Source organism: Styela clava, chromosome 2 (genome assembly GCF_964204865.1).
Source record: "Styela clava chromosome 2, kaStyClav1.hap1.2, whole genome shotgun sequence".
NCBI classification, from domain to species: domain Eukaryota; kingdom Metazoa; phylum Chordata; class Ascidiacea; order Stolidobranchia; family Styelidae; genus Styela; species Styela clava.
Window position 1 is genome coordinate 30,927,709 of NC_135251.1, and position 72,089 is coordinate 30,999,797.

General features: G+C 35.1%; 5 protein-coding genes across 26 annotated transcripts; 2 read left to right on the forward strand and 3 right to left on the reverse strand.

Moving 5' to 3' along the window:
* Positions 1-813: 813 nt before the first annotated feature.
* Positions 814-1,821, reverse strand: LOC144432155 (uncharacterized). The gene has a single exon (XM_078120270.1). The coding sequence runs from the start codon at positions 1,819-1,821 to the stop codon at positions 814-816; it is 1,008 nt and encodes a 335-aa protein (XP_077976396.1).
* A 13,343-nt stretch (positions 1,822-15,164) lies between these two features.
* On the reverse strand, positions 15,165-33,227 carry LOC120335648 (hypoxia up-regulated protein 1-like). 2 transcript variants are annotated; one of them, XM_039403208.2, is made up of 27 exons: positions 33,100-33,227; positions 32,796-32,889; positions 32,323-32,401; positions 31,954-32,099; positions 31,442-31,533; positions 30,384-30,512; positions 29,586-29,690; positions 28,804-28,925; positions 28,111-28,236; positions 27,301-27,435; positions 26,643-26,725; positions 26,333-26,465; positions 25,618-25,736; positions 25,414-25,482; positions 23,761-23,908; positions 22,794-22,872; positions 22,388-22,453; positions 19,944-20,201; positions 19,601-19,721; positions 19,165-19,267; positions 18,918-19,025; positions 18,402-18,494; positions 17,874-17,999; positions 17,657-17,764; positions 17,127-17,208; positions 16,590-16,859; positions 15,165-16,200 (listed from the first exon to the last, which is right to left on the reverse strand). In XM_039403208.2, exons 1-27 carry the CDS (start codon positions 33,158-33,160, stop codon positions 16,157-16,159), a joined length of 3,099 nt encoding a protein of 1,032 aa, XP_039259142.2. In that variant the 5' UTR covers positions 33,161-33,227; the 3' UTR covers positions 15,165-16,156. The 2 variants fall into 2 exon arrangements, with proteins under 2 accessions (XP_039259142.2, XP_039259143.2); XM_039403209.2 differs by lacking the exon at positions 22,388-22,453.
* A 4,080-nt stretch (positions 33,228-37,307) lies between these two features.
* On the forward strand, positions 37,308-42,176 carry LOC120348490 (uncharacterized). 6 transcript variants are annotated; one of them, XM_039418616.2, is made up of 8 exons: positions 37,308-38,878; positions 39,091-39,153; positions 39,257-39,319; positions 39,422-39,475; positions 39,718-39,774; positions 39,861-39,917; positions 40,199-40,312; positions 40,517-42,176. In XM_039418616.2, exons 1-8 carry the CDS (start codon positions 38,797-38,799, stop codon positions 41,422-41,424), a joined length of 1,398 nt encoding a protein of 465 aa, XP_039274550.2. In that variant the 5' UTR covers positions 37,308-38,796; the 3' UTR covers positions 41,425-42,176. The 6 variants fall into 6 exon arrangements, with proteins under 6 accessions (XP_039274550.2, XP_077966280.1, XP_039274554.2 ...); XM_078110154.1 differs by lacking the exon at positions 39,861-39,917 and having other exon boundaries at positions 37,309-38,878; XM_039418620.2 differs by lacking the exons at positions 39,257-39,319; positions 39,422-39,475 and having other exon boundaries at positions 37,316-38,878; positions 40,517-42,174.
* Positions 42,177-46,141: 3,965 nt separating this feature from the next.
* On the reverse strand, positions 46,142-52,318 carry LOC120348272 (uncharacterized). Of its 16 annotated transcripts, XM_078110163.1 has the most exons (12): positions 52,160-52,318; positions 51,652-51,708; positions 51,044-51,100; positions 50,892-50,948; positions 50,740-50,796; positions 50,103-50,159; positions 49,842-49,952; positions 47,721-49,358; positions 47,394-47,558; positions 47,229-47,318; positions 47,049-47,156; positions 46,145-46,884 (listed from the first exon to the last, which is right to left on the reverse strand). In XM_078110163.1, exons 1-12 carry the CDS (start codon positions 52,242-52,244, stop codon positions 46,730-46,732), a joined length of 2,637 nt encoding a protein of 878 aa, XP_077966289.1. In that variant the 5' UTR covers positions 52,245-52,318; the 3' UTR covers positions 46,145-46,729. The 16 variants fall into 16 exon arrangements, 15 of the variants coding, with proteins under 15 accessions (XP_077966294.1, XP_077966285.1, XP_077966286.1 ...); XM_078110159.1 differs by having other exon boundaries at positions 46,143-46,884; positions 47,049-47,318; XR_013474379.1 differs by lacking the exon at positions 46,145-46,884 and having other exon boundaries at positions 47,107-47,156; positions 47,394-47,554.
* A 10,086-nt stretch (positions 52,319-62,404) lies between these two features.
* Positions 62,405-71,405, forward strand: LOC120336305 (baculoviral IAP repeat-containing protein 7-like). Its single transcript, XM_039403959.2, has 6 exons — positions 62,405-62,502; positions 62,648-62,735; positions 62,837-62,915; positions 69,603-69,751; positions 70,003-70,102; positions 70,183-71,405. The coding sequence occupies exons 3-6, from the start codon at positions 62,899-62,901 to the stop codon at positions 70,385-70,387; spliced, it is 471 nt and encodes a 156-aa protein (XP_039259893.2). The 5' UTR covers positions 62,405-62,502; positions 62,648-62,735; positions 62,837-62,898; the 3' UTR covers positions 70,388-71,405.
* Positions 71,406-72,089: the final 684 nt, after the last annotated feature.

The following is a 72,089-nucleotide window of genomic DNA, read 5'->3' on the forward strand; positions in this document are numbered from 1 at the left end:
CCTTCGTAAAAATTTCCGATCCATGGATTTCATTAGTGAAGGACTGGATGTTTGGTATTGGGTATGTGTCCTTTTTTGTTTGTATATTGAGGTTTTTATAATTTCCACAAATTCTGTATGAGTCAGTTTTATGAATGTCTCCATTTTTCTTCAAAACAACCGTAATAGGGCTACCCCACTCACTTGTAGATGGTGAGATAATACCTTGTTTCAAGAGTATGGAAAATTGCTCTTTGGCAGCTGTATATTTCATCTGTGGTAATCTATGAACTTTACTTCTCACCGGCAATCCAGTTGTAGTAATTGAATGCCTCACATCATGTTTTGTTGTAAGTGGATTGATTGTTTCTCGTAGTATTGAAGGAAATTCTTTCAATATTTGAACGTAACGATTGTCCTTGTTGATGCCTGAGGCGATGTTCGCCGCTACCAAAGTCATTGTATTTTGCTTCATCTCGTTCGTCGTGCTAGATGGATCAATTAGTGAGCGATTTTTAAAATCAAGTATAAGTCCATAATTAGTTAAGAAATCGCTACCCAACACAGGCATATTTACGTCAGCAATTGTAAAAGTCCATGGCATTGTCTTGTGCTGTCGTAATTTCAAATTCAAAGTTTTATCTCCAAATGTAGAAATACGAGTACCATTAACAGCTTGAAGTTCATGTGTTGCGTGCCTGCTAGTAGAATTGAATTTCGAAAAGGGTAAAACACTTATAGCAGCACCTGAATCAATTAAAAAATCAAGTTTTGTACATTCGTCATATATAAATAATTGCCGACGCTTACCATCCGTGTGCAGACCATTCGCATTCAGCGTCTTAATCGAATGGCATTTGAGTTTGGGTGTTTATAAGTACATCCCGGCATACATTTCTTGGCTTTATCCCCGAATGCTTTATGATAATAGCAAAGTCCACTTGATCTAAAATTTTGGGGACCATCGGTACGTGGAGCTTGGTTTGAATTTCTATAATTATTCATGGGTCGATAAGATTGGGATCGAAAGTTATTCTGATAATCTCGTCTCGGACGCCACTGGGGCCTAGACGAATTATTCGTAAAACGTGTAGATTGAAATCCTCGTTTATTTTGATGATTGACATAATTCGGTTTTTGCCAGTTAGTGGAAAATTCTCTGAAGCTATCGGCAAGGTCATTAATTTTTGCTTCAAGTAATTTATTTTGCACCTGACTTTGTACATACGTGTCTTGTTTTGAAAAATCCGAGTTTTGTACGATTCGATCCGCTTGAATTGCCAATTGGTCCACTGTATTGTCGTAGTTTGACGCCAAAATATTTCTGATAGATGACGGTAACTTTTCTAAAAATAATTTCTTGAGCAGGCTGTTAGCAAGAGTTTCCTGCAAACGTTCAGGTCCGATTAAAAATTTCAAACGTTTTAGCATTTCAGAAGGCATTTGATCTCCTAGTTCGGAAGTGTGCAAAAATGCAGTCAATCTCTGATCTTCCGTGGGTGCAAATTTTGTCAACAAAGCTTCCTTAAGCTGAGCATATGGTCTAAGTCCATGTATCTCTAGTAAATCCAAGCCAATTCTATCGATAACTGAGTTATCTAACACAGCCAAAACTTCATCAAATTTTTTGGTTTCAGTAAGTATGCCTGCTCGTGAAAATGCGCTCTCAACGCATCTAAACCATAATTGCGGGGAATCAATCCAAAATGGTGGTATTTTAAAAGGATCTCGAGAGACATATTGTCGTAATGGCCGGGAAGGTGGAGTATGAGTATCGCTAAATAAATCAAAATTTCCCGAAGTGCTAGAATGACCTTTTCTTGTTTGATCATCAAGAGACATACTCGCTTTTAATTTGGAAATATAGTGATTAGTTACCACTACACATAGATTGTTTGTAGATTGGTCTGGTTTATGTATTATAACGTGAATCACTAGCTCACGTTTACAGTATTTTAATAAGATTTATGATGGACGTATAAATACGACTCCGATATCTTTCGATAGGGAGGAGGCGATGTAAACCATTCAAAGCTAGTAGGGATAAATGTTATAAGATTTATATTCTGTGTATCGTGGAAATCTGAGAATAAAATCAAACAGAATTTACCCATCATTTATGCTATAAATGGTGACCCCGACGTGATTTAACCTTCTGAAACGGACCAGATCAACGGACAACAACCAGGACAAGCAACAATTGGACGGAATCAACCAAAAAGCTGACCAAGCGAAAGCTATCAACAATTGCCGAGAAACCGTCTATACAAAACGTGCGAAAATCAAATTCGACCAACTTACGAACGTCTGGGAGATTGGAATTGCCTGGAACAACGATTGAAGTAGCAAATTGTTGACAAGCCGATATGATCAGAAACATTATGAAAAGACAATGATCTCAATTGAAATTCAGTTGAACTACGGTAACGGACTCTGGAAACGTTAAAATCATGAATATGGACTGTATTGAACATCGATCGAAATGAACTCTTTTAGAACATGATATATGTTCGAGGTGAAAAACCTAATCAAAAACGAACTGTTGAAAACAATGAACTATATGGACTGTTTTACTGTAAATTACGCGCTCTATTCCGAACAATAGAGAAATTGTCGCGCTTACCTAATGGATATACAGATCAGGAGCATGTAATTCCACAATTTGTTTCATGATTTGCAGGTTTTTCTCCTCATTGAGACAGACATTTTTCATTCTTCCACTATTACTAAGGTAAAGTTCTTCTTTTTCTTCTTATATATATACATGGCGTTTCATTCGGCTTTCAATTTTTATAAATTAATTAATGGTAACAACTTTGAATAGTCTAATTTCAAATACCTTTCAAGAGATTTATATTATTAAATATTTGTGGTTAGCATTTCTTTTCGATTAAATAGATTTCGTTATCATTAAAATGCTCTCTAAAAGTAGATTCGAGCGAGTCATACTTTTAATTATTTACAAAGCCGTCATATAGAACGGTGAAATAATAAGCTCGTTAAACAAAAATTGTATCCAAAAGCGTTATTTTTTCAAAAAAGCCCTGAGATGGCATAAACTTAAAAATGCGTTTTTTCTTCCCGACATGGGACAAGCATATATTGACCAACTAGGTCTACAAAATCGTAACAATGCGATAAAGCGAGTATAAGTATTTTAACTTAGCGAAATACATTAAATTGAAAATATGTTTTAACCGTCCAAACAAAATCAAAGGTCGGGATCTCCAAATATAGTGATTAGTTATCACTACACATAGATTGTTTGTAGATTGGTCTGGTTTATGTGTTATAACCCCAGCATTGACTGACAATAGTTTTGTCTTGCGTTCGTTAACTCGAACTGTCTATCTGTCGATAGCCTTCGGCTGTAGTAAGGAGACGTTTGAAAACACCTTATGAGTTTATTGCAATTCCGACAATATATACAGAAATACAATGTACACACAATTTGATCAAATCTAGTCTGATTAAAACAAAACACATTGCTGGATATATAGCTTTCTACCAAGCAATTAAAATAGAATAAAGAAACAGATTTTTACATTAACGATTAAAGAATCACGCGTCATTCCGGTTTCTGGTTAGCTTTCGGTTCACTATAATCAAACATTATTAAAAGTGTTTTCTTGAAGTTCATTACTAGCAATTAACTTGTTATTGCCAAGTCACCGTGTTCCTGGTCACGTACTTAATCCAATTATGAGATGTAAAAAATTGTTCTCAAGTGGATAATTTGGTTTTAACAAGATATTTCGAATTTACGTTATTGGAATATTACTGGAAATAAATTTTATTTTTACATGGGATGGCACCGAAAGGCTATTAAATCTTGAAATTGGATTTTGAGAAATTGATAATTGCTATAACGGGAATAATTAATTTTGGTTTTCATGAGTTTCTCACGAATTGGGCCAATTTGGTGTAGTTTTGTAGTTACATAACAACTAATTGGCTACAGATCCACTTGTAGATCCTTACCACGGATATGGGCCGTGAGACGAAGCCTTGAAAACGCCCAGAAAATGAGTTTCGTAGCGCACATCTGGTAACTAAATAAATTCTTCAGTTTTGTGTGAAAATGAACATACTGAACGCATTACAGCTTGTTCCACAATCCTGATGCGAAATTGAATATAAGAGGTTCCCGGAAATTCAATAACCATAAGTTTACAACACATACATAAGAACTATGCAATTCGAGATCCCTACAGCACACTAACACAAATGTATTCCTGTAATGTTTTGCCTGACCAAAATCGGACTTCCTCAGTCAATCATAATTTATTAGGTAGATTACGAAAATATGGCATACATGTAACCAACAACAAAAAATACTTTAATTGTGTGACAGGAGTCGCGAGTGACCTCGAAAGCAGCGACACCAACAACGCTGATTCACATTAGCGAATAAATTTTATGTAATAACCACAAGCAGTTTACAACAAGATCAGCATTAAAAAGCTACATCCATTTTATAGAAACTATCAAACGTATTTATTTTTAAGCAATGAAGTCACAAATTAACATCGTGAGCACGAAAACACAAATAAATCAGTTATTTCTCACTTAGAAATTTACCGGAAAAGTCAAGAAAATTAAATGAGTGTGCAATATGTATATAACATAGTGAACAGAAATATTACAATTAGTCTTTTTTCAATTTATGTGGTTATGTATTTGAACAAAGGCAATATTATTTCTAGAAACAGGACTACGAAACTAACAAATGTCCGAAAAGAAAAACAAATAAATGATACTTATTAAATCAACTGCAATATCTAATTCACTTTCTTCTGAATTGTTTTCGAAATCCACTATCTCGAAAATCGACTTTTCCTTTATAAGTGTACTGTGATTTTTGCAGTCAATACAAAAACAAAAATCTGTGCAATTTAAGTTGATTTTGGCACACTTGCATAAATTATTTTGACTATTTTTCTTACACTTGCAGTTTGCCAACTCAAGAACTGATTTGAGGGCCACATGCTTCTTCAGTGAATCATTGTTGGGTGGAGAGTATAATCCTTATGTTTGCCAGTGTTAAATAGACGTGCCCTAGTATCATTTACATTCTTCATATCCTCTTCATACAGTGAACAAACAAATTCCTCAGCTTTATTTATTAATGCCTCGTTAACCTCAAAAGATCTTCATAGTTGAGAAAAAAATGAATTGAAAACCTCAATGAAGTCCCCAACATGAGTTTGATGGGCAGATGGGCACATCTAAGCTGTTTGCAACTATTATGATTCTCATATAGTCTACCTTTACGCTTCAAGACTTCTTGTTAGAGCCTGCGTTAGGTCGGATTGGTGGAACATTGCCGTTTTCTTTTGTAGTACAGTATCTAAAATGAGAAATCATATTTGGAACAGCATCAGTGTAAAAATACCACTGAATACTAACTAATACCTTGAATACATAATGCATTTTATCTGATGTACTCAGTGAGCGTATATATATATATGCTCATTGCATGTACTACAGTCCAGCAGTGTTTGCATACCATTACTAGACTATTATCTACACTAAATTTTGATATATCACAGTCTGAAATGTCCTATGACAGTATGAGTATGGACTATAGATAGACTATATTTTAAAACATCAACTGTCTGTCTACAACTTGATTTCTCACATCTCAATCGTTTCCAATGCTACTTTCTTTCCACTCCGGCATAACTTATCATTGCTTCCCAGGTTCTTGTCGATTCTATGAATTTAGATTTAGACCAACCGACATTAGTAAAATTGATTATTTTCTTCTCTTTCACACAACCGTGCATTACAGAAACAGCCATTAATTTCTATTTCCACATATGCTGTGGCCTATATAGTAGTATAAGTCTGCTGAATAGTCAAGAAGAGTCATTAAATTAATCATAAACATTTCATGCAAGCCAGAAAATATCGTTGTTAGTGACATATTATTCTAGGTCTAGCCTTCCTTGGAGTTACCGCACCGTACCTATTTAACAACGTCTTATGAGCTAGTGCTCAACTAAAATTGCTATTTATGGTAAGGATATACAAGTGTTTATTATCTTACTTATACTTTTCAACACCTCCTTAGAATAACTGAACTAATAATAACTAAAAAAAACTATGGAAAGGCTACTCAACGCAAAAGCGAGCAGTAGCAGTACATCTGATATTCATCCGACCACTGGGGATCCACCTACAGCTCACTAATTTGATTGTTACGTCATGCAGAAGTCTGCGTTCATTGGCCCATGATACCGGAAAAGCAGAGAAAATAGGACAGATGGTAACACATATTTATTGTAGTAAAAGCGTCTTTTCTGTAAAACGTGCAACTTTTGGAAGTGGGAACAAGGCAATATTTGTTACTAAATTTCTAAGGAACATTTTAAAATCATTTTCAGGTAGTTACCTTATGTGCGCTACGAAACTGAAAGATGAATGGCCTCGGCTCGCGGCCTAACAGGGTTCCAGCAAACGACGCACGGTTTACAAATTTAAATTTGCACACAACTATTGAAACACCACCACTAGTATTTTAGGTAGGGTTTTGTTTTACAATTCTAAAAAACATCGTGTTTCAAAACAAGGGCTTGTTTTAAATCAATTTTTTTGTGTGTATTTTTCATTGAAATACCCATTGTATCGCCACGAAACTACGCCAAAACGTTGCATTCTGGCAGCTGCATACGCTGTCGGAGTAATAATTTCAAAAATGTAAGTAACAATTCTTATTTTGACTTTTACTTCTATTGCGTACATTTATCGCCACGTTTGTATCCCCACCAAAGTCATAAGATTTTAACCGGAATGTATATTCGAGATATCAGAGAGACGTTTTGAGTGAGAAAAATCATGATACTTAGCTCACGAGTCTACTACAAAAGCAATTAGATCAAGGGAAGCCTTCGGCAAAACGAAGGAATCAAAAATGTCGCCATTGCGATCTAGGAATCGTGAAGTTGTCGCCCAACTGACCGTTCAATATCGCATCATCGTCCGCCTAAAACGGACTAACTAAGGTAGAGTAGTGGCATTTTCGTTAACCGTCGGCGTAGCTTTTTGACTGTTAGGTTTACAAAAATCCTTCTGGTTTTGCTATAGGCCAGTGGTTCTCAATCTTGTATGGCTCGTGGCCTCCTTCCAGCGCTTTTTTGCACTCGTGGCCCCCTTGATCGCCACCCAAAAAAACTAAACGTGTTGGATTGTATAATGTTGTAAGTAACGACCTATTATGGAATGCAAAAGCAAACCACAGACAATAAAGTAAAAACTTTTTAGTATACAATCAATGAGAATCTTGCGCGTGGGACTGTCGGACGAGGTTCCTTATGTTAGACACCATCTTTGATATAGCCAGACGAATGTCACTGTCGACATCAAGACGGTTTCTAGATTTTATTTTGATGGTAACAAGATCAGAAGAACCATATCCGCACAGAGTTGCGGCAAATTAAACTAGCAGTGAAAAAGCTTTCTTGCTAAGTAATGAATAAGAACGAGATATGCCACATCATAGCTGCATTCAAGAGCGGGCTTTTCCTCCGACAGAGACCCTTACTTTTGTCATTTTGTCGTTTTTTTTGTCAATCTAACTCGGGGGAATGATTTTTGTCAAGGTGGTTTCGGAGTTTCTATGAACGTAATGATTCATTGCTCATTACATACAAGCAATGCAGGCATTGAGCAAATTCTCTGTCATCTCGATTTACTTTGGTAAAGCCAAAACCAACGTAACTGTCGTTTCATTTTCGTATTTTGGGCATTAGAAATTTACAAATGGGTTTTTGCGTCTATAATAAGATAGTGAAGGTTATCTCGCAGTCTAGTGAAACTACAGGTAAGACGGCCTACCGGCGAACTATTTTGATTGGTAGATTCCAAATTCCATTATGATCAATCAAACACCACTGCTATAGGCAAACAAGTAGGTCTAAAGACTCTAAAGAATAAAAGCAAAATGTCAACTCTTCTCCTTCATTTCTGCCTGGTTTTACTATGAAATGCTCATGTTCGCTAAATTCAATTCAGCAGATAAATAAACTGCAGGTCTGCAGCTCGCGAAATTGCAGCAAGTATTTCTATCTCCATTAAAGGTAACATTGGAGGCAAACACTACGTGATGGAAAATAAACGACATAGACAGGTAAAAAAAATGTGAATTTGTGAATTTATTGATTCATATACACATCATTTAAATTAAGAAACAATAAAACATTTATGAAAAAAATTCAATAAAATGTAAAATATTCAATCATATTTCAGGTATGTTTAACCGTAGTAGTATATATTTACGGTTTAACACAATTCTGTTAGTTTTCGCGGCGCATTTGGCAACTCGTCACGGCGAACCCATTGGGAACCGCTACATTACACCGTTTTTCTTTATCAATTTTAACTCTTCATTTTTTGGTGTTGCGCGAGGCGAGATAAAAAGTGTAAGTGTTCCGTGGCCGAAAAAGTTTGGGAAACGCTGGCCTAGCCTATGCTAATTGTGCGAGTCCTCTGATGCAAAGACGCCACAACTAATCTGTTATGACGCCATAATATGAATTTCGAGTTCATGTACTGGCATTTTTCTCATAAAATGAAGGCATTATTACGGTTGATACTGTTCGTTTAATTTATGCTTAGCATACTTTGTTTTTAAGGTCGAAGTCATAGAGTTTTACAAGGTTATACAAACTCATTTATTCGATCGCATTTCAATTTTTGCAAGGTGGTTTCGTCGTAGCAGGGTCGTTCACGTAATGGCTTATCGGTTGCGTCTTACTGCGTAAACCACTGAACTGCAGCTTGAGAAGGTGTGTATGAGCCTCTATCGATATTTGTGGCGTTTTGGAGGATTTATTGCAAATGGGAGGGATTGGAAAGCTTTCACATCTATTTTTCTTCAACCTATATTTAATACAAAAAAATCAAATAGTACAGCCATTTTAAACAAAACAGGCAAAAAAGGAAGAGGGAAGTCGATAAGGTGGCCCAGTCATATTGGCGAACTACATCATCATATAGCAGCAGCCGGATAGCACTATATGTCGGGTATTAGATAGCCAGTTACTTTACTATATTTTTCATATATATTGCTTTCCATGTACAGTGCATTTCATTTCTTCATGTTGTTCTTAATTTTTTATTTCAATAAAGTAACAGGAACTTTTTCAAATGCCAGACCACGTTCACTTCTACTGGAATAGATCTTTACAGATATGTTCTATCAATATGAATTTTCTTTTTGTTGGACGTTCGGCGACTGTGCTGAGAATTGGGAATATGATTTTCATCGCACCTGTGAATCCTCTGATTCACAAATTTCAAATCCTATGGTAGATAATTATGAGCGTGATGATTGTTGGAATAATTTCCGTTTTATAGTGGTACGCCCGGCTCCCCTACACCATTAAGTTCATACATCTGACTAGCACAGACATGAACGGTGATACATTCATCTTATCATACTTCAAACTGCATCATGTCCCACATCCCGATGGAATTGGTTCCACCACCTAAGTTGTACAAAAAGGAAAGACACATCCAATCGCGATGTCAAAATTAACGGTAAAAATACTCAACATTGACAAAATAGCTGAATAACAGATTAAGATTCCATGCAAGAATATAATGCTCCCAAGTATTTCAAATAACTGAACAACCGCAAATATTCCCAGATAACATGACGACCTTTTTGCAAAACCAAAACAATACATTTCAATTAAAAATCAAGACCGTATGAACATCATGTACCAGAGGTTCTCAAACTCTTGATGTTACGTATCCCTTGAAGAGGTTGACTATTGTTCACGGAGCCCCACAAATAAATTTGAAAAGTAAAGAAACAAAAAAAGTCATGCTATTTACTGAGTGATGTTCCAGAGTAAGTTAAAATTACTTAACTCAATTGAACGACAGGTGACAAAATTACTTAACTTAATTCAAATGCTAAACCGCCTTAATGTGGATAATTAATGGAGTGGTAGACTTGTAGTTGTAATAATTTCTATTAATATATATCTTATGATAACAGCGTGGTTCAGGATATACGGTAGTTTACGATAGCATCGTTTATTTGACTTTGTTTCTCATTTCATGTCTGTCGATTGCCATGGTAATTTTGAGTTGTAATCATTTTATATTTTCGTAAGACCACGCATCCGCAGATTACATTGAACACAAGTAAGCCGATAAACAAGGCATTTTAGATATGCCCGCATCGGTCAAGGATTGCGCAATTGTAAATTGCACTAATTGAGATTTTACAGCCTAACTTGGGATATTTGAAATAGCGATATCTTGCTTTAATTTGACGAATCCGTAGACTGCAAAAATACGATTCCAATATATTTATATACCGCGTATTTTATGTTATTATTGGAAAGTAATATCATTTTTCATTGAAGTACGAAGCACTTTGAGAATCTATGCCGTATAACAGGGTGGTCAAACGCAGGCCCGCGGCCTACATGTGCCCCCCCGCTTCATTATCTGTGACCCGCGTCGCTTTTGCGCGAGGGTAAACAAAAAATCGCATTTGGTGTTGTTTCGTCATAAAAAATAACCAGAAAAATCTTCTGAAATATTGTTACACCACTAATGTCACTGAATTGACTAGGAGCGGAGTTAAATAATGTACTTGGCTATTCTAAATTGTTAACTAGCTTTTTTAGTTATTTGGTCGTGAATATATACTAACAAAATAGGATTCATAGAGACTGAAAATCGAATTAGGAATCTATTTGCAATATGAATCCTGCCGGGTGTTTGTCTTTGCAACCAGCCTAAACAGTATTACAAAAATGCTGACTGTATGTCAGAAAATTTAGTAATTACATTTCTGTACCTTAAATTTGGTTAAATTCGGTAATTAATCAATCTGTAGTTATTTGTATGATATTTTGTAAACATGAGTTTAAAAAGAAAGCAGATTTTTGATATGTGAGGGAAAATACTGCGATGCTTGCTTGATATATATGTCTGCAAGTTGGCATTTTCTCCGTATAGCACTTTCTCCGTTATGAAGAGTTTGAAATTGCAAGTTTCAGCTTGATAAATGACAAATAATGATCAAAGTGTTCAAACTTTAGTTTAGACAATAAAAGTGTTTGCTTTTGTTATTGCACTGTTTACCTATTCTTGACACTATTGTGGCCCGCGAACAATACAAAAATACTAGTGTGGACAACTTTGGACCACCCTGCCCTATACAATAAGATTACCGGCGCATATTCAATAGAAAACAATTTTGCCACCCGATCAATTCTATGTATAATATGTTTCTTTGTCTCAAAATGTAACAGTATCTGCGCACTAATTAAACACTAAAGTATAACAGAGACTGGATACAGGTTCAAGACCTCACTTGCCTAAGACACGGATGTGCGACATGTACCCATAACATGTACAACTGCAGTTTGGATCTGCTGTGTTATAGTAGGGCGGCAGACATGGAATACACAAATAAAACTCTAGTACAATACACAAGACGGCCAGGGGCGTGCCAAATTTTTCTGCTTTCCGGGGCGAGTTTCAGATATTGATACCCCTTTTACCTAACTTCAAAAATAATTCGGGGATAAAACAAATTATAGATAAATAATTATTATAGTTACTATCAAATTACAGATTAATAAAGGTCAAGTAAAATAGAAACGTTTGTTTTATTGAATAAATCATCAAACTAAGCAACAAACCCACATGTATAAAATCGGACTCATTTATTACCAAAAAGCAAGTCAATGTCCAATTTCTATGTCCAATCTCTACTTTGCTGTCAACAAATGTCTGAACAACAGCCTCTTTCATCTCAATCGTCAGAAATTTAGTTTCGAGTGCTAGTTTGACATCAAAGACATCAAATATGTTTTTATCTGTTCTACTTTGAGAAAGATCGTTCGCAATTAGCAATAGAGTAGCCAATTTTCAGTAATAAACAATATGCAATGCACAAGTATAGCATAAAAAACCCAGCCAAGCTCAACCAACGAAGCAATGAAATCTTTAGCATTTCTTAAAAAATCTCTGTTTCCATTTCGGCAAAGAGACGTAACAGTAGACGTTTCAGCAGCCACACAGATTTTCTGGCATAAACGTTATCTCGTTTTTGTATAATATATATACGATATAATATACGACGATATAAATAATAGATGAATTGAATACAATAAATAAATTATAATAAGGTCGCCTTATACATTGAAGAATAATGAACCGAATGCAGTAAGTGTAAATCTAGTTACAATATTTCATTTGTGACGGACTAAAAGTAAGCACTTTTAAAAAAAGCATATGGAACAAGCAAAGATTTGGCGACGTTTAAACATAATGTTCAAAGTACTGGTATCCGCATGCGCTTGATCGACAGCAGCCAAGCACACTTTGGAAAAGAGAAGAAAAACGAGTTTATCATCGATAAAAGACTATGGTATAAATTATATTGAGCGTACTAGTTACCTGAAGTACATGTCCGATGTACGTACCAAGTAGCTTTAATCCAGAATGGTCATATCATTCAAAAGAGACAGAATAAAAAAATAGGGATTTTTGGACGACAGGATAGCCCTGCAATAAGGTTTGAAACGTAGTATCCTATCACCACTAAAAAGTCCAGGGAAAAAATAATATTTTTCTATGCCTATCCGAGGTATCCGACCTATGGGATTGCCATCTACCTATATTCAAAAATAAGCACGGGTGCCAAAAGTTTTTTTGTGTGGGAGGCTTTACATAGACAGAAACGCGGAATAAGAATGAGAAGTAAATCATTCTCGAGTCTCATCCTTCGCACTCCCAATTTTTATTATTTGAAATCGCTTCGAACACGGTTGTAAACAGCCCCTAAACCGTAAAAATCCAAGACACAGAGTCGCTGCCACACACAACCTCTAAAGCAGAGGTCGGCAAAATCAAAACCAAAAGTTACAAATCTTGGCGGGCCGCACTTATTCTTTTTAAGAAATTTAAAGCGCAACTGGTTGCTGATGAATCACATTTTTACTAAGATCAGAAGTTGAAATTTTGGTTTTCAAATAGCGAGCGAACACTGCGAAAGCTCGTGGTCTTGGAATCGTTTTACCAAAAATTTTCAAATGGCTTTTTATGTGACACTATTTGTTGCAATTACACTTGATCCCTTTTCGACATCAGGTGACACACTGGATGAAGCCAGGATTAGAACATTTTCTAAATGGGTATCACTAATCCTGGTTCTCGGCACTGAAAATTTCAACATTAATTGGTCCAGTAATTAATAAGAAAAGCGATAGGAAAAAGAATAATTAGTTAGGAACAAGAACAACATAATAACGATCCATCAAAGGTCTTTTACGAACTGCGATCGGGTTTCGTTGTAGCGGTTTTTAAAAATTCACAAGTTGGAAACTTAGTCGACTTTATGTATATGGTGAGCGTCAAGAATATTGAAAAAGTATATAGAATCAAATTCATTGAAATTTTTTTCCGGGATAAGCCATCTTTGAGTGATGGACTGATTGATGACCAACATCCCGCAGTGCATAATAATAACAACTTTCATTCACACTTCTTTTCCTATATTTTAGCCATCCGTAAATTGCTCGAACTTCACTATCACAGTTCAAAATACGCAAAACTAATGTAGTTAATATTTAAAACGTGTAGGAGAGATTTCTTGCTATCGACTAGGTCAAAAAAATTATTGACGTTATTCACTATAGGTCATATTTTGAGGGGAGGGCTTATATTAAAAACATTTTTAAAATTCAGACTAGCTCTTATTTTCAGGGTAGGTCTTATTTTCGGGGAAACACGGTACGAATTAATAGAAGTTAAAAAATCACAAAATTAAAGACATGACGTCAATACTTTGTATTTTGCAATTTGCTTATGAAATATATATATTAATATTGAAATATATTTGGCGGACCGGCACCGGCGGTTGAGAACCACTGGCATAAACTACACATTACCGATCACAAAATTGAGTTTTATTTAAAAACGGCATTTTTTCGTGCAAGTGCGCGATGTTTTTTTTTCTGATAATTTGGCGCCGCACGAACAAAAAATTGAAAACCGCCGCCGTAATTCATCACGCATTATTTGCATCTAGATATAATGTGCAAAACGAACCCATTATACCTCATATCCACCTATTCGAATTAGTGTTCCAAAGTAGGAAGATTAACAAACAGATCTCTGACGTATGCTTAACCTACGAATGGTCTAAGGCGGGGATGTGCAACCTCTTTCGCAGGCGGGCCAAATATCATCAACTGGGTAAAACCGCGAGCCGCACCTTCATACAACATAGGCTTTCTATTAGTTGCAGGCACAAAATAGTGTCTTTTTGTTACTGATCTCATGTCGTCATCATTAGGGTCCTTGCAGAAAACGCATAAATTCCTTAAAACTGTAATTCAAATATATTGTCACACCCAATTTAAATGAATTCAGTAAGAAATTTGCTACTGGGTTATTTTCCCATCTATCTTTATCCAAATTTGATTAAATGGAAGTGCTAGCAATTCGATATGACGCCCATTTTAGAAAAAAAATATGTAACCGAAAAGTGCCATATTTGAAGCCATGACTTTTTACAAATGTGGAAAGTTATTTTAGTTGAGATGTTTTAATACGCCAAGATTCATTTCCAAATACTTTGCTGTCAAATCCCATTCTAGATTAGATTTAAACAATAGGCTGGAACCAAAACTCATTAAGCTTTTGTATCTCTTAATATTAAATTTTTTTCAAACTGCTTTCCAGTTGCCTAATCTTCAATTGCCTGTTCTTACAAATTCATTAGCTCCGCATTTTCCTTTCAATTCGCTGCTCGGAAAATGACTTTTTTGTGATTCGCGTTGTTCGCTTCGCTGTTAGGACCATAGGCATAGGTAACAAATCAGACTCGAATACATAAGCTTTGCACACCCCTGGTCTAAGGAATCAGCACAAGCAGTTTCGGGCCCGATTTTAATAAGCTATTGGACGCGTTCAGTAAGCTACATCAGTCCCAATAATCATCGAGTCACTTTGTACATTAGATTTTGGTGTACATTAAATGTTATGCTAATTTTTGTGGATAAAGTTTTATTCAGTATTCATTTTGAGCCTCCGGACCAGTAATCAAGTCTATTATCTGGAATCGGCCCACTCAAAAACGTAATTGTCCACCCCTGCTCTAAACCCTACGGGAGGGCAACCACCTTTAACAACGAACACTGAATACATAAGGAAAAAAAATCTTTTTTTCTTCATTGAACTAAACATACATCCAAAAGAGCACAATGCAATAATTTAATATCTTTATGGTTTTCACAGTCAGTTTAAAGCACTCATCCAGGTGAACCACTATATTGGAGGAACCGAATACAGGGTCATGATCGACTATCATGCTGTTTACAATCTCAATCTTTTCGAAATGAAACAGACAATTTGAGGGTAAGAGTAATATCAACATCATTCTTTCTCAGATATCCAGAAATTATAAATTGTCAAACCTCGTCGACTATTTAATGAACTTGGCCTAAAGAATCCTTAGCTTTCAGATTTAAAGATCATATTTAAAATGTGATTAATATTGTAACTGAATAGAAAATCAACAATCCGTCAATGTTAAGAAGTTATGACAACCATATTCTAACCTAAATGCAGTAACTGAAATGAAAACACAATTCTCATGCATGCCATGCATCAGACAATTTTCAAATAAAAATATGGGATCAACAATTTTGCTTAATTGTACTAAACTATAACAGTGATAATGTAACATTTATCTGGACTGAGAATATAAATATTGAAGGCTATTAATGGCACCGAAAAAAACCCACGATAAATCTCCAGTTCTTCCAAAACATGATCGAATTATAAAAAGTTTGGAATATTTAATCAGTATTGTAAGGGATAGATCGGTTGGTAAACCAGTTTGACAAAAGGTCAAAGAAAATTGTTCAAATTGGTATTTTGATGAACTTTTATAAATTAAGAAACTTATTAACAAATAGTAAATGATTGAAAGTGACAAACAACAGCTGGCAAATCAGGGAATTTTTTCCCCCTCTATGTTAATTTTATGATAAATTAAATATAGGTGATGGTCTGATTGTGTGACGATAGCATTTTATTTGGAAATGTGCAAGTTTATGCATTTTTGTAGCAAATAGAAAAGAGGCAGAAAAATTGTCTATTCATATTAAGTTGTTGGAAGTTCATATTCAATTTGTTATAATTCTTCCTTTTTCATTTCCCTTTCATTTGTTGTTGTTTCTGAAACAACAGGCAAAGATTTACGAGATATTTATTTTGTTTTTCAATTGTGAAGGTAACTCATTCTCATTATGCAGAATAGGTATAGACAGAGGAGTACAGGATTTTTTGAATTTCTCACACAATGAAGTATTTCCTACCACCAAGTACCATATTTATTTCAATATATACAATAAAGACAGCAGAAAACCTAAGGCTGAATACATTTGCTGATATAATCAATTCAATGTTTACTATTTGCATGGAATATTGTCTCCCTCATGCCAGGTAAATCAATAAATACTTATGGTCAAAAACTAAAGATCACAGAGTTACCCAACAATCAATTAGGTCATGACAAGCAATGTTTGTAATAACTGGTTCCAATGTTCCAAATTACAATTCCTCACCATGGGTTTCTGTTGATTTTGGGGTTGATTTTGAAGCATCCTCATTAGGTGGAATTTCCAGCTGGGGTTCATCAATATTTTCTTTTTCTTTAGTTACCTCTTCTTGTTCTTTCAAAGGTTTATCTTTCTCATTCTCTAATACTTTTTCGCTAGTCTGTTTTTGTTCTTCTTCAGTCTCAGATTTCTCATCTGTTTTTGTTTCATTACTGGATTTCTTGACATCTTCACTATCGATAGTTGAATCAGTTGTGTTTGCGTTTTTATCTGCTCCTGTAGGTTATATAAAACAAGCTGGAAGTTGTATATGCAACCATACTATATATTGACCCCATTAGTGGTCTTCAATCTCAACAATGTAATTTGCTTCTTTTATTTTATGTGAACTTAGTCAAAGAATATTCAATCAACTACATTTAACAACAAAACAATATATGTTCTATATTATTTAATATAATTAATCTTCCTGAAAATTCCAGACAATCTCATCGAGCAGTTTTTTTATATATCAATTCACCAATACTACTGATAAACACAAACCTGCTTTTGTTGAATTTGTTTTTGTTTCCTCAGTTTTCTTCTTCGGTTTTGCAGTTCTAGCTTTATTGAGAAGATATTGAACCTGATGTGAAACACAACAAAAAATAAAATGGCGTTGAGAACAATATTTTAACGACAACAAATCAGTATATGACATATTATTGTTTCATTGGTTTCTTTACCCAAAATAATAAACTTGTCATTAAAAAATAGTTCGTGATTTACCACCACTTGGTCAAGTTACATGTTGCTGTTTTGCAATAATACACCCCTTTTAAGAAGTTGACTTATTTATCGACTGAAATGTTTATTCCTTTGTGTAGTAATAAAATCAACTTGTATGAAAGTGTCATGATTCAGGCACATGTTTCACTGATGCTGAACTACAGCTTCCACATCTAGGATGAAATGGAACTGCTGCTTAACCACCTCTGCCAAGTTCAAACTAGAGTTATAAATAATTGATCCAAAACTATAGTGAAGCATTGACTTCTGCAAGTCATACACCAAAATATACTTGCTTTACCAACCTCTCGATTCAATTCTCCCATTTTGGATTTCAAATCGTCAGGTTTCATGATATTCTCTTTTGATGGGTCCAATGCATTCTGTAGGGCCAGAGTTTCATTCTTCCATGTCTGACATAGGAATTAAGAAAGTGAAAACACAAATAATTACTGGTCTTGATGAACAGATGACCCAGTGCCAAGCGAGATTAAATTATTAAGCGATAACATGCATACTCACAATGGTGTCATTTAATGTCTTCTTAATTAATTTAATTTCGACCTCTGTATATATCTGATCATCTTCTGGTAATGCATCAATAGCAGACACAAAATGAGTTGTGTAGTTGAACATTGTTTCCATATCCTTGACAAGATAAGAAGATGTAAATAACAATAGATTCCAATACAAAACTTTAATACAAAAGTTGGATTTCCAAACCATTACCAAAAAGTATGTTTTAAACATGGGTGAACCCGTTTCTTACTATTCAACCCAATAACAACTAACTTGCAAAATGGCAATGTAGAAATAGAAGCAAAACTATGGCAAAAAGGGACTTGATAATTAATACCAGAAGTTTATTAGGTTGCACAGTCATGTGTCAAATTAATAATCAATGTCTTGAAGAAGAATTCCTAACTCATCCTAGTGAAACAGCTCACTTAAATATATTAAAATTAAAATCCACAAGTTCTTAATAAAATAATAAACAGGAGCCAAAATAACAATAATACAACAAATTTCTGCATAACACAAGATATAAACCTTCAACAATGAAGGAAATTCTTCTCTTTCCTTTACTCTTAACAACCACGGCCTAGCCAATTGTCGAAGCTCCTTCAATTTTTCTTTGTATACCTAAATATATGAAACATCCTAAGATGATTTGTAAATAAACACATTCATGATACAAGCATCTCTGTACACAGCATAGTGCATATCACACAAAGTGCATTGTTTACATACGTACAAAAACAGCTAGAGTTATTGAATTATTAGTTAAACTTTGATTGTAGCAGCAATGAATAATGATGCTGTCTTCTCGCTACTGAATGGTAATTTTCATTCTAAATATTAAAGTGACAGTGTCTATTTTTGCCCAAAGTTCTTCGTAGTTTTTCCCTGGGTTGAAAATGTTAATGGGCTACCGCGTTCTTTTGTAATGAAAATGGGCCATAAAAAAAGGTTGAAGCCTCAGCGTTAGTACGATGTCCTGAGACTCCTGACATTACGAACATCCATGTGATAAACTCATTATATTTATGTTCATAGAAATCTAACCTCGGGAGCAACATCTCCTTCCAAATCAAACAGCCAATCAGAAGCTTCAGTGAGTGCTTTTGTTATTTCTTCCTGCTCCGTTGATGTTAATGCTTTCTCGTATTGTTCCTAAACATGAAAAAAATGATCCATTTAATCTTGAATTGCTTATTTTCATATTTATCCTGAAAAAGAGAAATAATGATAAGGCTTAATTTGAAAATGGTGCTCCCATGTATCCTACATAAAACAATATTCTACAATTCACCTGATACAACTTATCTCTTTTATCATAGATATACGATTCTAAACCATTCATAGCTTCTTCTCTTGCAGCTTTCAGAGCATCAGTCGCTGACAATTCATTCAATCTGAATAAAATTAAGAAATTCCATTTCCTGTTAAACCTTACATCACTGTTAGTTTTAACCAGGTCCTATTTATATTTTACTGCAAAGGACATCATGAAAGCATTCAATATGTTTATTAGTTTTTATTAAATTTTTAATGTATGTGCTCAGTACTATGATATGAACCAATGATAAAACTGAGGAAATCCGATCAGTTTGCCTTTTGAAACGCTCAAAAATACCAAATTCTCAACTACTAGTTTTATCATTTTATATGAAGAAAAAATTACAACATATTTTGAACAAACACATCTCTCGTCAAAGCTCAATGTTTTGCATCAGTACTTAACCTACTTTTCCTTAGATGCATCAAAAACATCTGATGAATGACCTTTGAAATCATTTCTTGAAATAGTTTTTTCAACAGGAGCAGATATTTTCACTTTTTTAACTTTTTTTGAAGTTTCAGTTCCATCTGAAAACAATAGAAAAATTCCTTCATGAGAAAATTCGATATGCAGACAAAATCAGGTTCTATTCAAGATTTTCCCTCATTTATAGTCGCATTAATCCATATTCTGTTCACATCCATATTCTAACTGTTGAAGCTAGGGGTTTGTTTTCCATCAAAATCTTATCAATTAGCTTGAATTTATATAATTTTTGCTAAATTCAAGAAAATATATATTCAACTGACTTTTCGTTGTATTGGATGCTTTCTCTTCGGTGGTATTTTCAAATGTCGATTTTGCTTCCTCAGTTTCTTTTTTTTTCATTTCTTCACTTTCAGATTTATCGTTAGACTCCTTTGAATTTTTGTCATCTGATTCTTTTGTATCTGTTTTACCATCTTCATTAGCAAATTCACCTTTGCTGGACGGATCATTAGTTTCAGTTGTTTTTTCCTCATTCTTTTCCTGTTCCTTGCTTTCTTTTTTATCTTCATCACCAGTTTCTGGAATAAAATGAATTTAATATATTATTCTGTGGGAAAAATACAGAAACCTCAAAATCCTATTCATATAGTATTGTGTTGTGGTATTGTGTTATAATAATTCATAACTACGGTAGTTCTTATATTAGAACTTATATCGTTCGATTATAAGAAGACCAGAAAAATAACAAACTGTGCTTCGATGCATTTATTGAGTGCACAAATAGGTATGTTATGAGTTGATCCATATATTAATACAAAATGTTTTTCGTGTTTGGCCACATATTTATTATGGATATTTATTATATCCAGGAGGGACTGATTGTCATCTACACAAAAGGCAAACAAACAGTGATGAAATGTTGAACAGTCCTTGGTGAGATTTCAAGAAGTAATAATCATGCTACACACTACTGAACCAAATATTTGCATGCAGGGATGGCCAATACCGAATAGTTCACTATTTTGAATGCATTCGAAATTATTATTTTCGAATATGAAATTTCGAATACTGCGAAAATAAATTCAAGTAAAATAAGCTTATCTTGGTGTACGTCAGTATTTGTATACAATAAACAATGGAATTGCCGTTACCCACAAGCTGGCTACCAGAAAATTTATACCCGCCGATTGCCGTGATATTTTATAGTACTATGCCCTTTTTAGGTACAAGAGTGCGAATCAAAATTAATTATAATCGGACAGTTTACCATACATTTTATGTCCACAGATTGCCGTAGTATTTTCATAAAAGTAATCCTTTCATTTGTAAATTCATAGGCTACGTTGAACCCAATTAAAGTAATACCGCAAGACATTTTAAATTCTGGTATCAGTCTTCGCTTTATTGAATAAGTCAATACTCTTAACAATCATTATCAAAACTATTTGCCGAAAGTGGGTGCGAGTAAAAATTATTTTTTTGTGAGTACAAAAATATAAATTAATTATATTCCGGCATTTTACCACACATATATCCACAGATTGTCGCAATATTAAGTTGTAATGCGTTTGTTTTTGGTAAGTACCAAACTAGGAATCAAAAAATAATTATAATCAGGCAGTTACCACACATTTTATGTCCACAGATTGCCGCCGTATCTTAGAGTAGTTATGCATTAATTTCTTCGTAAGGTCGACGTGACTATGAGTTACGTTAAACACAATTAAATTAATACGGTAAGGCATTTTAAATGCTGTTATCGGCCATGAATTCGAATAATTTGTCGCAACAGAAAATCATCCTAGCTAAAAGTTCATACTTTTAACTATCATTATCAAAAGTAGTTTCCTAAATGTGGGAAATAGTATAAATTATTTTTCCGCGAGTACGAAAATACAAATCAAAAATTAATTGTAATCGGGCAGTTTACCGCACATTTTATGTTCACAGATTGCCATGGATTTTAGAGTTGTAATATTATTTATTTTTCGTAAGTACGGAAATAGGAATAAAAAATTAATTGTAAATGGGGCAGTTTACCACACTATTGAATAGTAATACTTTTATTTTTTCGTTAGTTGACGCAACCATGAGTTACATTAATTGAACAAAATTAAATTAATATGGTAAGGCATTTTAAATGCTGTTATTGTTCACAAATTTGAATATTTTGTCGCAACGGAAAATCACCATAGTAAAAAGTTGGTACTTTTTGACTATCATTATCAAAATTATTTGCCAAAAAGCGGGAAAAAGTGTAAATGATTTTTCCTAATAAATCAACTCGATTTTTCCAACCTGCGACAATTTATTGGGTGTCGTAATTTGTAACAAAGCGCACGACTTTATTTAACTTATTTAATATCTGATTTACTAGTACCGGTAATGGATTTATGTGAGACTCGTGACCTAATACAAATGAATGCGTGAATTAGAAGCCTTGCAAGGGAATGGCAATAGTGCCAATCTCACAACCGTGCAAATGTGTTGCAACAATAAGAGGCGCATGCTCGCACAGAAGATAGCAAACAATCAAAGCACCGATACTATTTCACCGTCATTACAAAACGTGACAAAGCGCGGAAAATCGTTTGAAGATTTCTCTTTAAAACGAAACGAAAGTGGCTATTATTCGGAATTATTCGAAAATCAGCCGAAAAGGTATTCGAATACTTTGATATTCGAATAACTTCGAATATTCGATTCGTTTTGGACAACCCTGTTTGCATGCATCTATATATTAACATTACTAATTAGTTAGTACCTTCTTTGTCTGTGGGTGAACCTTCTGCATCACCACCAAAAAGGCTTGAAAAGCTGTCCTTCAATTCTAAATAATGACCATGCTGTTTTTACTTATTATGTTGACAATACTACCATGGATTAATCATCAAGTAATAATCCTAAAGTTCTTCATACCAGTCAGTGCCAGGTTGGATTAAATCGACTATTTTGATTATACTCATTAAGTTGGATTTGAAGAGACTAGATTGCAATCAGCAAATCCTAATTCAAATAGGTTTCTTACAGTGGCATATTTTAATAATTGAACACTTGGTGAACACGCTAGATGCCTATTAGCAACATCTACACACAGCTAAAAGAACCAAATAAACCCCAACTACAAACCAAAATCAAACTACAAGAAATCAAAACAATGCAATGCATACTTTGAAAAGCTGAGGCATCTTCTTCAGTGGTGTTATCGACTTCTGCTGATGTTGTATTAGATTCATACAAAGACTCAACCTGTAAATTATGATTTTGCTGATAAATAAAAGAGTTCAACTATGCATATAAAGAAAATGATTAACCTGATAGTGATAACTCAATCACTCGATAGTAATGAAGAGTTACATACAGCTGAGTCCTATGACAAATGAATTGCCTTACTATTTGTTGTCAATGCCAATGTGTCCTGGATTCTATAATCAATGACCGGACTTTAACTACTATATTGTGCAAAGAAAGATAAATAGAAGAATGGGAAATCAAATGAGTTTCAAAACAAGATGGAGCTCAATGCAAAAAATACAGCAAGAGTAAGCAGAATTGACAGGCATTTCAAGAAAAAACATTCTGCCAAAATATTTTAAATTACGTTCAGGGAGCAGAATGGCTAACATTGATTTAAATAAAGGAGAAAATGCAGGAAAGCTTGATTAGGTTTATCACAAGTTAAATTTTTTTTTCCAAATCACAAGACAATGATGATTTAACCTCCAAGCTCTGTTACTCGTTCCAGATTTCGCAGTTAGGCATGATTCACATCATAACCCCCAAACAAAAACCCAATGGGGGATTAGTTTATGCATGCGTGGTTGATTCCACTCCTTTATTTAATAGAGAAGTGTTGATATAAGCAGCCCCAGTAATATGGGGGGTCATTTTCAAACGCCTATGAGATGGATATTTTTGAAGTTCCAAAGATCTTCAACACAGCCTCAAATGTTTTTTCCTAAATCTAATGGATTTTTATGGCAAAAAGTGATGAGAAAATTAACATTAAGATTTGCTACTTAATCTTTTGGTCAATCCTAGTGAACTGCAGACTCGCGATTCTGCTTATGTTAGTTAGGAAAAACTATGTCCCAATTAATAATTTTCCACCATCAAATCTTAACACTAATTAACCACCTCTTCCAAATTCAAGATTCCATTTTCATCCATTCTGAAATGAGCTTTGACACCTTTTGATTCAGTTGCATTATTTCCACCATATAACTCATGAGCTGCTCGCACACCTTCCAATTTGACTGATGAAATATTTTTTGTTCCAAACAATCTAAAATAAATGGAGATACATAGATTCGGAACTATCAATGCACAAGAAGAAATTTTTCCTAATAGAACACAACAAACTGAAATAAATATCAGACAGACTTGTTTGTGACACATACTTGATAAATTTATTAAATAAAACAAAATGAATGGCAGTCATCATTTTCGCTCTTACAGATAAAAGCCTAAAACAAGTGCATAAACCACACCATCCTATACATTGTAAAACAGGCGTTTACAAACTGAACAGTTTCTATGGTTTCTCAGATGGCAGTTAAGATTATGATGGAAATTTTTAATGCAAAATTTCTATTCTCTACTTGAAACTAATAACAGCATCGTTTTACAGTCAGTACATCAGGCGGTTTCACGATCAAGACTATAATATTCTGTGCATTATCACCTTATCTTATCTATTATAATAATGACGCACATCTCAGTGATAATTGAGATATGTATAATACGCTGTACCTTGAGATTTGTTTATGCTGATTATTGACAAGCAATGGCGCAAGGTTCGGAATAGAGTGATGAACAAATTACTTGAAACGCATTGTTTTTTAACCAAGAATTGCTAACTGTGGCAGCCTCAAAAAATATATCTTTAAAATTTATCACAGAAAGATATTTATTCTTCGACCGATGAAAACCCTCGACAACAATTGTATCTGCTGACCTGATTGTAAACCAACAAGAGAGAGTGTGTATAATTTTCTCGCTATAAAACACACACAGAACAAAGTTAACTGTCGCTGAAAAGTGATTGCTACCAATTTTGCGCTCAAATGGAGAAAAGTGTTATGTGCTCATTTATAGACTTTTCAAACTCCAGACACAATCATTCATTAATATATAAATCTCAGCACATTGAAATGAAAAGTTGATTTCATTAACATTGAATTGCGACAAGTAGGAGTTTTATATTTCATACACACTTAATCGATACCACATGTGAGCTCGATTTTGTGCATATAAAAGATTATGATGCCACTGCAAATCTAATATCCTCGAGTAGTACTTTTCTCTCAAAATTAATTTCATCTCTTGCACATTGAAATGCGTGCACATAAGATACAATTTCCTAGGAGATGAATTAATATGTCATTAACACATGTGAAATTAATTTGGGAATCACTTGTATACATCATCCGTTTGTTTTCTATATTCATGTCTCATGTTGCGATACTAACAATTCTATTCTGTTCTTGTCTATTTCACAACATTTATGTTTGTGATATAATAATTGGAATAATATGGCAGCGTACATGCCCCACTGGAATTTATTCAATGGCATTTCACTGTTAACGTCGCACAATTTTTAGTTCTTCAACCGCATGATGGTGCCATGCATTGCCCTTTTGGCATGCTGATTTAATTCCAGCATAATCACCGGGTTCAAAAAAATGCCCCACAGGAGAAAGGTCGAGAATTTTTTCACGCAATGTATATAAATATATAGTGTAATGAGGAACAAGTATGCTCTTTCTATCATCGCTCTATAAAACTTACTTTGATTGTTCCTCCGATAAAAATTTTAAATCTCCATAATTAACATCAAATCCAAAGTCAGAATAGAACCTGTTGACAACAATAGGTAAGGATATGTATTTCAGTAAGATAACTTTATTTTATTTTTATTTACAGAGGAAATTGAACTTGTATCAACGATGGTGACACCTTGCCTAGTACTAGTAGACTGAAGATCTGTTTTACCTGTTGAATGTAATGACTTTTCTTTGAGGATATGGATTATTTCTTTGAAACAATGTCTTTCGAACATGTTTGGTTGTCTCTGAACCATCTTCAAGAGTTGTTGTTCTGTCAAATTCAATCTGGAACAAAACAATATGGTTGATGCATCAGGAGTTCAATAAATTGGGATTCAAAGATAAATAATCTTTTGAAACCATAGCGTTTGAATACTTGATTATTGAGAACAAGTTGAAGCACAAACAGTAAAAGAATGTACGGTAATCACTATTTTATTCATCAGCGAATTTTTCAAGTCAAATCAGTTACTTTTTTGTCTCCAAAGCCACAGTTTGAAAAATCAAGATACAACCGCAGTACTTTATTGCCAATAAGAAAAAGTTTATTTTCTGGCCCAAAAACACCCTGAGAACAAACACTATGCCGACATGTATTGATTACCATGAAATGGGTGAATGCCTTGTAAACTCAATAGGTAGCATATAAACTCAAATATTGTGAAATGACACATCCTCATTAATTACCCTAATTGAGATTGAGAAGTTCACGATAAACTAAATCATTTTTGCTGTTTTGCACATAGTTCAACTATATCTTGGAACAGTAGAGAAACTTCACCTCAAAATTAGTCCCCACTCAACAAGCATAAAAATAAAACCTTTATATTTCATCACATTGGACAATTTGTAATTCTCTTGAACGATAATAGACAACTTACATCAATAGGATATATAGATCCAGATTTTATATGAAATGTTTTGACACGGAAACCATTTGATCGAGCCGCAGCTTCATAAGATGCCCCCAAAGCTGGTGCTTCATCTGTATTCAGACTTTTTCCAAGAGATTCTCTGAAAAATGATGTATTTCATTTTCATATTTAGCTACAAAAAGATAGCTAGTTTAACAAAGCTACTTATCTAACAACCACAAACTCTTTTGACCACTTGATTTACGCAAGATTCAAATAAACAGATAATGTATTGAATGAGGAATGTGATCTAAACTTCATAAAAGCTATAACTTACTTTCCTGTTTCTTTGAGTAAAATCTCTTGAACTTTAGGAACTCTTGTGCCTCCACCAACCAGAACAACTTTACTGATCATATCCTGGAAAACCAATCAAAATATTATTTTCAACAACCTCTAGTATTCAGAGGAAATGCGATTTGTTTCATCATATTATTTTGCAAATGGCCAACCAACCATGTTATATAAAAAAATTGTTAAAGCAGATTTCAGATTTGAATTTATTCCCAGTCGAAGCGGAGCACAAGCGTACTAAAACTAACTATTTTTGATATAATGATACCTGAAGGTTAATATGTCAAGCATCTATACAGGGATGTCCACAACAAATCAAATATTTGAATACATTCAGAGTTGGTTATATTCGGCATTGTAAGTTATTTAAAAAAAATTTAGAATATTTTCTTTCCAAACATTATTATTTGGTGTTATTAAAGTCCACAATAAACACTAGGAAAACATTTTTAACCTGTGAAAATTACCGAACACAAAAATATTCAACCCTATATTTTTTAGTTTTCTAATAAACTTTTAAGTATATATTAGATCAATTCAGAATATGTTCAGAATAGTAAGTTATTCGATTTTCCCTGCTTCTTTATGTTTGAAATTTTATCAAATTATTACCGGAATTTTCGTCCGAACAAAAGACTTACTATTGTAAGACCAGCTGATTTAAGTGCTGTTCTAATTGGTACCGCAACACGGGGCCACATATCGGAACATAAATTCTCAAATTCTTCTCTTGTTACTTTGGAATGAAAATCTTCATCATCAATCAAAGATTCAACCTAAGAAAGAGCCATGGTGTTAATGTTTTTTTAATCTAATAACCCTAACCCTTTCTTTTCGATGGTCCTGAGCAACTTTTGACACACATAGCAAAAATTGTCATATTATGTTTGCCAAAAAGTACATCACGTCATCTTCCAGTCTAGCCTGGTCTTGTGAAGTGCGACTAAACGTGAGATATTGAAGAAGAGACTATGAGCGCTTGTCCTTTCGCATCAGTTTACCATTGCATTCAAGCTGTTTGCCCATCTTTCGAATGTGGGGAACATTTTGTACCTAGTGTCATATCATAACAGGAAGGTGGGAGTAGAGTATGAGCTTATAAGTACGGAGATGTCAAAGCACTGACATTCTGTATGACATAGTGACTCGTCAGGCATTATCTATTTTCTCAAGTTACAATTTATTGAAAAAAATATACCTACTAACATAACTTAACATAAGTAACATTTTGAAGATAAAAATGAGGCCGGCCTTACAAAATCAAGTGAAATACCATAGACGTGTATACCAGTATGCATGTACTGGCAACAGTGCTGCACATTCGAAAAGCATGTGCAGGAAATAACTGAACTGTGGTACATATATAAATTTTGTTCACAAAAATAAATCTCTGAAATTCCAACCTAGGGTTTATTATATGTGTACATAGTTGTTTCAGTGTTATAACATACCCTTGCATGATGTTCAACATTAGCACTCAGAACTTTTTTCAATCTTCCTGCCTCTTTTAAAAGTTTCGCCATTGAACGAAGATTTTTTGTTACATCGCTTTTGGTCTTTTTATTTTTATTAAAAAGCTGTACGATGAAAAATACTTAAATATGGTCAAGTACAAAATCATTCAAAAATATTTTTTGCTTTTGACTGAATGCAGAGTTATTGATAAACCCACTCAAAAATAATACAAAAATACAAATAGCAGCACTGTATTTTTGAAGTTGGTAAATGACCACTGCATAATGCTGGCAGACAGAACAGGTTTCTTTGCAGTTATGGCTGATTGGCTGTTGTATATTTATTAATAACAGATTCACAACATTTATCAAAATGCAGACTCATTATAACGTTTTGTAACTATTTGAAGGGTACTAACAACATTAGGTATACATTCAACATTTTAAAATTGAATCACTTTGAGGGTCACGTTTGTTTTAACATCAAACTGTGGCATTCGTTAGATGTGTATGAACTCTATAAACAGAATAAAGTTGTGCTAAGCCTTGCTAGTTTGGGGGGTAATATCACCCATAGCTGCTATAGACATCTGAATGTGTGCAATGAGATTTACATGGATAGATATTCTACTATTTTTGACTAATTAATTTGTATCACTATAAAGGAATACAAATTATTCTGAAAATTACCTTAACTAAATGTTCTCTTATTCGAAATTCCATATCAAAAGATCCTAGAGTTCTGTCAAATCCAACACCTTTTACAGCCAGTTGTGGATCAGCAATTCCATTCACTTTAACCACCTGATATGCTGAATTGGAACAAACAAACAAATCTAACAATTGTTAGATTGCAAATTAGATAATACAGCAGTAACTGCTTATTCAATACTGTGGAAAAGCCCGATATAATAATTTTGTAAATCTTTTAAAAACATCTGCCAACAATTTGGTATCTGCCATCATATAATTGAAGATTACAGAAAAATCATATGATGTTCAAAGTAGAAAAACTCGAAATTGAATGGTTAATTTTTATTGAAGATGTTAATGAAAAAAAAATCATTCATGATCTGATTATTACGTTTTTTTTAAGTCATGTGTAGAAAAGAAATCTGAAAGCTTACGTCCGTCTCTTAATTAACAAATATATTTGTAAAAAAAGGAGCTATATCTAGGTTTCATTTCCTGCTATGCCATTTTTATTTGAGGTAATTATACACTTTAATCTTTCATCCATGATGCAAAAAATAATGTCAACATAATAAGAATGCTACTTTTTTATGCTATATCATCATAATATTGACTGTATATAAACATGTCTGGAAAAGCATATTTTGGTTCAGATATTTTTACTAAAACACTTCATATTCTCAATTTTGATTATTTAATATGTTTTGACGAACAATCTTTTTGGATCGATGCATGTACAACAACCCTCAGCCCCCGGCGCTAAAGAATGAAAATCTTACAAACAATAGTAGCAGTGGTGCTAGTAGCTCCCATGTCATAGAACATTACATAAGATGCGGTGGCATTGATGTTATTTCTCCTGAAAACTCCATAATTCAATGCACCTGGAACAAAAGATTGAAATTATTGAGAGTAGGAGACAGCATGAAAGAACAAAAAAAAAAGAAAAAAAAATCAATAGCCTATATTTTATAAAACTGTTTTTAAATCTGGCTCAAGATTGATATTGGGTACATACTTTAAAATGATTATCCTAAAAAGGCAACTAATTTACAAACAGGTTTCCAAGTAATAAACAGCCAGTTTATTGATCCATCAGTTCAAGTCAAATGATCATTCAGCTAACGGTGTCTCAAAATTGTCATGTCCCACTTGTGCAACGTCTTGGTCCCTCTTGTCCCATGTTTCCCACCCATGTGAACCTATTGTCCTTTGAAGAGTGGGGCACAACATTTTTTATAGACACCCCTCAGCTATAATACACTTTGCGTCAAGTAGCACATGCTAAGAATGTGGGCATTATTTATGTGGATAGCATGGTAGTTCATACATTCCATTTTACAAAAAAGGAATGGAAACTTGTTGTAACACACTTGTATCTCACAATGTGACGGCACAAAATGACAATGAGTTTAATTATATGATTTCCTGAAAAATATTTTGAATTCGTTCAACCCAGAACTAACTGACAGAAACAACTTTTATCTGCAATGAAATATCAAACAATTGAAATGGGAAATGATGAAACTCTTATGATTTCAAAGTGTAAACTTATTTACCTACAGAATGCTACTTACTTGCAGTATTATCATCCATTAATTGAGGTCCTGGTAACCCAGCAAGTTTTGCTGCATAAAGCACCATCATGCGTTCAGCTTGATTAAAATATGACGGCACTGTGATCATACACGAATCAACTGCTTGCTCTGTGTAAAAAATAAGGTATATTTGACTAGCTTGGTTTTATATGGTTGAATGTAATCTTTAATATTAAAGGGAATGGATGTTACTATTTATAAAAAATGGACCAGTGATACATCGGTAGTCAACCAAAAAATTTTCGACAAAAGCGCCGCTGTACTCAAACGAAAATTCGATGCTCGAACAACCGAGCGCAACGCCGAGTCAAATGATGTCACCATTTACCAAGAGCGATGCTCAAATATAAGGACACAAAGTTCAAAACGACGCAGTACAGGTATGCAATCTGTCACAGTAGACTACCAGTACAGCACTCTTCACAACTAACGTAGAAGCGCAACTGCCACAAAGTGCGCAATTTTAATGAGGTTATCGCACACCAAAAACGAATTCCATAGAGCCCACAGCAATTTAATTTTTTGTTCCTATTTTTATCTTCATTATGTTTAATCTTAATTATGTACATTTGACACATTTACCGGTAAATAATAATCATTGTTGTTTAGGTAGACGTTTTGTTAATATTTTGTAAAGTGCAAGAAAACAAATTAAAATTATTACTATTGTTTTTTATGGCAAAAAACACCAATCCTGAACGAATAATTATGTTCGACTACCAGGGTATCACTGTATACGAAGTGGAGGTCACATTAGTGGGAAGAACTAAATAGTTCATTTTTCCTGAGTCCAGGGGCATGAATGTGAATGTTACGAAGACATCTCGACTGACTAAGAGTCATCTTGACACTTGAACAAAATTTGAACATAACTGAACTTAAACATAATTTTATATTAATAAAATTCAACAACATTCAGAAAGTTTGAATATTTCAATCAGACATGGGATGATATGCATATACATTTGAATTGCAGAAGATAAGTACATGTATATCACAATCACAAACAGTATTTTTGTAGAAACAAAATTTCTCACGAGCAAAGTCTTCTGCTAATGATCTTGAATAATTAAATATCATGGCAACTAATTCTTCAGGTGAATATATAATCTTCTTTTCTTCATCATGCCTAAATAAAATTACAAAAGCATTAGTTGAATTTGGTGTGTTTTAAAATTACCATTTTAGAAAATGTACTGCACTGAATACAAGAGCAATATTCAACACTCCTAATAACTCAAACTCCAAGTTCTATTATGCAGAACACTAATGGCTTTATCATGGCTTGAAATTTTTGTTTAATAAATAAATACTATAATTGCAAAATAAGGGTGATACTTTCGTAACAAATTGGTTGGAATTATTAAAATTTGTGGACTTAAAAAAGTAAAATGAAACTGACGACGATTCTTAGTAATGGTATTGTTCTGATTTGAATTTGATAGGGAAATGGCTGAGAGAAAAAAATTACAATTTGACACAGTAATATTTCAAAGTAGTAATCTTGCGATTCTTGATTCTAATACCCAAATAGAATTTTTCTGCTTACATGAATTGCACATATCCAGTGGAAGGATCTTCAACCAAATCATAATATGGAAATCTTTCTTTATAACGTTGAACAAGTGGATTGTCCATTTTCTTTGCCAGCAAATCAGTAAGGTAAAAATACGTTGATTTTGGAAACCTGACACCCTGCAACAAATTCAATAAAGATAACTTGAGAAATTAGAAATCAAAATAATCCAATTTATAGTACGAGTCGGTTTAGTTGTGGTATAGACAAGAATATTGCTTACAGTACTTCTGATAACTTACATTCGAACTACCATTTGCACATTACAATTTATAAAACCTAGAACTTTTTTTTGCTTCTCATTCTGTCTTCCCCACTCCCAGAAGCTTTCATTAATATTACCTGAGTTACAGCAGGACTCCCAAACAACCTCACACCATCTTTCATTGAAACTGCAACTTCAGTTTTTCGCTTTGTTTCTCTGAAAATTACTAGTATTTTTTACTTTATTGGTTTGTTCTCTATAGAGATTTTATCGACTAGTAAAAATATGAAAGTCTTGAACAATTTTTGCAAATCCTCTGATTGAGAATCTGTTTCATTTCAGAGTTTGTATATAAATCACACTCTATTTGTTCAAGGGCTAGGTGAGATCAATGTATTACTACACAATTAAAAGTAGACAACTAAAGCAAAAATATTTTTATTTGAAAAATACACTTTGAAACAAAGGTAAAAATATACCTATAAAAAACTTTTGCTTTTATACTGTTATAGGAAATACAGAAATAGTGTAATTCAATTGTGTACATTGCATTCTTTTGAATTCTATCCTTCAAATGATTCATTCAAACAAGATAGAATGAGATAAATACTTGTTAAGAACAATTTCCATTGGCACTCCTGGTTTTACAATTGCAATTTTCATCCACTCGCTACTGAGGTCAATAGACATGACAGTGATGGCATCTGATAAAGCAATATTGAAAAGCGAAATGAATTAAAAATGTTTGATTTGCTTAAAATTTCAAGAAATTATTGTGATATCAGGATATATATATATATTGTAAATAATTGAAAAATGAAATAAAGTTGTTTTGCTCATAAAACTGTAGTCTGTAATACATAAAAACATAACCAACATAAAAACTGAAATCCAAACATGTCACCTGTACTCACCAGATATTGGGGTTATTGCCATAAGACATATAGAAATTAAAAAAATCTTCATCTTCATCATTTTTTGAAGATAACTTTTTTATATTATATAATGCATAGACTAAATTTCTGAACTACTGAACTATCTGCAAATACAATGAAGATTTTTCTATTTAACTTATAAACTTAGGACAGTCTTGACAGCATGAAGCCAAGCTTGACTGGTCGGATATCTGGATATGATTACAACATACAGTAATTATGCTATTCCAGTATTCGAATAGACCTGATACAATTTTACCTCCATTCCATTTGTCGTCGGGTGCGGACGTATCTGCTTGAATAGACTAACTAGGGAATGCTACGCGCTGTATGTTTCGGTATTTGTATCGCGTAATATCAACATGAACAAAGCCCATTCATCGGAATTAAAGAAGATTATAGATAAAAGTTTGGATTTGAAGTTAAATGGTGGACAATCTGTTACGGGTATATTGCGAGGTTTCGATCCTTTTATAAATTTAGTTGTGGATGATGGAACAGAGCGCAGAAGAGATGGGACCACTACACCTGTTGGAATGGTGGTCTTTGTGGAAATTCGATATTAATGTTGGAAGCATTAGAACGGATACAACGATTTTGAATTGAACTAATCAAAAACGACAAAAGAACGCGATACCCCAATCCATGATTTGTGCATAGACCAGTAGACTGCTATGGAACATTCAATCTATTTACCGAGCTTTTTGCAATGAAATTGAACTAGGCCTATAGCATCACCATTTTACGTCAGCGATTGTTTTTCATTCCATATTTTTGTAGGAAAAGTACTGTTCGTGTTACACACACACGTCTCCGATTTTAAATTTAATTTAAAGTATTGCCCGATTTTATATCGTGTTTTTGTTTCATTACAGTACAGCACACTATCCAAATTCCAAGAATTTCCCTTCATTTGGCTCAATATAAACGGGGCGCAAACGGGGGCGTCACGTGGAACCACGTCAGATGCTTCATATTGCGCCATGCTTGTCTCAATGATAATCTTAAACTAATCGCGGCTGTCACACGACCAAGTTTGCCGTTTTTTGCTAAATACTCTCGAATGCTACGGGAATATGATGACGTTACTAGATTACGCTTTTTTGTAATATTTTTGTTTATAATATAACTTCATTATACTGTATTATTACCGATATTGAGGGACAACAATGTCCAGACGTCTCCTGAAGGAGGTGTGTCTGATCATCTGTAAAATGGATTTCTCTGAAATGGGACATTGTCACCCGATTTGTATAGTGTGCCGTACTGCATTATGTTTTGGCTGTTTTTAGTGGACGGCACGTATTTGTACGTTTTTAACTTTTTTATTAAGTTAAGCTCGTCCTCCAGGTCCTCTGTATTTTGTTTGTTGTTGTTTTGTCAGAGTGACCAAATAAAATTGATTGATTGAACTCAATCTTTTGGGGTCAAAATGCCACAAAAGAAATATCTAAATTTGATGTGAAAATAAAGGATGTAACATTAACTGTCGAAATACAGATATAATGCCACACTTGCAAACAAATTTTTTTTGTGAAAATACAACTGAATTTAATTTTTTTAAATAAGTTTGACTCGTCAGCTCGCTAACGTTATATCAGTAGACCAGGGGTCACCAACGCGTTGCCCGCGGGCACCAAGTCGCCCGTGAAGATCTTACGATTCGCCCGAAGGTCTGTTCCAAACTAAGTACAGAAGTATAACAACGGCACTTATGAGTAAACTACATCAATTAATTTCTGTCCTGCTATTCTTGTGTAAACCACACTTATATGGAAATCGGGGAGGGCACTATATTAATTATTGTAGCCATCAACCAGATATTTTTATTTGATCTCAGTAATGTGAGGGGTCAATTAACAGTCTTGCAATTATGACATCACACTGATATCACTTACCACGAACCCACAGCGTAGTACGGGCAGAAAAAGCTCACGATTCAAATCATACAGCAATTCTATTTTACGAGACCATTGTTTCGTTCAACCTATCTTTGTGAATCAACATTTTTGACATAAACTGAGGATAGGATGGGATTCGTCTAACGTTACCGTACTTATAACCAGATACCGTACCGGTACGGTAACACAGAACACAAAAAAATAAAGAACACAGATTTCCGTACCCTGGTACTGGCACCGCAGGCAGGTACTGAGGCATGGTTACGAGAAAATCAGGAAAATAAAACTAACGTTAGGTAGGCTACACTGTCAGGACGAAATATGAAAAACGTTCCGCTCCCGGTGAGGACCTGAAGAACACGCTTCGGAACTATAACTCAAGTCCCGCTCGCGACTGATACGTTTCCACGCATTTCCGCGTTTGGTCGATCTGGTTCATTGGACACGTCATGTCTACTAGTGTCTACCATACCAATATTACTCAATTTGATCAATTTTTATATATGATAAAAAGTATATTTAACTGTGAAAAAATTATTGCAACTAGAAAATGTAAACTGTCGAACCACATTAAGAAGTGGAAAGTTATCATGAACTCATTTTCTTAAAGTGCAATTGTGTTTATGTGTTATATCGTGTGGATAAAAAGTGATGTTTTTATTAATAAAAGAAAAAAAAAAAAAAAAAAAAAAAAAAAAAAAAAAAAAAATATTACTTCCTTGTTTTAGACCCACTTATTCCAAAGTGGTTCATATATCCAGTAAATGCCTAATGGATGATTCCCCGATTTCTTTGTTTATATCTGTAACAATAATCAATAAGTATTAAGGCAACGCAACAATTGCAATTTGTACAGTCGCTCATACACTTCCTCCGCTCAGACAGATATTGAAGCATGGTTGTAAACATTGCGTCGTTTTCGTGGTTTTGCGTGTTATTTGTCAGTTTTAGGTCGTGCCCTTACAAAATAGTTGTAAATCAAATAACTCAGCTGTCATTATAACTTTCGAAGGGAAATTAGTTCAGTTGCAATAATCAAAAATTAGTCCCGCAAGCGCTGCAATAAATTAGGGCTAAATTTAACTGTCAGAACCTATATCCAAATGTGGCTAATTAATTTTTTTTTACTAAAAGTAATAAACAGGTGAACCAGTTTGCGAGTGCCAATTCTTCAAAACACTCATACTATGATGAAATTTGGAATGGTAAGGTAAAGGGTTTCTTTTTCTGGGGTCAAGGGTCGGGGAAACATCCATACACGTCATGGTAACTTTTGTTCTTGCTGTGAGATTTAAAATAATGTGTTATGACTGAGATAAGACGCTTCTGAATAACTTGAACAGTCAGGTCACTGTAACAATATAAACAACTTGGCAGACTTTCCTCCGGGTCTTCCCATAATGATAATTGACATTAGTTGGTATCCGTATGATAATATATTGAAAAGCAATATATATATATATATATATATATAAGCCTATTTGCCGGGGTTGGAAGACATACCTATTTTATATGCATTTGGGATACCTCCGTATAACGTGTTCTAATCTGAGCCATCTCTCGCGGTATATGATTGAATGCGCTCGGCTACATTCATAATAAGTTTTTTTTGTATTCGGACTATTAATCTAAAATATACCTCCGGTGTCTACCAAATCCGGTCTCCCTAATTTTTTTCAAAATTCGGAAAAGCCTATGAACTATGACTTGGGGGACCTTTAAGGTGGTCCTCCAAAACATGGTTTTTCAGTATTGAATTGAATCAAAATTTAACTATGATGTCATATTAATATTATACTTAGAATGAAAGGTTACATACACAGAACGTCTGGATAGTTGCAACTACCGCTGTGCAGTACTTTGAAAAATTATGAGCTTTCATTCCCGCTGTAACTCTGAACGAGTCACTGCATAGATCGGTGATTGGTTCATCCATACGTTTACCCCAGCATATAATTTTTAAAAATTACGTTTTTAATATTCCCGCCATAACTCATATAATTTATACAGAATATCTATTCTGGAAACTTGACGCGCTCTCTATTAGCTCTGAACAATAAGCTATTCAAAAGTATAGCATTGTCTGTCGCTCAGAGCTAGGCTTTGTACGAGCAAATGCTGTGAGAACGAAAGATGTCGTTTTTGGCCAAAATTGGGTGTTGCGTAAATGCCTACTACTTCAAAGTTTGGCATCATTGAATCGGACATTTCCTCAAAATTAGGCTCTGCTCGTGCAAATAATTGCTAACGAATGCGTCAATATTTCAAATGGTTATAAACCATCACACCAAAAGATTCTATAGATAAAACTATTGCTATGGATTAAAAGACTAAAAGACAGCATACAAATTTTCCAATGGTAAAGTACAAGAAGACCTTTCCTGGGGTCAAGTGGTCGCAATACATTCAAGCAGTGCAATGAATATTAATACAGTATATGAAATCTATCAGTTTGGGTTAAAGGTCATCTTTGGAAGGTCTTGGTCACAGTCAAAGGTTGCTATGTGTCCCCGGCGTTTTCTCTGGTTGGATTTTATAGTAGAAGAAAGTAGCATTACATAAATGGCGGTAAAATGATGCAGGACCCATGCATTCATAAAAATCTGTATTGTCGTGTGTAGATAGCATTACATAACATGGTGTCAAAAGAGATGTAGGACCCATGCATCATTAAAATCTGTATTGTCATGTATGTGAAAATAACGTGTTCAATTTCCGTGTTGTCTTTTTTTAAAGTCAAGGCTAAAACGTAATTTTATTATCGCCTACTTAATTAACTTTTTTGTTCGAAAGTTTATCTAATATCAGCTGATTCATTTATTTCAGATTTTTATTGGATGTGTTCTCAAAACTTCAAATATCCCAGTAGTTGTTTTGTTCTTAGAAAGGCTTTAGTTTGGTTACAGTAAGCAGAATTCAGTCCCAACGAAGTTGCAATAGTCAATGTGGAAATTAGCTGTTAATAGTTTTGGGAGACATCTGGGTGACTGATATCAATTATAATGATGGTTATTAAACTTTTTCATCCGGTTTCAAGTGTCAACTCGTTAAGCAACTCTCAAAACAAGCATACAAATTTTTGTCAGTCCAGTGATACTGTGATTCCACTGATTTCAAAGTTTAATCGTTTGAGTGATACCATATATGCACTTCAATGATCACCACGTGACATACGTGTGTGGCCTCAAACAATCGTGCCGCGATCTGCCAGAGTGCCAGTTCCTTCTTCGCTGATTCTTTTTTCGGATGGGATTTTAGTTAGCCTATATGTGGGTTTTGGGGTACAGGTGTCATGTCAAATTATTGCCAGTGTGTGTGAGAGAGTACCAGTACCGGGATCAAGTGTAGTTTAGTACGGTACGCTACCGGTACGGTACTTCTGGTGCACGTAACAAAACGATTTTTGTACCCTACCCTACCGATATCGTATGTCAGTATGTGTTATTCCAAATCTCCGCCTTACTACGGTACGCCAGCAATAAATTCGGTGACGTACCGGTAATTTTTGAACGGCATAGTCCAGTAGTCTGGTGGGGGTAAGGATTATGCTGAAAAAAATTGAGCCAGGCCAACTAGAAGTTAATGTACTGTACGGTAGTACCGGCACAAATCTACACAAGACCCGGTACCACAGTACCATACCGGTACATACAGAAATAGTTTGCTGGTATATGCTAAACTGAATTTTAAAGTCTCTAAATTTTGCTTTACATACAACTGTAAAATAAATTTGCAAGCGAAAATAAGATTACAAAAAGTAAATTCAAAAAAGAACATGGAACTGGAATGTAATAAAGACTGGGCGCATCCACTAACGACAAAAATAATTGTAAAAAGCTCTGCCACTCCTATAACAGGTATATCAGCATATATATCATATTACTGAATTGTGTTACCTGTATGCCTGTATCTGCTGCTGTCAATTTGAATTCAAAAACTGTAAGGTATTAATTGAATTGTGAGGTGTATATAAGAAGAAGAATTTAGATACAAATAGAGGCATCCTCATTCCATTCATAAAGTAAACCAGACTCCAAAGTTAGAACTAAATAATAATTTCTATATTCAGGTAATAAAATTGAATCTGCTGAAGTTGTAAAAGATATATTCGATGGAATTTTGCGAGAAATAGGTGAGTCGATTGTGTTAAGCTTCATTGATTATAGATGACAAAGAAATCATATTAGTGCAGAATTACACCAAACCCTAAAATTTCAAATTATTTCTATATCCAGTTAATGAAAGTGTTCATGAGGCTGTAGTGGAGAACATTTATGAAAGTGTTTTGCAAGAAACAGGTGAGTGAGTTGAGTCTGGCCTCATTCGTTATAGAAATACTGAACAGAAATATTATCGGGGCTACTAATACTATTTAGACCAGAAATGAACTTTATATTCAGAAAATGAAAAGAATGATGTAGAAGATATATTTCAAAGTATGTTACAAGAAACCGGTGAGTTAGTCAAGTTACGATTCATTGATTGTATAGCTGACAGAGATATACTATTAGTATAAATTTCATATGTTTTCCACTTGTAATGTAAAAAGGAAATGATGAATGTATTGAACAATTTTAGTGAGAACATTCTACAAGAAACAGGTGAGTCGGTTGAGTCACAGCACACTAGTTATAGATGACAAAGCTCCCGTTAGTAACAAATCAGATTCCAAAGTTTATACGCTTTCTAATTTCAGGGAAGGAGAATGACATATCAATGGAAGATTTCTGTGAAAACTTTCTACAAGAAACAGGTGAGTCACAGCACACTAGTTATAGATGACAAAGCTGCCTTTAGTAACAGACCAGATCCCAAATTTTATATGATTTCTAATTTCAGGGAAGGAGAGTGATAAATTAATGGAGGATATTTGTGAAAACATTCTAGACGAAACAAGTGAGTTTATCGAGTTAAAATTCATTGATTGTATGATGGAAAAATAATACTAGTGCAAAAAGTGAACCAAATCCAGTAATAATTTTCAAATGCAAGGATTAGAACGTAAGCGTAGAATATAGGCTATATATGCAAGAATTTGGTCATAAACAGGTTAGAAAAAATAGTTGTTCTTGTTCAAGCCTAAAATCTAGAATGCACTTTGCAAAAGTGTAGATATTCCATTCAGGTTTAGTACTGCACTCAAATCTTAATTTTTCTAATTTTCAACACATTTTCAGAAGCAGAATGTGAATATTTTATACCATCATCTTCTGATTCGTTGCTTGTGAGCCCACAGGAAGAAAAAAAGAGGAAAAGGAAAAAGTTGAGAAAAAATGCAACTGGGCAAAAAGGTTTGTCCAAATGACAGGGGATTAGTTGAAATAAAATTTATTCTCCAATCTGGAATACTTATGTTTTTAAAATTATAGGAGAAAATTAACGAAAGAAAGTCATTGTTTGTCCAAATTCTTCAATTAATGTTCAACATGATAAAGCATTTTCCAAATTTCATATCTTCTGATGACATATTATTGCGTTGTATTTTTTCATTACAGGAAAGCAGCAGCAGGAAAATGAAAGAGATACACTGAAAAGGCCATGTGTGTATTGTGAGCAATTTCAGTCGAAACTCTCAAGACATATAGCTAGAATACACAGTGAGGAGCCCGAAGTCAAAGAAATACTAGGTCTACCTCCAAAACAAAGGAATTACAGGTTCGACCAACTACGAAAAAATGGAATGTACAAATACAATTTAAAATTGTTGAAAGAAGGCTGCCGCACCCAATCTCTGCTACGCGAACGCAGGGTTAAAAGTGACGAACTCAAAATGTGTGGATACTGTAAAGCCTTCGTTACGCGGAAATACTTTCATATGCATGCTAGAACATGTAGGTCCCAAAATGGGGAAATTTTGTGCAGCACGTTGCCACTGTCCGTGTTAACTGCAGAAGATACGGAGGATTTGTTATTTACCGACCTATTATCAAAGTTTAATAATGATGAACCAGGTCGATTGTGTCGTACGGACCATATGATCAAAAAAATAGGGAGAAGTCTCTATGAACATCATAAACGAAAACATGATAAAAAGACGGTACGGGAATCGGTTATGCTAAAAATGAGAACTTTGGCCACTTTGTTTATGGAATTCCGTAGATGTATGAAGAGTAAATTTGGCAACGATGTTAAAACAGAATCAATGCTTGACAGAAAGAATTTTTCAATGTTAGAGGAGGCAATAGACAATGTGACAACTTTGAATGAGGGTGGAATAAAAGCTGGGTCGCTGATTTTTATTGGCAATCTTTTAAAAAATGCCGTCAAAATAATGAAAGGGACATACCTTATTGAAGATGATGATGCAAAGGTGGAAACTATCGATAAATTTGCAGCCGTTCTCAATTTGCGCTGGACTAGTATGTTCGGCGATGCTGAGTATATCCTACAGAATAATCTCTAGACAAAGCAGCGACAACCAGGAATGCATTCAAACAGGGGTTTCCAGAACTATTCAAATATATCCGGATATCCAAGTATTCGAATACTTACTTTTTCGACTAATTTTTTTAATAATAACCGCTTTTGGTGGTCAGCAAGACATTTCGTTTTCGAGGCAAATCTTCAAACGATTTTCAGCTCGGTGTTTGCGTCTGTGCGTGCCTGCGCCGCAAATTGTTGGACACGACACTTTTGCATGCTAATGGGCATTGCCTCGATCGAATAGTGCAATAGGCTGTTTGAAATTGTGTTCCATACCATTTTTAGAAATATTATCTTGAGAACAGAGAACATTTCGTTTAAGTATTTATTGCTTGTGCTTTGTCTTCGAATAAAGTGTTGAGCGTTTCACCTATTCTTTGAATGAACAGTGAGTAATAGGGGGAAGTAAGTTGGGGAATTTTGTGGCTGCTGATGCGGAATAAACGCACTTGTGAAAAATGCATAGGCTGCCGTTATCCTAGCGAAAAAATATTAGACGATGAAAATCATAATATACAGTGTGTTAAAAAAGTTACGCAAAATTTTTTACGGTAAAATTTTTCGTCATGATAACTTTAATTAAAAAAGTAACTATCAAAAAGCGTCAGTTGTAAAATGTTTAAATGGCATTTAACCGCAATTCAATACTGTGAAAAGGTGTCAGTCGTTAATGTTATATTCATATTAACTTCTGTTAATTTTGCGTTACTTTTTTAACACCCTGTATAATAATGAGAAAGATGCCCATGCTGCCATTAGCACTCAAGATTTCTGTTTTTGGAATAAATATCACTGGCTCTCTTCACATGGGTGGTCACTATCTTGCAGCGCCAGGAGATGGGAGAGGTGTCGGGAGTTTTGACATCCACATTTGACCTCTTCAGGGGAATGAAGTCTCTGTCTACATAGAAAGTTGGTTATGAAATAAAAAAGAGTGCCTTCGACTGTATCTCCAAATAAGTAGTTATAGATTTACTGGACTGCTTAATGATTACATCGATGACAGAAGAATATTATCATATAATGAACGTTCTATAGAAATTCTTCTTTTTTTTCTCCTGGGTTTTAGGTGATTAATGCTTTTTTTCTGACGGGAGGCTTTTAAAACATATAGTAAATGTAATATGAAAGATGCTAATCTCCTCCGTCAACGTCAAAATTATTTGATTTATCAACCGATTGGGTGTTATGGCATCACATTTTCCAGTTTCCTTGAGCTTTTCATGCAATTTTTATTCAATAATTTTTAAATTATTTTATGACATCAGAATATGTAAGAATATTTATTATGAGGTCATAATGAATTTCTCCTGAAAACACGTATGATGTCACCATGAATTTTTGACGTTATTTGAAGTACATAATATGACGTCCAATAGCGTCACAACCTTACCATTCTGAAATGTTCAAATCGAAAAAGGTAACTAGTAATATACTGTCAGGACTTTTTTTGCATTCCATTCGGTCGAATACATTACGTAAAATTTAAACATCGTTCAGTTAAAATGCATACTAGAAACAGTTGGTTTGCTGTGTAATCTATTCTAATGTAATACTACGTATTTGGAAGTTCAAAAGATCATTTTTAAATACCAGTTGACTCACTCATATTTATATTCGTAAAAACGCAAGAATTATTAATAGTTCTATGCCGCAAGTCATGTTTTAAGCCAATCATGTTTAGGTCTTTCGTTCTCCATTTCAAAGCTTTACCCCAGGTTTAACATAATTTTATTTAGTTAATTTTATTATAGTCACCAAAACACAAAATACTACATTCGATGAGAAAAAGTTTCTCAACTTACCAGGTCGGGCTATCGAACTTAAATCTGTGGGGATTTAAGTTTTTATACGCCGCCGATTCTTATTCTCGTTCCCGACTTGTTAATTGGGTTCGGTTTTAAGTTAATTATTCAGGTGATGGCATGGCTGAAAACCATAAAGTACCACAAGACCAAGGTATTGTTTTATCTTGCTCATTCAAATACTTTTAATTGGTTATACACTACATTTTCGCTGGACAACATAATGATTATGACGAAAATTGCGTTTTCGAGGCCATAGCCATCATGAAGCGATATTTTCGAATTTCAGGCCTATTATGCAGAATTAGGAGAATTGATGAAACCCTAGTTACTTCGATCTCCGAAAGTTACTATCTTAACCCGATATATTTGACAATTTCAAAATTCTAATTTTTTTTCTAGCGATCCAATCTAATTGAGTGATATATTGTTGATTGCATCTCTGAAATACCAATCGAATGCTATAACCATTTTTGGTTTTGGGTGACTATAACAGAAGAAATGACCATAAAACGGCAAAAATTCTTTTTTTTTAAACCCAAATTTTTCAAAAACTTTTGGATGAATTCAAATTATTATGATATTTTTAGTTTAGTTTTGTCGAAATATATCCAAATATGCTAATAAAAATTATCGAATTCCAATAGAACAAATTTTCCATTTTAGGGTCAAAGGTCAAATTGGTATTTAAAACCACTCACTGAAGATATAGATACCAAATTTCCCCATCGACTGATGCAAATGTTTCCAAATTTGGCTAAATGGTACATTCCGCGAGAAAAGTTTTTCAACCTACCAGATCGGCCTATCGAACTTAATTCTGCGGGGAATTAAGTTTTCATACGCCGCCGATTCCTCTTCTCGTTCATGGCATGGTAATTGGGTTTGGTTTCAAGTTAATTATTCAGGTGATGGCATGAATGAAAAGCATAAAGTACCACAAGACAAGGTATCGTTTTATCTTGCTCATTCAATTACTTTTAATTGGTTATACGCTCCATTTTCGGTTGACAACATAATGATTATAAAGAAAATTGCGTTTTCGAGGCCATAGCCATCATGATGCGATATTTTCGAATTTCAGGCCTAAAAATTATGAAAAAGTCGTGCAATAAAATGATTATGTTCAACTATTTCTAAATACAACAAAAAAAACGATCTCGAACATGCAGAATTAGGAGGATCGATGGAACCCTAGTTACTTCGATCTCCGAAAGTTACTATCTTAACCCGATTTATTTGACAATTTCAAAATTCAAATTTTTTTTCTAGCGATCCAATCTAATTGAGTGATATATCGTTGATTGCATCTCTGAAATACCAATCGAATGCTGTAACCATTTTTGGTTTTGGGTAACTATAACAGAAGAAATGACCAAAAAACGGCAAAAATTCTTTTTTTTGAAAACCCAAATTTTTCAAAAACTTTTGGATGAATTCAAATTATTATGATATTTTTAGTTTAGTTTTGTCAAAATATATCCAAATATGCTAAAAAAAATTATCGAATTCCAATAGAACAAATTTTTCATTTTGGGGTCAAAGGCAAGATGGATATTTAAAACCACTCGCTGAAGATATAGATGCAAAATTTCCCCATCGACTGATGCAAAATTGTTTGAATCCGGTTCAAAATTTGCTGAGGAATGAGTGCTCGAATTTTATTTTGTGACTCCGCTAATTTCAACAAGCCGTCGTATCTCTGATAATATAATCCACAAATACAGCACGAAAACGTGCGTTTCTATTCCTCACCATTTGGTTAAATTCATATTCTAAACGCATAGCTACATTAATACAATGGTTCAACTATTACTATAATAAAATTATTTACTTCATTTCTAATTGCAAATTAGGTATCCTTTTTCACAATATTGAGTTATTCTAACCACCGTTTCCGGGGCTTTTTTCAGATCCAGGCGTGAAATAAACCATGCAGAAGTTATTAACTAATATTTGCCCAGCGTTATAATGCAAGTTCGCATCCGTTTGTTTGCAGCGTCCTCGCTTCATGTGTCAGTTAGATCATATCTCTTTAGCTTAGCATAGTTTTGTGATATGTAAATACCTACTGAAGAAGTGGTTGCATTTTTCATCTATCACTTCAATTAAATTAATATTCAGAGGCTTGTTCCGAGAGAAAACGAACAAGAAAATATTAGGTGTACAGGCGAACAGTTTGGCACTGTTAAAAACTTATTTTGATTTCCGTGTTCAGAGCTTTGTTAAGGTTCAATATGATAATTAAATCAAGGGCAAGCTTCAAATTGTGGTGCTATTATTGTACTATTTCTCAAAATTACACATATTCACCAGCCGTTTCGTGCACTTGGAATGTCTTGAAGCTGCACCAGCCGTTTCGTGCACTTGAATGTCTCGAAGCTGCACCAGCCGTTTCGTGCACTTGAATGTCTCGAAGCTGCACCAGCCGTTTCGTGCACTTGAATGTCTCGAAGCTGCACCAGCCGTTTCGTGCACTTAGAATGTCTCGAAGCTGCACCAGCCGTTTCGTGCACTTGGAATGTCTCGAAGCTGCATCAGCCGTTTCGAGCACTTGTGATTTTGCAAGATCACCTACGACATTGTAATATGATAATATATGCAAAATTACTACCCGCCAGGACTGGTCTCACGACGATGCCGAAAGTAGAAGTTCTGGCCGTACCAAATGACTATCAAAGTCGTAATCTACCGACGGCCAGCAACAGTAACGATCCCATAATTTCCATACAACCGCATAGCACATGACTATGCACTCCGAATCGAATAGTAAATTATTCGAATCGGTCCAAAGCAAAATTTCGAATCGCCGCCATTTCGTTTTTTCTTTCCGCCAATGGTCGAGGTGAAGTAACCAATTTTTTTTTTGTGAAAGCCATTTTTTTTATTCAATACAATTCTGACATATGACTATTTTCTGAAGTGAGTTATTGATAAATAAGTGATTCACATTGTGTGTGAACGCTCAGCAATCTTTCTTAGTAATTTATTCATGTTTCAGTAATAAATTTGTTGGCAGGACCACAATAAAAAAAGTAGCATAGAATTACATAGCTTCCATAGACTCCCTTAGTATTCGACTCCGAAATCATCAGGTATTCAAAAATGCCCAGCCCTACACATGAGAAAAGACCTCAAACACAGGCGCAGTCAAGGTGACATACTTTAGGAATAAACAAATCAGCTTCCATCACTATAACTTTATTGGAAAACAATCACATCGATACCGCAAAATCAAACGAGGCTGTAAAGACGTGGGTATCCACATCAGGCTCCATGTCCGGATGACAATGAAATCTCCCTTTTCATTGGGAGAATGTTCAGTCAACTCTAATGCTCCTAGATATCGCCAGAAATTGGACTTGGATCACTATAAGGAGAGTGTGGAACTCTAACCTTATGTTAACAAAAGAAAATAACATACACCCACTTCACAGCCTCAGAACGAAAAGAAAAAAGTTCACAAAGCACACAAAACTATTAATTGAATCTTTCTAGTCGTGTTTGATATTTTTCTCGAAATTTCTTTCGCTCATTGAACAATTTTGTGTGAACTATCCGGACTCTCTGGTTCATATCAGTGATGGATTCTAATATGTGATTCTCTTCAAGGAACAACTTTATCTGAGCTAGACCTAAAAAAAAATGAAGTATATTACCATCTTGACAAGTCCACTTGGACATTATGCAAAGTTTGTTAGAAAAGGCTTGGCAAGGAAAGAGCTAGACTAAATCAGATTTTTATTGCTGCCAACTGCACTATTCGGTAGATAACTTGCTGATAAATTTAAATACATACTTGGCAGATTCCCTTTATTCCCCTCTTGAGAAGTGTCCTCAATAACATCTTTGAAATTATTTTTTAATAACTCACTTTCTTGAGGCTGCCATTTTACATACTGTCGAGCTATAAAAAGGTAAACTAACTTTATACGATTTGCATCTACGGAGTTCAGTAGTATAGTTATTAAAAGGCTACCTTTTCTCACAAATTTGACGGTTTGCCCAGTTTCTGTCCTACCTTCGTCAATGAACTCATTTACTAGCTTTGTTTGCTTCGCCACACCACCTGTACATTTGACATATTATTATTAGAAAATGAAAATATATTTTAAATCATTAAAACATATGCTACGGATCTCACTTATATTATCTGAGCCTGCCAAATAATTTGTATTTGCCACTTCCTTTTCTGTAGACTCTGAGCATGCTTCCTTTTCTGTCGACTCCGAGCATGCTTCATTTTCTGTCGACTTCGAGCATGCTTCCTTTTCTGTTGACGCTGAGCATGCCATAGAATCCTGTCTTCCTGAATAAACAGAAAAACGATTACTTGAAACTCCATAAAATAAATACGTAAAAACCCACGACAACAGTAAATAAAGTCAGATTGTAGAAATGGGCTTTCCCAGACTGGAAAACCAAGTGACAGATAGAATGAGGTTAATAAAAAAATACAAAGCACTTTTACCAGAAGATAAGCTCATCCCATCAATGTCAGCAAAATATTTTCCAACTTGAGTGATTTCCTCAATGGCCAAAGGACACTGGTACACATTTTTGTTGATATCTGAAGAATGTCCCATATGTCTGAAAAAAACTTGCTGTTGTTGTTCTGGAATATCGAGGCACGCATAGAGTGTTGATGCCCGGTGTCGCATTTTAGTTGCTGTAACAACTGCTTTCACACCAGCGGCATCTACCACTTCCTTCGTTGCATGCCATCCACTTGCATGCTCCATGGACAAACGTGTGCTGGCAAAGATGAAACGGTTTTCTTTGTGAACATCACTGTTTTTGCGAATATCTAGGTTTACTAGAAAGTCAAGACCAGCGACACAGTCGATGGGAACAAGAACAGGGACAAGGTGATTGTTTCCTTTACCACCCTGGTACATTACTTTGAATTTTTTCATCAACTCTTGGTCGACAGATGATGACAAGAATTGAATTCTTTGGGTATCAATCCACTTATCATTTTTAGCATTTTCCCAATCCTTCATAAGAAGACGACTGGGTTCACCACCTCTCCTTGCATTGAAGAGCGTGAGGCGTGACATCACAAGATTACGAATAACAATAAAATTTTCCTGGCATGGTAAAAAATATTCATCACTCAAGCGGGATGCTAACGTATTTACAGTGTATGTTTTTATTTTGGCGACATCCTGTTCATTAGGAAGCAGTTCTGGTTGTCGCAGCTTGGTCTGGCGATTATGCTGCAGAATGTATTCAGCATCGCCGAACATGCTAGTCCAGCGCAAATTGAGAACGGCCGCAAATTTATCGATAGTTTCCGCCTTCGCATCATCATCTTCAATAAGGTATGTCCCTTTCATTATTTTGACAGCATTTTTTAAAAGATTGCCAATAAAAATTTTTGATCCAGCTTTTATTCCACCCTCTTTTAAAGTTGTCACATTGTTTATCGCCTCCTCTAACATTAAAAAATTTTTTCTGTCAAGCATTGATTCTGTTTTAACATCGTTGCCAAATTTACTCTTCATACATCTACGAAATTCCATAAACAAAGTGGCCAAAGTTCTCATTTTTAGCATAACAGATTTCCGCACCTCAGTCTTTTTATCTTGTTTTCGTTTATGCCGCTCAAAAAGGCTTCTCCCTATTTTTTTGATCATATGGTCCGTACGACACAATCGACCTGGTTCATCATTATTAAACCTTGCTAATAGGTCGGTAAATAGCAAATCCTCTGTATTTTCTGCAGTTAACACGGACAGTGGCAACTTGCTGCAAAAAATTTCCCCATTTTGGGACCTACATGTTCTAGCATGCATATGAAAGTATTTTCGCGTAACGAAGGCTTTACAGTATCCACACATTTTGAGATCGTCACTTTTAACACTTCGTTCGCATTGAAGAAATTGATTGTGACGATTTTCTTTCAACATTTTTAGATTGTATTTGTACATTCCATTTTTTCGTAGTTGGTCGAACCTGCGATTCCTTTGTTTTGGAGGTAGACCTAGTATTTCTTTGACTTCGGGCTCCTCACTGTGCATTCTAGCTATATGTCTTGAGAGTTTCGACTGAAATTGCTCACAATACACACATGGCCGTTTGGGTTTCTTTTTTTTCTGCATCTGTCCTGTAATGATTAAATATGATGTTATGGTATTGTGTGTATAAACTAAAAAATAATAAAAAAACAGTCTATTCTGATAATTCAAAAAAGCTTCCCGATTTAGATTATTTAATAACACAACATGGCTGGGTGGCATTGAAGAAGCTTACTTAATTAGTAACTATCGAAGATATTCAAAAGAAAACTGTGTATCAAACTTACAATGTCAACATCAAAAAGTTTCATCATGCCATACATGGAAGTATCTTTTGTAGCTTAAGTCTGCTGCCCTGATCGATAAACCCCCAGGTTTTAATTTTTTATACACTGTATGGTGTAAAATACTGTACATGTAACAAATTGAAAATGCACAAAAATGTTTTTCAGCAAAACAAAGTTTCATATGCACCTTCAAACATGCCCATTTCTTTAAATTATTTATATTGGTTTATGGGGATTCCAGATTGAAATTTTTTATTCAGATTTGTCTGAATCATTTACACAAACCTTTTTGTGTAATACTTTCTCTTATCTTTTTTCTTTCCCTCTTTCTGTGCTCACATGGCCTCAGGTGTAACAAATCAGGCGATGATTCTAGTGAAGAATCAGACTCCGTTTCTAAGAATACATAGTACATTAAATGATTATGATTCGATGTGATACTAAAACATGACAGATTCTCATACCATTCCAAACAAAAGTGGCATATAGATATTGTCACTTGGTCAGCCTGGCCATAAAATACAATATTTGTGAAATTTTTCTAACCTGTTACTCGGAAAATGTTTTCATGTGAATCTTCCTGTACTGGATCATTTAGATGTCCTGGAATTTAAAATCACATGAAAGGTTCAGTCTGGTCTAATTTTACCAATTAACCAGTCTCTTGCATAATTAAAAATCATATGAAATTTATGCTAATACAGTAATAGTATTTCTCTGTCAGCTATACCTGTATACCAGGGCTACTAAACTACCTTTGCTAAAAGTATGGGTACTCCTGAAGTATGCGCAGCAAGATGTCGCATAACCTGAACCCTAACCTGAGTTCAGGTTGTGCGCCATCTTGGTGCACATACTTAAGGAGGTCCGAAGTCTGTATACAAAACTTGAAAATTTCTGGGGTCCGGCCTGGTCAGAAAATGTACCTCATACTGCACAAAACTATATTTTAATGACTCTATCTTTTCGGTTAAAAAGTTAAGAAACACGAGTTGTGTAGAACTGAGTGACCGCAAAATATTTACATCCTTTCACATAACCAAAATTAAATGGAGACAATCCTCCAAAATAAAATCAGACGCAGTCGGAATCAAATACTTGAATGGTCCGGATTCGGACCGCAGTCTGACAGTTGAGTAGCCCTGAGCTATACAATCAATGAACCGTAACTAGAACAACTCACCTATTTCTTGTAGAAAGTTTTCACTAAAACCCTCCATTGATTTATCACTCTTCTTCCCTGAAATTAGAAATCATATAAAATTTAGAATCTGATCTGTTACTAAAGGCAGCTTTGTCATCTAGAACTAATGTGCTGTGACTCAACCGACTCACCTGTTTCTTCTAGAATATTGTCACTAAAATTTTCCATTGATTTATCACTCTTCTTCCCTGAAATTAGAAATCATATAAAATTTAGAATCTGATCTGTTACTAAAGGCAGCTTTGTCATCTAGAACTAATGTGCTGTGACTCAACCGACTCACCTGTTTCTTCTAGAATATTGTCACTAAAATTTTCCATTGATTTATCACTCTTCTTCCCTGAAATTAGAAATCATATAAAATTTAGAATCTGATCTGTTACTAAAGGCAGCTTTGTCATCTAGAACTAATGTGCGGTGACTCAACCGACTCACCTGTTTCTTCTAGAATATTGTCACTAAAATTTTCCATTGATTTATCACTCTTCTTCCCTGAAATTAGAAATCATATAAAATTTAGAATCTGATCTGTTACTAAAGGCAGCTTTGTCATCTAGAACTAATGTGCTGTGACTCAACCGACTCACCTGTTTCTTCTAGAATATTGTCACTAAAATTTTCCATTGATTTATCACTCTTCTTCCCTGAAATTAGAAATCATATAAAATTTAGAATCTGATCTGTTACTAAAGGCAGCTTTGTCATCTAGAACTAATGTGCTGTGACTCAACCGACTCACCTGTTTCTTCTAGAATATTGTCACTAAAATTTTCCATTGATTTATCACTCTTCTTCCCTGAAATTAGAAATCATATAAAATTTAGAATCTGATCTGTTACTAAAGGCAGCTTTGTCATCTAGAACTAATGTGCTGTGACTCAACCGACTCACCTGTTTCTTCTAGAATATTGTCACTAAAATTTTCCATTGATTTATCACTCTTCTTCCCTGAAATTAGAAATCATATAAAATTTAGAATCTGATCTGTTACTAAAGGCAGCTTCGTCATCTATAACTAATGTGCTGTGACTCAACCAACTCACCTATTCCATGTAGGATGTTTATTTTGAATAGCGTAGTCAGGTGGGGGTTAGGATTGACACGTGCAAATATTGTTATTCTACACCCACCAGAAGTACGTTAAGTACGAAACCACACGAGACACCAAGACCTTGATAACTATAGGTATTAAAGCAGGGCTTGACAGAATAGTCTAAGCATAATGGAGAAATGACAATGCTGCAATGCCTGAATGCAGCAGTACCGATATACCTTAGTCACATACCGGGTATCTATTTTCTTACTTCAGTAACGGTACTGTATCATACTGCTCTAAGTCTGAGATATGTTTAAATAAATTAAATTGACAATATCAGAATTCAGAAATTTGAACACCCACCTTTCTGAGAAGTTGCATACAACTTTATTGTGATTTTTTTCTTAGCCTGTACTGGGGTCCAGTCCATATCGGATTCAATGTCCATTTTCAATATTATTTTCTATAATTTATATTAGTTAGATAGTATTTCTACTTGCAAATCTATATATCATAAAAAAATGCAGATTTAGAACTACTGAACTAGGCTATGTCAGTATGTGAATCATTGGATTTTCTCTTTTTACCGTATTCTGTAGAATGTTTGAAATACTGATAGGCCTATTAAGTCAGTACCCTGTACGGTACCGATTGCCAGTGTACCATACACAGGTACCGGTGTAAAGATACGGTAGCCTATATCAAACTTCAGAAGTTACCGGTACCTACCGTACCAGTACCGGTACGGTACCACCCGAGATATTCAGATATTTGGGACCCAGCTCTTGCGAACACGACGAACTGACAATGCTACGGTACGGTATAAAAACTCAAGTACCTGTGTACCGGTACCGCGATCAAAAAAGCAGCCGCAGTCTGACGGTTAAGACTGAAATATGACAGTATGACATTTATTCCGGGACGAGGAAAGTCAGCTTCATAATAATACAGTACCGGTACCGGTAAACACGGCCCCCCGTCCATTCAGCCATTTCATGTTCTGCTGAAGTCTGTATCTCCGGCTTTGAAATAATTATTCCAACCGAAAAAATCGAAATCGAAATAAAATTGTATTGTATTGTATTGTATAACCTACCGCTACACATTTCAGCGCTAAAATCGCATAATTCAGAACCCAACCCGAACAGCAGGACCCGACAAAGACTGAAACGAGCACGCAGGATGAGTAAGACGTCTACGGTGCATGCTTGGCGGCACGCGCGTCTATCACGTGACATGATATATTTTATCGAAAATTTGTGAGAGCTTCCAGAATTTGACTTCACGTTTATGATCGATATCGGACGTAAAAACCATAATTAGAGTAGAAATATGACACACACAAAAAAAAATCCATCTGTAAGCAAATAATTGGGAAGATATATTGCGTCATGTTCAAAAAAATACGAGAAACAAGATAGTCACCCATATAGTGGTTTATTCCATACCACGAATATAGATCATCAACCTACCAATTATTATTTTAACAGTTCCGTCGACCGGGTAGACTGCTTATGTTTTGTCAACTACATTATCATAGCTTGAAGCATCTGATGAACACCCCATCGTTTACCTAAATTTCTTAAATGATGAGAACCGGACTTGGTAAAAATTTGGTAGACCGGTATATGTCGCCCTAAATTTTTGGTCTCCCAAATATAGCATTTTTAAACCCCAAATGTCGACCAACCAGGGCAAATAGGCTTATATATATATATATATATATATATATATATATATACTTTATTCTTTTTGCTGTACATAAAAAATCTAAATTCGGATCATTTGTATCGTTATTTTTCGAACTGAATCCGATATTTAGACAGAGAATATGCGCATGAGCTCTTGATGACAATCAACGACTATAACATACCAATATAGTCAATGAAGAAGCTGGGATGGCTTTGGATGTAGGCCTATGGACCTATGTAGTAAAATCGGGAACTGTAAAGTTACAGGATCACAGCTAAGAGGTCGTGTCTGGAGTCATCCCGCTTTGAAGTCAAAAAAATATGGTAACCCTATATTTATATATTACTATTTTATCGATTTGGTCGATAACACGGGATTATTTTTGCTGTATTTGGGCGACGTGAATATTTGGGCGACATTTTGCTGTCGCCCAAATAGTTTGAGCTTTATTTTCTATATGAATCCATCGAGCAAACAATCTGAAACTTTTTTTGTGATTTTTAACATAACCCTCAACTATCGCCACATAATGTGGAATATGTAATTCGAGCAAAAAAACTCTGATTTTTGTCGACAGTTTCTAGGCCTAGCTATATTTCATGTAGTTATTTTTGCTAAATTGTAGCTACAAATATATATCATGATGTCCTCTTTTTTAAACCGGTTATCTTTTGACCAGAATTGGAAGATTAGCAGGACAAAATTTCCCCTATCGTATTGTATTTCAATAATTCACCGGAAACTTATCTGGGACTTGGGACACTGTTATGGTATATTTCACTCTGATAAAATGTGCAAACTTCAGACGAGACTTATGAGTCAAACATAATCTGTGTCTGCTCTGTCAGGAGCGATGAGAAGTTGGTTTTAGTTATCGATTCGAAAACTTATGGATGCGGGACATATTATTATGTAGTACAAAGGCTTTGGGATATGGAATACATGAAAATATATGGAGCATTCGTGATATGTACTTTTTGCATGTTAGTGTACTTTGTTCAAATACAATTTTTTTGCAAATAGATCATATGTGGCCAGGTGTATACCACCGGGCCTATTTTATACAGCGAACGGATATTTTAATATACAACGATGACTTGTAATAGGCTACCTTGTCATAATGAAATTGTTTGTCGGTCAATGGTACATAACAGTCACTCTGAACTACATGGCCAGCGCAAGTCATTTTACTGTTACCGATTTTAAAAGACTGATCTTGAGGGGCGACGTTACAACAATTAAAAAGCTGAATTGGTGGTCTTGTACAAGATCTTTTTCACTTGTAATTACTGCGACGTTTCCAGTTGGTTTTGAGTAATTTGTCAGTTTTGTAACGCTGGGCGATTTTTGCTGCCTAACCATACTTCTATATAAAGCCACGATCCTCATTCCGCTGCTAACAATATTGCCATGTCACCTTCATTGTTTATATCAAATAATGTTCAGATACCTTTTAATATTATTCTTACACCCCTCACTTTGAAGTCCCAGATAAGCGTTTTCCTAAAAATACAAAAATGGTAGGATTTGGGTCAAGTCCCTCCTCCCTTGGCCCAAATAGAAATAGCTACTTCAAGTTTACTGGTGACGCGGTTTATTAGTTTTTTTTTATATTTAACATATTATATATCCAGTATACTTGCGTGATTAACATACGGATCTTCCGTACAACGAAATTTTTAAATTAATTTATGACAACATATTACATGAACATCTCTCTTATGACGCCAAAATTAATTTCAATCAGAAAACCATATGATGTCACTATTATTTTTTATAATTAATAGCAAATATCATAATTGTGATATCACACAATCTTGAATAGGGGTGTGATCTCCACCTTACCTCAGGTTATTGAACCTTTCCTCTCCCACACATTTTAAATTTAATTTGAGGGTAGTGTTTAATTAAAATCATTTTTAAAATTCAAATTGGGTCTTATTTGGGAAGAAACACGGTAGTTTTGCGATGATTAGCCCTTGCTGTGTTCTGTGTTATGTCGTAATAATTAAATGGGTCGCCCTAAGCTGTGGTAATAAATAGTGGGTCACAACTCTAAAAAGGGAACCACTGCCCTAGTACATTGTGTGCTATTTTGAACGCATCCCACTCGGAAAAATACATTACTTGGAAATCGGAAATTGAACGCTACACCGTTGAATGAAATTCAGATTACAAGGAGATAATTAGCTCCAAAATCGAGTATAACGAACTGCGGTATATTTGAAAGCTCTGTGAACCTTTTAGTCACAGTTTTCCCACTTTACAAATGGGATACAACTTGTTACTGAACCTCATAGAAGCGTAGGAATTAGAACAACTTTCTATACCGCAAGTCTAAATCGTTTATGCCGATGCCGAGTTATTTCGTTTGCCACTTTCATTCTCTTTGTTCTCCAGTTTTAATTATCACGATCATCGGAACACGAAACATTGCATTCGATCGGAAAAGTTCATTGCCCAACTAGGCCGGGGCATTGGAATTAATTCTGCGGGAATTTGAGTTTTCATACATCGTCGATTTTTCGTCTCGTTCACGAAATGGTAACTACATTTGTTTAAAATATGGTTATTTATTCGGGTGATGGTTCGATTTAATGATGCCATATACCAAAATACTAGGTAAAGGTTTTAACTTGCTCATATAAATACTTTAAATTGCTAATACAACCTATCATCGCTGGAAAACTTAATAATTGCGTTTTTGATAACATCATGAAGCGATTAAGCGATATTTTCGAGTTCTTTGCCTAAAGTTGATGAAGAGCACGTGCAATGCACTCATTATATTCAAATACATTCGAATACAACAAAAAAACGACATCGGAGGCGGAAAATTAGAATAATCGATGAAACCCTAGTTGGCCTAGTAGCTTCGATATGCGATGATATGTTCCCTAACTACATTTATTTACCAACTGAATGGTAATAACATTTTTGTTTTTTATCAATTATATCAAAAGTTATGACCAAAAAACTATAAAAATAAATAAATTTTTTCGAAAATTATTCAATGAATTTTAATTATAATACTACTTTTAGTTTCGTTTTATTGAAATCTATCCAAATATATTAAAAATACAACTACAATACAATTTTCCATTTTGGGGTCAAATGGCAAATGGGTAATTGAAACCACTCCCTGAAAATATAAATACAAAATTTCCGCATCGACTGGTGAAAAAATTTTCAAATTCGCTGATCAATATGTGTTCGAATTTTAACTCACGATTTCGTAAATTTCAGCAATATGTCACATCTCAGACAATCCAATTTTTGAAATTATGAACGTTTTGTCATCTGTTATCTAGATTAGAATCCACTATGAACAACTTTCAAATATCGCTCTTGAATCTATTTTCAGGTTACACTTTACGCCTACACATATATATAATATATATATACAGTATATACACAAATAATCTTTATACTTTCGTGTGAGGGCATCGAGAATTGAAGATACAGGCAGTCAGAACGAGCGGGGCGGATCGAGACAATGTCGTGCAGCGAGCGAACAACCGTGACGCCAAATTAACAACATATCATGCTGTAAATAGGTCTGGCGCCAGGCCTCAGACGCGTCCTAAACATGCAAAACCATTGTTCTCGGCCATTTCAGGGTATAAAATTGTAACCAGTGTTAAATTTACCTTACAAGCAAGGCATTTAGCGTTAGCTGTGAACGTTTTTAATGAAGGACAATGATTAAATAGCAAATGACTATGTCTATTCCTTGCTGGTGTCCTCACTGAAAAACACTAAAAATAATACTTTTTGTTCACTATATGCCACAGAAAAGAGTGGCCCAACTGCAGCAAAAAATAGCATGTTTTTTTTTTTTTTGGGGGGGGGGGGGGGGGCGAAAAGTAGTTTTACGTTTTGTTTACTGTGTTTAATAAGGTCAAAAAGATATGTGGAGCAATCCTCAGATCCAGGATTTGTTATTCCTTTAAAAATAGCAAGCCAGGAAACGTCCAGTTTTCAGTAAATCGTTCAAGAATACAACAAAATCGTGTTGGAAAAGAGGTATGAATTTATGTCTGACAGCAAATGCCACAAAATTGCGTTGAAAAATAGAAGTGAAATATATAAATTTGATAGCATGCGAAATGGGTGCAAGAATGGTAAAAAACCGTCCGAAACCTCTAGAAAACATGCGAAATGGTGCTCATACGTGCAAAAACGGTGAAAAACCATCATAAACCCCTAGAAAGCATGCGAAATGGTGCCCATACGTGCAAAAACAGTGAAAAACCGTCACAAAACTTCTATCAAGCATGCGAAATGGTGCTCATGCGTGCCAAAACGGTAAAAAACAGTCAAAAACCTCCAGAAAACATGCGAAAAGGTGCTCATGCTGGAAAATTTGTGGAAACCGTCAAAAACTGTTGGAAAAAAATGCGAAAAAGTGCCAACGTGCAGAAACTGTGAAAAACCGCTAGAAAGAATGCCAAAATGGTGCCCACTGCCCATACGTGCAAAAACGATGACAACCATCAAAAACCTCTAGAAAGCATGCGAAATGGAGGAATGCCCATGTAGGAATTAGTTACCACTGCACATTAATTGTTTGTTGACTGGTTTGATAGGTTGCGTCTAACACGAGTTTTGCCCCAAGTTTGTCAACCTTACGATAAACACCGGCAGTCGAGAATAGACGTTAAAAAAACATCCCCTGGTTTTATTGGAATTCCGTCAATATACAAAATACCATCTTTTGTCTTTTATCAAGACTAGCTTCTCATTGAAATATATTTTACGCTATATCGTCGGATGAGAACAGGAGGGGGGTAAGTCAGGGGGTTTTGAGCCATACTCTACAAGATGGTCTTGAAAGCCTGAATTCCTCATTAATAAATATTTTAGCTGGACTTTGGACCATAATATTTTGTAGAAGTTAAGAACAGAATAGGCTTAAGTTCCAATATAATGGGCATGGACATCAGAAATAAATTGTCCGAAACTTGCATCTCTAAAAATTTGTTCAGTCACCTTGTTTTACCTTGCATTCCATACAAAAAAGTTCAGAAGTTGTTGAAAACAGAATGAAACAAAGTCATTTTTTGGGGGGCGGGGTCCAGAAATCTGGATCTGAATATCTAGAAATTCAAAAATAACGAAATTTAAAATATTTTTTTTTTGCGTTTTTCTCAAAACTCAAAATTGTGACTCAGGCCTGTTCTGTTCTCATCCGGCAATATATACTCAACCACCAAACAACAAAATAATATTAAAAACGTGATATCTTTAAGTTGAGAACAGTAAATTTCGTAATTTTCGTAAATTTCAGCAATATGTCACATCTCAGACAATCCAATTTTTGAAATTATGAACGTTTTGTCATCTGTTATCTAGATTAGAATCCACTATGAACAACTTTCAAATATCGCTCTTGAATCTATTTTCAGGTTACACTTTACGCCTACACATATATATAATATATATATACAGTATATACACAAATAATCTTTATACTTTCGTGTGAGGGCATCGAGAATTGAAGATACAGGCAGTCAGAACGAGCGGGGCGGATCGAGACAATGTCGTGCAGCGAGCGAACAACCGTGACGCCAAATTAACAACATATCATGCTGTAAATAGGTCTGGCGCCAGGCCTCAGACGCGTCCTAAACATGCAAAACCATTGTTCTCGGCCATTTCAGGGTATAAAATTGTAACCAGTGTTAAATTTACCTTACAAGCAAGGCATTTAGCGTTAGCTGTGAACGTTTTTAATGAAGGACAATGATTAAATAGCAAATGACTATGTCTATTCCTTGCTGGTGTCCTCACTGAAAAACACTAAAAATAATACTTTTTGTTCACTATATGCCACAGAAAAGAGTGGCCCAACTGCAGCAAAAAATAGCATGTTTTTTTTTTTTGGGGGGGGGGACGAAAAGTAGTTTTACGTTTTGTTTACTGTGTTTAATAAGGTCAAAAAGATATGTGGAGCAATCCTCAGATCCAGGATTTGTTATTCCTTTAAAAATAGCAAGCCAGGAAACGTCCAGTTTTCAGTAAATCGTTCAAGAATACAACAAAATCGTGTTGGAAAAGAGGTATGAATTTATGTCTGACAGCAAATGCCACAAAATTGCGTTGAAAAATAGAAGTGAAATATATAAATTTGATAGCATGCGAAATGGGTGCAAGAATGGTAAAAAACCGTCCGAAACCTCTAGAAAACATGCGAAATGGTGCTCATACGTGCAAAAACGGTGAAAAACCATCATAAACCCCTAGAAAGCATGCGAAATGGTGCCCATACGTGCAAAAACAGTGAAAAACCGTCACAAAACTTCTATCAAGCATGCGAAATGGTGCTCATGCGTGCCAAAACGGTAAAAAACAGTCAAAAACCTCCAGAAAACATGCGAAAAGGTGCTCATGCTGGAAAATTTGTGGAAACCGTCAAAAACTGTTGGAAAAAAATGCGAAAAAGTGCCAACGTGCAGAAACTGTGAAAAACCGCTAGAAAGAATGCCAAAATGGTGCCCACTGCCCATACGTGCAAAAACGATGACAACCATCAAAAACCTCTAGAAAGCATGCGAAATGGAGGAATGCCCATGTAGGAATTAGTTACCACTGCACATTAATTGTTTGTTGACTGGTTTGATAGGTTGCGTCTAACACGAGTTTTGCCCCAAGTTTGTCAACCTTACGATAAACACCGGCAGTCGAGAATAGACGTTAAAAAAACATCCCCTGGTTTTATTGGAATTCCGTCAATATACAAAATACCATCTTTTGTCTTTTATCAAGACTAGCTTCTCATTGAAATATATTTTACGCTATATCGTCGGATGAGAACAGGAGGGGCCTAAGTCAGGGGGTTTTGAGCCATGCTCTACAAGATGGTCTTGAAAGCCTGAATTCCTCATTAATAAATATTTTAGCTGGACTTTGGACCATAATATTTTGTAGAAGTTAAGAACAGAATAGGCTTAAGTTCCAATATAATGGGCATGGACATCAGAAACAAATTGTCCGAAACTTGCATCTCTAAAAATTTGTTCAGTCACCTTGTTTTACCTTGCATTCCATACAAAAAAGTTCAGAAGTTGTTGAAAACAGAATGAAACAAAGTCATTTTTTGGGGGGCGGGGTCCAGAAATCTGGATCTGAATATCTAGAAATTCAAAAATAACGAAATTTAAAATATTTTTTTTTTGCGTTTTTCTCAAAACTCAAAATTGTGACTCAGGCCTGTTCTGTTCTCATCCGGCAATATATACTCAACCACCAAACAACAAAATAATATTAAAAACGTGATATCTTTAAAAAAAAGAAACTATGTGTTATAATCTCAATACGGATAGAATGGGAACTTACATATAATCATTTTAATCAGTGATTAAATATCCTGAGAAATTAAATTTTAATTTGATAATGACCGGACGAAACATTTTCTTAAAAGCTAAAATTAACTTTGTTTTCTGTAATTTTACCTGAAATTGGGGTAAACCCATGGATGTTGGTGCTATATTATCTTTCCATCTTATTACCTGGCAGTTTAAAGATGTGGCACCCTCCAATAAATTGGAGATATATATATAAATACAATACATAATGCTTATAATTGACACCTTCTAACAATACCAAAACCACTCATCAGACAGAAACTGCGTAAATCTAGATTTTAAAACATTGCAACATGCAGTTCTATTTCACCACTTTTTTAAAGTAACTGTGGTGAAATAAAAAATACAAGTTAGTTCATAAATATTAGTATCAATCAGCAAGAGCAACTGTGCAGCAATATTTCTGAATCACTTAGAATGATCATTATTTTACAATTTCAGGCAAATTTATATGTATTTATGTCATGTATTATCTCAAATCTTCATTTAATTGTTTAATAAATCAAATACTATTAAAGAGACTGCAATGAATAAATAACTTTAGGAAAGGTTTCATAAACTTTTAAAAGTCCGGGAGACGATCTAATAAGGTCCAGTTCAACAGCGTGTTGCCGTCCCTGGTTATAGACAAGATAATTTATTATACGATAAAATTCCATGTGACATTATGAAGAAAAAATCAGTAATTTCGCACAAAATGAAAGGGAGGTTAAACACATCAAATTCACATAATTTTTCATTTATTGATTCATTTTAGTAAGGTAAGCATCTTCTGTAAGATAAGTTTAATATTTTTCTTTAATTCCACATTTCGTACTTTGCATGTAAAACACGAATTGAAAGATATATAAAATATCGCGTTTAAATGTGGAGGAAGACGCCAAAAATCCATTCGAAAACAAATTCTGTATTGTACATGGCGATATGGTATACCAACATTTATTTTACTTGGGATAGGGGTTAACAAAGACACTATTGCACATACAAAGAAGCCAAATTTTGCTTAAATATATTTTATAAATCAAGAAGACGTGCAATATCTAGAAAGCTTATGAGACAATCGAAAACCTATCGACTCGGTGTTAATCGCATTGCTGCAGGTTGAAATAAAGGGTGACACAAAGCCCCGAGTTTTTCCAAATTGAACTCTAGGTTTTCTGTGCTGTATAAAGATGAGCTGTAAAAATATCCACTCCTGAAGATTAGCGTTTTTAAGGGACGTCCCGAGAAATATTTGTTTGAACTGGTCTGCATCGCTGCAGGTTGCCGACCTCTAAACTAACTCATGAAAGTTATAAAATAACCATCGAATATATCGCACTGAAATGTCAATACATATTTGCATCAATTTGCGGCTTGACGGGTCACCGATATAAATCTACAAAATCGATGAGTTAGCAGATTATATATTGGATCGTTCACAATGATCCAATTAGAAATATTATATTTAAATGAATTATTTAATGTTTTAATCGTCGCATTCCGAATGTATTCCCCATTCACGTGGACTCCGACCACAATTACCCACAATTCCGTCGTTACACGTGTTCTGTCTCTCTCGGTTTCGACCTGTCGGCACGTGTTCATTTCAGTCAGGTTCACGTTTGTTTCAGGTGTCCGTGTCGTCTTCGTATTTGACATGTACAGGTAGGTATTTTATACTTGTTTTATGCCTCATACTCATGCTATATGTATTATTTTCTACTTGGTATTCTAAAATTTCAGCCTAAGCCTAAAATTTCACGGCACAATACAATATATATATTATAACCGTCCATGTTTTCAATCTCAGGGGCAGGAACTTAAAAAAACATTGCATTTCGACAGAAGGGTGAAAACAAGAACTTCAGCGAGGATTGACAATGACCTTCCTGTAGCATGTGGGTATTTCATACGTATAACTTTTCACTAAGTATTTTAAAATATCCTTGATTTCTTGTGTTATGTTGATATAATATAGTACCTCTTGTTTTCATTTCAGCGGTTGATAGCAGAAGATACGTGTTCTATAGAATTGCGAATAATGGAGGATGAATCTGAATTATGGACCTACAAGATGAGTAAACTCAAAATTACTAGGATAAGTTCAAGTTTAAATTCAAGTTCATTATTTTTGGTTGAAGGCGATAAGGCATATTTAGGAAATCAAAGATTTAGTGTTTTTAATGTTTTAGTGGTATTTTAGTAGTGTTATAGTGATCTTTTTTATTAGTATATATAGATCTAAATGTGAAAAATTGAACACGTTTTGTTTCATTCGCGCAATGGCAACGATGCTGTTATTTGACTCGTACGGGTGCTCCTCATATACGATTTTGTATCAAGTATATCACGCTTGAAATGTGCTTACATAGTGAAAACTAATATCAGCTGTAAGCAAACTCACGGCGGTAAGTTTTCAGCTAGAACCTAATTTCAGCTCAAAACCCTCTGCCAGCCCCTGCCCCTGGCCCATTTTTGAGTTCCCAATCCAAAGCGCCATCAATTCTCGGATCATAAACCCCAAAGACGTCACTCAAGGTTTGCTGAAACCGTTGACTATAAATCTATTCGCTAGGCGTCGCTGCTGAGCAAGGATTTACGTGGTATTTCGCTTATTCGAAAAAAGCGATAATTTTCTATCGTATGTTTTTGGTTTGCTTTACCTCATGGCCCCTGTAGGTTGAAATTTTCAAATTGTGCTTTCAACGCTTCCATTCATCGTTTTGTGATCAGAGTTTGCCACAAAATAAATTGGAAACAGTTTCGTAAGCCAAGTTGTTATTAAACTACGGAAGTTTATGCTTCACTCCTTCGCGTCAACGAACGCATTCGGCCATGCCTGTTGTGCGTAGTTCGCACGTGATTGTGCGCGCTTTCTATCTTGAAACAAAAATATAACATTCTTCCCGATGAAGTAAACTTTGTTTGTTTCCTGTCTGAAATATTTAGCCGAAAATATTTGAGAACATCAATCGACCATGCATGTTTGGCGTAGGTAGCACTTTATTGCTCATAAATGTGTCATTGCGCGCTTTGAATTGTGAAACAAAGACATAACATTCTTCCCGGTGACGTAAACTTTGTTTTGTATCTGACCTACCCCGGTCGCAACGTTGAAGACTTCATCAGTCAATCATGCATGTTTGGCATAGTTCGTACTTCATTACTCATGAGTTATTGCGTGCCATGAGACAGAAGAACAAAGTTTTCTCCCCGACGTAGAAAACTACGAAACGTTACGTTGCGATGTGCAACTGCAAATGCATGCGCACTTGCATATACAGCTGCATGCGCAACTGGCTGGCACCGACTTGAGGCACAATAAACAACAAAGTTTTATTAGACTCATTGACAAGATGATGGTATATTTATTGAATACAAAAGTGAAAACAAAAAGAAAAGAACACAATGACTATCAACACTGGTGCAAACAAAAAAGAAAAAATGTCAAATGCGAAATGAATATACAATGAACAAAAAGCGAAAAGAAAACACTATTTACAAAAACATTAGAATAAATCTATCTCCAGTATTCTAATTTAGTATGCCAGTCTGTAAAACAAGTTTTGTTTGCTAGAACGCAAAGATGAACATCGCATTCGGTGATTTGACTCGGCTGCGCGAAACATAAGATTTTTCATCACTGCCTCGTGACGCCACTTGATTTCTCTTGAAACAAACGGGGCAAACCACCTGCCTTATGTTAAACAAAGGAAAGTGCCGGCCAACGTTCTGTAATCTTTGAAAGGAGCCGGACCCCGATACGCGTCGCGAGGTCCTATGATTCCCAATCAGACGGGCTATTATGGACATCCGGAACGAAAATTCGTCCAGATGCCTTCCTTGTACGCTTTCGGCTAAAACCCTAGCATTATGCAATGAAACTTCCATAAGATGGGAAAATACCCGTCTATACCAGACTCTTGACCGTCTGGTCAAATTATAGTATTTCCGCATTTGATCCGTTAGGTCCACGCTCCCCATGTGAGTATTATAGTCTTTGAGTACAGGGGGCATGGAATTTCAGCGCATCTTGATGGAATTCGACCACTGCCTCCTTTACGTTTCAGTTTTGCTTCCAGAATAATCGTTTTCATATTCTGGTCTATGAATTGTCGTCAGAAAGTAGACCGCTCTGTTGTCGACCCATGACTGGGCTAGCAAATCCCCAGCCATTCTTCAATATGTCATTCCAATCCCAATAGGACTTATTATTTTGATGATCATTTCCTTGGAAAGCCAATGCGATTGGCACGGAATGTGCATGTGCCGCAGGCGTAGACCCCCTTAGATAGCAAATATTCGAAAAGTTGTGGACTAGTGTAGAAATTATCTACATATAAATGGTGGTTCATTCCGACAAACGGATCGACAAGGTACTTTACGACACGCGATGAAAGTACATTTTCTGGATTTGCAGTCGGGTCTTTCCCAGTGTAGAATTGGAGTCGCGATACATAGCCGGTAGAAGACTCAGCTAAAACCCAAACCTTGATCCCGAAGCAAGCCCGCTTTGTTTTGATAAATTGGCGGAAACTAATTCTGCCCTTTAACGGGATCAAGGTTTCGCCAATTAATATTTCTCGACCCACTGAATATTCACTTTGAAAGAGTGGCAAAATCAGCAACGAAAATTTCCGTATTTTGAAAAGTTTGTCTTTGTCAGGATCTGCAGCTTTCTGGTCATGATCTCACTGAAGCAGGGAATATCTAGCAGCCAGTTCTTCTTTTGACAATAAAAATCGACAATTGGAAGAAGAATTATTCCCATAAGTATTATTAGTCCAAGAAAACAATTGATTTCCACCGCCAATCCTTCGTCTCAGTCCTTGTTGCAACGGCGGCCGCTGTAAAAAAATCATAAAATTAGCATACGGCTTTCGATATTGTCTTGATAAAAATAAATATAATTCTATATCTAACTTTATTGTAAACACAAAAATAAAACAAATCTGTGAAGACTCATCTTGGAGTTTGCTAACGGCGTTGATTTTCGTCATTTCGACAATAAATCCAACTACGGTTGAATTGAAAAAATAAAGTCTCCGGACAAGAGTTTTTGTTCAATTGGCCATTGCGTACCCGTCTTTGTACCCAAAAGGGTCGGAGTGTCCTCCCAGTAAAGGACTTTGTCCAGTTTAAGACGGTCGAATGCCACCCGATCTCGTGGTCGACGACCGCCTAGCCCTTGCAGAACGACCCCCTCGTCTTCTAGGTGGTGCAGTAAAAGTTGAAGGTCTTTAACATGTATCCCGTCTCTTTTATACCGTTTAACTATTATGCAGATTATTATGCGGACGAGAGTTTTCGTTCACTTGGCGATTGCGTACCCGTCTTTGTCCCCCAAAGGGTCGAATTGTCCTCCCAGTAAAGGACTTTGTCCAGTTTAAGACGGGCGAATGCCACCCGATCTCGTGGTCGACGACCGCCTAGCCCTTGCAGAACGACCCCCTCGTCTTCTAGGTGGTGCAGTAGAAGTTGAAGGTCTTTAACATGTATCCAGTCTCTTTCATACTGTTTAACTATTATGCAGATTATTTTGCGGACAAGAGTTTTGTTCAATTGGCGATTGCGTGCCCGTCTTTGTCCCCCAAAGGGTCTGATTGTCCTCCAGTATAGAACTTTGTCCAGTTTAAGACGGGCGAATGCCGCCTTATCTCGTGGTCGACGACCGTCTAGCCCTTGCAGAACGACCCCCTCGTCTTCTAGGTGGTGCTGTAGAAGTTGAAGTTTGAAGGTCTTTAACATGTATCCAGTCTCTTTTATACTATTATACCGTTTAACTATTATGCAGTTACTGTTACATTTTTGAGGCAAATAAACATACATACATACATACGAAGTAATAAAATGGTATAAACGATACGTTATCGATTGATTGAATCAAAATAAATTTATACCATCTCACTGAAATCTATCAATAAACAAATTAGTACGAACCTTCCGAAACTTCATCGTCTTGACTTCCTAAAATGTCTTCTTCTTCAGAATAATACCTGGCGGAAAAATTGAAAATTGAAATTGTGTAATGACTGTATTATTGCCATTGTCAATAAAGTGCACTTACGGTCAAGTAGCATATTAACCTTTTAGAAATACGTTTCTAAGAACGGCATCCAATACGGTTACTCTATCATTTACTGTGATAGATGTTGTTCCAGTACCTGACTTAATATCTTACAGGGGTATTGTTTGGACTAGAGATTGATATTAGCAGTTAAATACTTTCAATATGTCATTTCCAAACAATTCAATTCATACGCCGTCAGTTTTCTTTTACCCAAGAAACTCCGTCAGAATTTTATTAAATAAAAGCAGGATAAGATTCTACAAATTTCTAATAATATATTCGTAATCGAAGTGGGGTATTTATTTTAAGACTAAAAATGGATGCCCCATAAAGTGTGACAATTAATTTGATTGGTTACTATTAGTTTGATTGCAGGATTTGTAATGTATAAGAAGTTCGGGAATAGTTATCTGTTATTGGGAACAATAAATGATTCCCAACTCTTAGCGTGCCCTGGTCGGTTATAACAAAAAAATATTAATCGCTTGTCCATGTCCAGAGGATGGCAAACTATAAATTATTTTTGCCTTATTTCGAGTTGGCCAAGTATTTGAGAAGTGAGTTCCAAATCGCCAAGATTATCTGCTTTTGTGTTGTGCATATCCAATATTCACAATATAAACGAGTGGATCGGTCTATCATGGTAGAAGTCAGTTTAGTCGAATGTGCAACAAATAAAAAATATCGACTAGACCAGGGCGACTCAACTATTTTTATCGAAAGTCCGCAAACAAAACTTCAAAATTATTTGGGTCCGGTCTTTCCAGAAATAATATTTCGGCATCCTTAAACGAGCACTTCCTCGACCGACTAATGATTAGTAGCAAATTAAAATTGTTTATTATGGTGTTATAGTTATTTTCGTATATATTCAAAACTATGAAAGTCATTTTATAATAGGAAATTAAAAAAAGTGGGGCTAATGATCCAAAATAAATAGGTGCGGTCCAAATCCAATACTCGAAAGGTCCGGATTCGGACCGCGGTCCGCCAGTTGAGTAGCCCTGGACTAGACCATTTGTTCGCTGATTTTTGACAAACATATAAAAACTTGTATTACTGGATGATAATTCATGTACTGTAACAGAGCCATTGCTAATGGTTTTGGCGGTGTCTCCCTGGTACAATTATTTGGCTTCTGAATAAAATATTTAGTTTCATCTTTTGATATTTCAATGTCTGGAATATCTCGTTATATAACAATGCAGTCCTCAAAGCTTAAATGTGGGCATTCGTATAAATTAAGTATAAAGTATACTAGTAATCCCAGTTCAAGCAAAACTAAGTGTTCGGCCTGAAAAGTTGTTTTCAAAAAAGTGTATACCTGCGTAGAAAATCGATACATTTCGTTTCACAATGAGTAAGATATATAGCTCGTATATTAAAGATTTAGCACTTTGGAGATGGCTAAGTGAAAAATAGCGCTTTCTTGTGAAAGTTTCGCTTCCTGCGATGGATGCAATTTGTCTATGAGCTTCAAGTGCCCGAAATCAAGATCGGACATAAGATGCATTATCCATTGGCCAATTGCGGATTGTATTGCAGTGCTGCAATCGGATTTTGATATGTTTTGTAATTTCTATCCGAATTTTAACGCCCATAAGAAGAGAAAGGTATACCTGGAAAAAGAATTACCTATTTTGGTCAAGTTATGTCGAGAAAATAGTATCTACGAAATATCTACATACTCGTTGCATCGTATTGTTGGAACGTAAATGTTCTCTAAGCACCTTCGACGGAAGGACGCAGCCGTCTTTTAACAGCCCACAAATATGCTGTACCTGCTGGTTAGTAACCGCATGCACATCTCTAAGATATTTCGCTGAAATTCAGTGATAAGTTGTGCCTACAAATTCTACCTTCGTCGTAATATTTTGGTGGGTATTCTTCACAAAATAGAAAAATTTTGTACGACTGTTACGTCAGTGCCAAGCAGCTGGGAGGACACCTATTTTACGAGCCCCCGTAAAGTAACTAAAAAATTTTTAAAAGGGAAAATGTATCATTTATATATGAATAGATAGTAGATATGTATAGCGACGATTATACCCAGGAAGTTTTCAGCCGAGCATGCTAAAGGGTATGAGTTCGCGATACGCGTCGCAATTACCGAGACAGTTAACGGCATTTTATCTATCAGATACCGATTGAATACCCTCAGTAAAGCGGAAGGATTGAACAAACGTCTGTTAGAAACAATCGAATATAACAGTGCGACGAGTTGACTTTTCTGGTACAGTGCATTATTATTTCAGTACTATCCTCGGTTAGTGTCTTTGATTATACTTTGAGTGTCTGTTCCCAAATTCTGAAATAGCAAGAATGGATTTTCATTTAAAGTCGAACGATCTTAAAGCGAGGTAGATTACTTTTAGATTTTGCAATTGCAATTGCAATCAATGGATAAGGTCTACAATCTACATGAATGTCAACATCTTTAAACCGCAGTCTTTATGTTGCTGATCGAGGACTCCGATAAAATAATACCAAAACAGGGTGCAAATAAACTCAATATTTCATCATATTATGGGACTAATTGGCATAATACTGATGTGTAAAAATTTATTACAAATGCATTGCAATATATGTGAAGACTGAAGAGCAATAAACTATTATCTCCACAATATTTAAATGGCGTCATACTCTGTACTTTGTATCTCTATTAATGTTTTAATGAAGCTTATATTTTTTTCAGAATTGATCTTGCGAATATTTTTCCATGTAATAATCCTACCAATCCATCTTATGCGAATCGATCAAGAAGATTGCAATCATTTGAACACTGGCCAAGACATATACAAGCAACATCTGAGCAACTCGCTGATGCAGGCTTCTTCTATTTAGGTGAATACTTTTTATTAAAGTAGATCAAACACATAAATATACCGAGACACACCCAAGGTTTTATGCCCTTCAATAAAACAATTCATACTTTTGTATTAGTTTAGTAAAAGCGTTTTGGTACTCCTGAAGTACGCGCTCCAAGATGTCGCATATCCTGAATCCTACCTGAAAAAAAACCTGAGTTCAGGTTGTACGCCATCGTGGTGCGCATACTTCAGGACGTCCAGCGTTTTATTATATAAACATAGCAGATGATCGAGACCGCTGTAAATGTTATTATTGCAATGGGGGACTACATAACTGGGACTTTCGAGATAATCCATGGATTGAACATGCCAAATATTTTTCACGGTAAGTGTCCGAATGAGTTTTTGATTTCTTTTTAAATATTCATTTGTTTTCTGTAATAATAAAAGTGTTTTTATTTTTAGATGTGAATTTTTGCTTCAACAAAAAGGCCCTGAATATGTTTCAAATATTAATGCAATATTTCGTAATCTACGACGTCCCGGGGAGGAAAACTTCAGTATTGTCCAAATTCCCACTGGTGCTTCATATCAACAACAACCAGTAACCTCGGATACGAATTGTAAATCAGAGATCGTGTTCAACACGCCCGGATATATATTTTTTTGAAATAAAAGCGTTCGTCACTACTTCCCGAGAATGTCGATATACTAATACAGCGTTTTCCAAAGTGACTAGGTGAGCATCCGCGAGCATCTTCGAAGTGTTCCGTGGAAAAGGAATCAAAAATACGTCTAAAATGGTCGCCATGGCGATCTACTGAACGTGAAGTTGTCGCCCAATTGACCGCTCGATATCGCGTCACATTCGGCCTAAAGTGGACTAACTAGGGTGGGGTAGTAGTATTTTCATTAACCATCCGCCAAGCTTGTTGACTGTTAAGTTCATTATCAAGTTTACTGCAATGCTATTGAATTTGCTATAGACAAACAAGTAGGGTAAAATCTAAAGAATAAAGGCAAAAGATCAACTCTTCTTCCTCCATCTCTGCCTGATGGTTTTACATTGAAATGCTGAAAAATTACTCATCTACTGAATAGACGGTAAGTCTGCAGCTCGCGAACTTGCAGCGGGTACTTCTATCTCCATTAGACGTAACTTTAGAGGCGAACACTAAATGCATTGATTCTTATACACAGCATTTAAATAAAAAAACATAAGAAATGCATTATGTAAAATATTTAATCATATTTTAGGTATGTTTAACACAATTCTGTTAGTTTTCGCGGCGCATTCAGCAACCTGCCACGAGAACCCATTGGGAACCAGTTTACATTACACCAGTTTTCTTTATCATTTTTACTCTTTCATTTTTTGGTGTTCCGCAAGGCGAGATAAAAAGTGTAATTGTTGCGTGGCCAAAAAAGTTTGGGAAACGCTTTACTAATATATTCCTTTTACATAATGGTCATTTATTGAATGGCACTGAATAGACGCTCTTGCAATAAAATCGTGAACAACATATTATTCTGACGGGACCTGATTCCGGACTAATCATTGTCCAATTTTATCTTCCTACCTAAGCTTAAGTTAGTCAGCAAAACATATTTCATATATATATGAAATGTATATGTACCCTGTTTTAGTCTTATTTTATCGGAGTCCATGATCAATTTTCGAATACAAACGGATTCAATTGCTATTTCTATTACTTTCTTCAAATTGCTAAAATAAACATACTCATGTAGTCCAAATCTATTATTACAAGCTTACCTGACTTTATTATTGCCACCGCGTATCTATGTTTGTAAAAATGCCCATCGCATATCGACTATTCTATTTTGTTCATAAAAAATGATTAATTTGATATTGATTACATTATTTTGCGTGAATTGAAATCGTCGGCCACATGTACAGGTGCAACATCTTTACGCTGTATACCAAGGGCGTGCAACCTCTTTTGCAGGCGGGCCAAATATCAATAAATTGGTAAAACCGCGGGCCGCACCTTCATTTAACATTGGCTTCCTATTAGTTGCAGGCACAAAATAGTGTCTTTTTGTTATTGATCTCATGTCATCATTAGGAGTCCTTTCAGAAATGATGAGTTGAAACGCATAAATTTCTCAAAACTGTAATACAAATATATTGTTGCGCCCAATTTAAACGAATTCAGTAAGAAATTTCTTTTCCCGTCTACTTTTATTCAAATTTGCTTAAATGGAAGGGCTAGCAGTTTGATATGACGCCCAATTTGGAAAAAATATGTTACCGAAAAGTACCATATTTGAAGCTATGACTTTTTGTGGAATGTGGAAAGTTATCTTGGTGTTTTCGGTAAAATACGCCAAGATTCATTTCCAAATAATTA

Excerpts from the sequence above, each read along its gene's own strand:
- LOC144432155 (XM_078120270.1), bottom strand. The coding sequence starts at position 1,821 with ATGTCTCTTGATGATCAAACAAGAAAAGGTCATTCTAGCACTTCGGGA.
- LOC120335648 (XM_039403208.2), bottom strand. The coding sequence starts at position 33,160 with ATGATGAAGATGAAGATTTTTTTAATTTCTATATGTCTTATGGCAATA. Across the intron at positions 26,726-27,300 it reads AATCAGCTGGTCTTACAATA|GATATGATCAGTAAAGTTGT; the intron begins GTAAGTCTTTTG and ends TTGGTTTTCCAG. Across the intron at positions 19,722-19,943 it reads AGCATCCAATACAACGAAAA|ATGGAACTGAAACTTCAAAA; the intron begins GTCAGTTGAATA and ends TATTGTTTTCAG.
- LOC120348490 (XM_039418616.2), top strand. The coding sequence starts at position 38,797 with ATGGAACTGGAATGTAATAAAGACTGGGCGCATCCACTAACGACAAAA. Across the intron at positions 39,476-39,717 it reads AAGTATGTTACAAGAAACCG|GGAAGGAGAATGACATATCA; the intron begins GTGAGTTAGTCA and ends TTCTAATTTCAG. Across the intron at positions 39,918-40,198 it reads AAACATTCTAGACGAAACAA|AAGCAGAATGTGAATATTTT; the intron begins GTGAGTTTATCG and ends ACACATTTTCAG.
- LOC120348272 (XM_078110159.1), bottom strand. The coding sequence starts at position 52,244 with ATGGACATTGAATCCGATATGGACTGGACCCCAGTACAGGCTAAGAAA. Across the intron at positions 51,101-51,651 it reads CAATATTCTAGAAGAAACAG|GGAAGAAGAGTGATAAATCA; the intron begins GTGAGTCGGTTG and ends TTCTAATTTCAG. Across the intron at positions 47,559-47,720 it reads TGGGATGAGCTTATCTTCTG|GAAGACAGGATTCTATGGCA; the intron begins GTAAAAGTGCTT and ends CTGTTTATTCAG.
- LOC120336305 (XM_039403959.2), top strand. Across the intron at positions 69,752-70,002 it reads TGCAGGCTTCTTCTATTTAG|ATGATCGAGACCGCTGTAAA; the intron begins GTGAATACTTTT and ends TAAACATAGCAG. Across the intron at positions 70,103-70,182 it reads CATGCCAAATATTTTTCACG|ATGTGAATTTTTGCTTCAAC; the intron begins GTAAGTGTCCGA and ends TTTTATTTTTAG.